The following is a 72,089-nucleotide window of genomic DNA, read 5'->3' as shown; positions in this document are numbered from 1 at the left end:
TGCCCCCATTGGCAATCATGACTTCAAAGCTAGAGCAGGGATGGATAAAGCAATCAGCCTGTTTGGCTATTCGTGGATCAATGAAGTTATGAGTGCTACCAGAATCAATGAGTATAGTAAGAGGGATCTTCTTGAAGAAACCCTGGACCCGCATGGTTTGTGGAGTAGTGACTCCTGCCAAAGCATGGACAGATATCTCTGGTGGAGCTTCTGGTGAAGAAGGTTCAGGCTGGTGAGGCTCAACCTCATCATCCACTGTTTCCTGAGCATCTACATATTCTTCCAGTTCCGGTGGAGAATCCACATCCAAGAGATAGAGCTTTTGCTGAACACATCTATGGCCCCGAGACCATTTCTCATCACAATTATAACAAAGCCCTTTGTCTCACCTGACTCGCATCTCTGTTTCAGACAAGTGCTTGATCAGAGTAGTTCTGGGAGCTGGTATGACTGGAGGGTTGTGAGAACCTGTATTTCTGAATGGAACAAAATTAGATCTGGAGCGTTGTAGAGCACTAATCTTGTCTTCCGCTAACTTAGCCAACCCAAGGGCTTCCATCATTGTAGTAGGTCGAAACATTTTGACTTCTGAGCGAAGTGCATCCTTCAGACCACTGACAAAACAACTACGGAAGAATTCATCAGACAAGCCCTCTGTGTAATTAGCTAATTTTTCAAACTCTGTCTGGTATTCTCTTACAGTGCCTGTTTGACGCAGTTTAGTGAGTGCTCCTGTGAAATCATCAAAGGAACTAGGGCCAAAGCGCTCCAAAATGAGGGTGCACAATTCTCTCCACATTGGGCCTACATTAGCCTTGATGTACCAACGGAACCATTGAAGAGCTTCATGTTCCAAATGAAAAGATGCAAGGGGGACTTCTTGGTTATCCAAAGTATTATGCAAGCTGAAATACTGCTCTGCCCTATAGATCCATCCAGTCGGATCAGAACCATCGAAGCGTGGAAAATCAAGCTTTGGTCCACGGAAATTGCCAGAAGAGGACCCAGTATCTCCTGAATGGTTTCGGCTCATGGCTGACTGCTGAAAGTTAAGACCCAGAATTTTGTCTTCCAGATCTTGAAGTTTGGTTTTGAGGGATGCAATTTCCTCTTCCATGATTTTTGCTCCTGTACGGGTAACAACCATAAAGCAAGGTTTTTTTTTTTTTTTTTTTTTTTTTTTTTTTTTTTGGAATGGGTAGAAGATGAGAAACAAAAACTTTTTTAGTTACGGCAAACTTGGATGTGGGTAAAACTCATATAGGAAATGGGTGTTCGACGGGTGGTGGGAGACTATCTGGGGACAAGGGAAAAAGAAAAATGAGGGTTTCAAGGGTAGGGAGGCGAAATGAGGCGAACAGTCCAAGAGGGATAAGGGAGCAAAATGAGGAATTGAATCTTGTGGCTCAGTTTGGTGGCGATTGGATGAGAGGTGAAAAAGATAGGGCAAACCCTAAAATTAGATAAATGAGGGATTTAGGGCTTTGATATGTAAAATTTGGGGTTGGGTCGCCAAGGAAGGAAGTATGCGAAATGATATTGCAGACGTTCTGCGGAAGTATGAGCAGAAACAGAAAGCAAACAAGGAAGCTACGACTAAAAAACAGAAATTTTTTTTTTTTTTTTTTTTTTGATTTTTTGAACAGTCGACTTAGAAAAATTCACTCACAGACAGAACAACTGAAAAGAGTTATTGCAATAACAAGAGATATTAGAAGTGAGAGGAACCTGAAGGCCACGACAAAAAAAAAATTTGATGTAATTTCCACCCAGCGAGCCCAAGAGAGTGCTCTGATACCAGATGTGAAGAACCTCCTTATAGCAATATCATGAGAATGCTCGAAATAACAGAATACAAAGTGATAGCAGAACTCAGAATGAATCTACTGATCGCAGGCCACTTCGAGGGGGTAACCTCCTTTGAGCAAGCTCAATACAATAAATTCGTCTGTGCCCATCAAGGGCCTCAACCTATTCTTATATACTGAGTACGATCAAGAAAAGTAATACTACCTATGCATGTGGGATAATAAAATATACTCACGGGATGACTTACAAAGCATATGCGTCCAACAACACTACTCTAACAAAATAAATAGAAGGAACACACAGGTTCCTAACATTTCTTCAGATCCAATGATAAAAAATATAGCTGGAACCCCACTTGCAAAGTTATTTCCTTGGGGTAAGTGCACCAAGTTGTGGTACCAAAAGGGGGGCCTTTTTTTTTTTCAAATTTACAATTTCTAAACTTCAACAAGAATTTGAAGATAGTAATGCTCACAATTTTAATATATGACAAAAACAAAAGTAGTAGTCATTTGAATCTATCTTCTAAAATATTATTTAAAAAAAAAATGGTCTAGTTTTAGGTCCTCAAAAAAGAGGGCCATAGAAAGTGGTACTATTTTTCCCAAAAAAAATATAACATAGCACAAAGTGTGGCCCCTCTAAAATTTTAACTTTTTTTTTGAAATTCTTTTATCCGTCTGGTCAAAAATTACCAAACACTATGTAGTTTATCCTAGATTTTTCAAGTAATTTTATAATGTGTATTTTTTTTAATGAATTTTTTAATTAGGTACATCCCAAAAATGTGAAATATCTATGTATTCTCTATAGAAATGATTGAAAACTAATCTAAAATCAAAACTTCTTTGTTTCAAAGTGTGTAGAATGGAGTCTAGTTTCTAAAAATCTAAGTTGTTGTAAATTTCAATGAATGAGATAAAATCTACAGCCCAATTAGTACATGTTTATTTTTCACAAAAAATGGACATACATTTAAAAGAAATTATAGTTGAAAGGCTTGAAATAGTTCAAATAAAAAATAAATTATATGGTTATACAACTAACATAGAGACCTACAATGTCATGTAAAATGATTTTATCGATGCTCAACCACGAGTAAACTTGAAGTAGAGCACAGAAGGAAAATCAATCATTTTTTCTATGTTTATAGAAAAAGACATCTCAGACTAGTTTATAGACTCCAAACCTTTGGGTTGGATCTCCATGGAAAACACAAACCTTAGGGTTGGTAGAATGCAAAGCTTTAAATATCACATGCAAGCTATAGTGTGCACACACTATTTAAGCTTTTTAAAATTTAAGTCTTAATAGAGCATGCATGCTTTAGTGTGCAAACAATATTAAGACCTAACTAGTGCATAGAGAGAGAGAGAGAGAGAGAGAGAGAGAGAGAGATTCTATGTGTAAGAAAGAAAGTAGGGGATGGGAGAGAGAAATTCGGTAGTGGGGGAGAGAGAGAGAGAGAGAGAGAGAGAGAGAGAGAGAGAGAGAGAGTAGGTCATGGTAGAGAGTGTGAGAGTGTGAGAGAGTAGGGGATGGGAGAGAGAGAGAGTAGAGAAGGAGAGAGTGAGTGAAAGAGAGAGTAGGTGGTGGGAGACGGAGTGGGAGAGGGAGAAGGAGAGAGAGGGGAGATGTGAGTGTGTCTGAGAGATCTAAAGAATAGGGGTTGCAAAAGGAGAGAGAGGGGGGATGGAAGAGTGTGTGTGTGTGTGTGTGTGTGAAAGAGAGATTAAGGGATGGGAGAGGGGAGAGAGAGAGAGAGTAGTTGGTGGGAGGAGTGGAGAGGGAGAGAGAGAGGGGGGATGGGAGTGTGTGTAAGAGAGAGAGTAGGGGGTGGTAGAGACAGAAAGTATGGGATGGGAGAGAGAGTGAGAGTAGGGGATGGGATACAGTGTGAGAGTGAGAGAGTAGGGGGTGGTAGAGAGAGAGTAGGGGATGGGATAGGGAGAGAGTAGGTTGTGAGAGAGGGAGTGAGAGAGGGAGAGTGATAGAGAGAGAGGAGGATTAGAGTGTGCAAGTGAGAGAGAGAGAGAGAGTAGGGGATGGGAGAGGAGAGAAAGAGTAGAGGATGGGAGAGGAGAGAGAGAGGGGATGGGAGAGGGGAGAGAGAGTATCTTGAGAGAGAGAGTAGGGGATGGGAGAGAGAGAGAGAGTAGGTAGTGGGAGAGGGAGTGGGAGAGCGAGAGAGAGATGGGGGATGAGAATGTGTGTAGGAGAGAGAGAGAGAGAGAGAGAGAGAGAGAGTAGGGGATGGGAGAGAGGAGGAGAGTGTGAGAGAGAGTAGGGGGTGGTAGAGATAGACTATAAGATAGGAGAGAGAGTGAGAGTAGGAGATGGGGGAGAGAGAGAATAGAGAGGAAAAGAGTGAGAATGGGAGAGAGAGAGAGAGAGAGAGAGAGAGAGAGAGAGAGAGAGAGACTAGGGGATGAGAGACATAGAGAGAGAGAGATAGAGTAGAGAAGGAGAGAGTGAGAGTAATAGAGAGATAGAAACAGAGAGAGTGAGAGAGAGGAGGTAGTGGGAGTGGGAGAGTGAGTGAGTGAGAGTAGGGGATGGGAGAGGAGAGAGAGAGAGAGAGACAAAGAGAGGGGGGATGGGTGCATGTGTGTGAAAGATGAGAGAAAGGGATGGGAGAGGGGAGAAAGAGAGAGAGTAGGCAATGGGAGAGGGAGTGAGAGAGGGAGAGAGAGGGGGGATGAGTTTATGTGTAAGAGAGAGAGAGTATAAGAGTGTGTGAGAGAGTAAGGGTGGTAGAGAGAGTAGGGGATGGGAGAGCGAGAGTGAGGGTAGGGGATGGGAGAGAGAGAGTAGAAGGGTAGAGAGAGTGAGAGAGAGACAGTAGGAAATGGAAGAGGGAGTGGGAGAGGGAGAGAGAAGGGATGGGAGTGTGTGAGAGATCTAGAGAGTAGGGGATGGAAGAGGAGAGAGGGGGAATGAGAGTGTGTCTATGAAAGAGAGAGATAGAAGAGGATGGGAGAGTGGAGAGAGAGTAGCCCAATAGAGAGAGAGAGAGAGAGAGAGAGAGAGAGAGAGAGAGAGAGAGAGAGAGAGAGAGTAGGGGATGGGAGAGAGAGTAGGCAATGGGAGAGGGAGTGGGAAAGGGAGAGAGAGGGGGGGATGGGAATGTGTGTAAGATAGAGAGAATAGGGGATCAAAGAGAGAGAGTAGGTAGTAGGAGAGGGAGTATGAGAGGGAGAGCAAGAGAGAGAGTAAGGGATGGTAGAGGAGAGAGAGCGAGAGAGAGTGGGGGATGGGAGAGGGGAGAGAGTGAGAGTGATTAGGGGATATGAGAGAGAGAGTGAGATAGAGTAGGCAGTGGGAGAGGGCGTAGGAGAGGGAGAGAAAGAGAGAGAGTAGGGGATGGGAGAGGAGAGAGAGTGAGAGAGAGTAGGGGATGGGAGAAGAGAGAGAGGGAGAGAGAGTAGGAGATGATAGAGGAGAGAGTAGAGGATGGAAGAGGAGAGAGAGTAGGGGATGGGAGAGGGGAGAGAGAGTATCCTAAGAGAGAGAGAGTAGGGGATGGGAGAGAGAGTAGGTGGTGGGAAAGGGAGAGAGTGTTGGAATATTCAAATATGGAATGAATACTTATGAGAGGGCAGGGTGGGGGGGCGGGGGGGTGAATCAGAAGTATTGTACTTTAACCAATAAAACTTTTAACTGAAAGTAAATTGCATGCATGTAAATGCATCAAGAAAACATGAAACTAAGACCTACATCAACAACACATAACATTGGAATTTGGTAACCTAGAAAGCTTCCAGAAATAAGAAGGTAAAACTGGGGTGGGGATGATACCCACAATAATTATTGCAGCAATATTGTTCAACCACTTCTGATGGTCTGCCCTGTTAAAGGCTTTACATTGTGTCAATAGTGACCTAGTTAAAGGATTTCAAACACTTAACATGAAGTGTTACCCTGTTAAAAGATTTAATCACCTTTTGATAAGGATCTACAGATAGCTGTTAAGCCAACCTATCTAGATAGGATTTCCTTTCTAATACAATGGTAAGAGAGTATTAGGTATTATAAACCTCATATTTTGCAATCCTTGATTGTTGAATGTAGGTACTTGTTCTGGCTCTTTCCCTGATTTTGATCCTCTGAGATCTAATTTCTATTTTTCTACTTTAATTTATATTTTTCTACTTTTCTTTGTTCTGATCAATTGACTATTGAATTGCTGCTCTTACTTTCTATGTCTCCTTTCATTGAATTCCATTATATTTTTCCTTTAACACTGCTCTCCTTCTCTCATCTCTTTTTTTAATGAAACTTTCATCTTCCTTAAAAAGACTTCGAAGACTTAGGGTTAGATATGGATCTACGATCCTCATTGAATCTTAATTTCCCACTCAATACTTGCCTTTTGCTAATTGGTTGCATGTCTTTCCAATTTTCCAATTGGCTGCATGCAAATTGCATAGGAAATGTAAAAGGTTCATTCTTATCTCTAGATCTTTTGAGATTTACCTTATGCCGGCTACAAAAATGGTTTACATCATGGTTTGTGCAATTAAAAACTCTTATGTTGATATCCTGAGTTACTCAGCTCCTGAAGCATTACTGATGCTCGGCACATGTTGTTTCCTGGACAGCTTGATATCTAAACAAAACTATATCACTCGGCACCTTATGTTACTCGACACTCAATATTACTCAGCACTTTTTATTACTCGGCACTTGATATCACTCGTCACCTTATGTTACTCAGCACTTGATATCACTCGACACCTTATGTTACTCGGCACTTGATATCACTCGGCACCTTATGTTACTCGGCACTTGTTATAGCTCGGCACTTGATATAGCTCAACACTTCATATTACTCAACACCTACTCTTTGCTCGACATGTATAGTGAAAAATGGTTAAGTGTATTGACACTCAGCTGTCAAAATTATTCTTTAAACCAATAGAGAGAGGGGGGATGGGAGTGTGTGTAAGAGAGAGAGTAGGAAATGGGAGAGGAGAGAGGGTGAGAGATTAGGTGGTGGGAGAGGGAGATCGAGAGAGATCAGGGTATGGGAGAGGGGAGAGAGTGAGAGAGGGTAGGGGATGGCAGAGGAGAGAGAGTCTGAGAGAGTAAGGGATGGGAGAGGAAATAAAGTGATAGAGAGAGAGAGTAGGGGATGGGGGAGAGAGAGAGAGAGAGAGTAGGTGGTGGGAGAGGGAGTAGGGGAGAGAGAGAGAGAGAGAGAGAGAGAGAGAGAGAGAGAGAGTAGGGGATGGGAGAGGAGAGAAAGAGAGATAGTAGGGGATGGGAGAGGTGAGAGGAGAAAGAGTAGGGAATGGGGGATGGTGGGATAGGGAGAGATTATTTTTCACATAGTGTGTATGAAATATAATGAATACATACTATATGAAAACACCAAAAAATGGTCATAACACAAGTTTGGGTCATAACACAGTATATTATGATAACAAATAATGTCATACATCAACAAACATATCATATATTAACCAATAATGTCATAAGTTTAATAATGTCATGCATCAAATATATGTCATACATCAAATATAAAATGTCATATATACATCAAATGTATGTCAAATATTTCCACTGACATAAAATCTAACATATGTGTTCACTAATGCATATACATGTGTGTTTATCAACTATATCTTCTCCTTCCCATGATGAGAAGGAACAAATCCCTAGAAGTCTTCAATCATCGTGTGGAGGGAGATGATGTGGATGATGGGGTCTTCGTCACATGTTCACTCGTCCTATTATTTAGGCTCTTCTCTAATTTGAGCTGATACAAACAAAATAGATATGAATCAATAATTATTATACCTTGAAATCAAATATGTGTACACACAAAATTAATTATTTTCTTACCACCATCAAATAGTCACTCTCTATGTCCACCTCAAAGGCTTGTAGATGATCGGTTGTAACAATGCCCTACAACACTTCAATCAATATAATCACTTATAAATAACATTAGAAATTTTCATTCTAATTATTATAAAAAACAACTAAAACCAAGTAAATTATTTCATACCTCAGTCAATGGCTTTGAACTAGCCATTACTACAAAAACCCCACAATTAATGGATTGGCGAAGATGAGGAGGAGCCTTAGATGTCAATAGCTGTGTGTCATACAATAAAAGTTACATATAGCATGAAAAAAATATAATCAAATGAATTAAATTAACATGAAAAAGTGTACCTCTACAAAACTCATATTGCACCTAGGCTTAGAGTCCCTTGTGAATGTGGATGGTCTAGTACAAAACTAATGCACATGCATAAATTTTTTTTGTCAATCATTCATATGATTACTTAATAAATATATTTATTAATTTAAATGATTAAGTCAATACATACCTCTAGACTCATTGAAAGGATGAAAAATGGGACTGGATGATCTCTTCTAGGGCCAACAACACTCTTAACCTGAATTTTAAACAATGTCAATACATGCTAATTAATTAGTCATTTACTATAAATACAAAATGTGATCAAATTAGTTTATTATAATTATAATTTTCCTATGTATGAATGCCAAATGCTTGACTTACAAACTGATCAGTGACTAGACCATCATCCATACTATCTCAAGCATGACTACCAAATGTGCATAAGGATCCACATGATGTGCACATATGGCCACAATGCATAGAAGGCTCCTCCTCAACTAATGGACTCATGCAATGAATAAGGGTTTGTGTCAAAGCATTAATACTCCCTAGAGTGTTGGTCTCTACTTGTTCCTTCACAACTGAAGGAATAATCACATGCTCACCCTATGTCTTGACAATAGGTTTCCTAACTATGTTAGGGTCACAATGTGCCCTTGGCCTCTCAAACGATGACCCCCTACCTCTACCCTAAGATTCTAATATATCAAAATAATTGGGGATCTCCCCAAGGACAAATTCACAATATAATTTCTTTAAGAAATACACTGGAACCTCATGATTACTGTAGGGAGGGGCATCAAAGACCATCCACCATCTATCCCAAAAATTATTTCTAATATCATCATGTATGGACCAATGGATGGGGAATCTTTTAGTTGTAGTTCTAATAGTATCTTGTTCTCTAGGCTTTTTAAACAATACACAAATGCTACCTTTTGCTATTTTTTATTTTTTTTTTTACATCTTGATATGATAATTTGTTTGCATAATATCTTCTTTGTTCATCCCTCTTAATGCACCAAATATCTAATTGACCACTAATAGAAGCTACATGGGTCATAATGGATTCGAGGGAGGATGCCAATTGTGCTCTCATCAAATTGGTTTTTCCACAAGCTTTCAACCTAGCAATTATTGCTTCTAATTCATTTTTCCCTCTTTCTATTTCATTCATTATGTTTTCTTGTGCACTAGGAGGAGGTCTTCCAATTGGTCTAGGTTGTGGAATTTCTTGCTCTTGTTGTGGAGGGTTTTTGTTTTGATCTTGTTGATCCAGCTAGGGATTTGGCAGTTCATTATTCACATTTCTTCATAAGAAACCAAACCATTCGCAATCTAAATAAATAAACAAAATTAAATGAAAATGTAAAAAACCTACAAAAAAATGCAAAAATATATAAAATAATGCAAAAACAATTGTAGAAAATATACAATGTGATCTTGATCTTGAACTTCGATGACAAGGAGGAATTTTGAGGAGGCAGGTGACAAAAGTCTTCAATTTATTTAGCATGCATATGCACTATGAGGAGAAAATACCAAAAAAAAATGAAATGGGCCATGGATTTGCAGCCCATTTATAAAAAATTTTAATTTTAAAAAGTGCGTACATGCTGTTTAAATTTTTTTTTAAACTTGAGATGTCATTTTTTTGACACCACAACTCAGTGCACACACCATTGACCAATCATAAACTACCACATCACCCAAGTCATCCTCACTTCATGTTATCGTTTCTTTGCAACTTAACTGTTTAACTTATCACTGACCCTAGTGACCATGTACACAATGCAATTTGTAGTTTCACCATCTTGACCATGGTTTTTAATAAACTCTTTGTGATCATGTGAATGAAGAAGGGTCACAACATCATAACTCATACTTTGGGTCAAGATCATAACCCTACAATTGAGTGACAAAGAGAGATCTCTATGTTGTTGCTCATAACTAGAAGCTAGCCTTTTAAGCCAAATAGCCAGGCTTACTATTGGAAAGACCATATTGCACATTGACACCTCTCCTAATGGTTAAGCCATAGATTGCAATGACTAGGTGATGAAGAATAGTTGCATGATCACAACTTGAGTCTATGGAGGGATAAAACATAAAAAGGCTTGAACTTAGGAAATAATGGAAAAGGAAAAGTTTTCAATGTGTTCTTTATAACCTTTTCTAATTTGAATATTGAACAAGTCACATACTCCTTTGAGAAATAACATTAGCAAGACATATAGGAAGAAATCCAGTCTATCAAAATCCCAATTCAAAGACATGCAGATAAAAAAATCAACATGGGTAGAAGAATAAAATCATTTGAAATGTTTAAGTTTCTTAGTGAATAAGTATTGGAAATTTCGAACAAAATGTCCATGCATCACGATATGGAGTAGAATAGACTCTTTTATAAGGGATGAACATTCATTGGTTTTGTCATGGAGAAAGCATTATAGACAATATTACAAAGTATTGAATTTTGATAAATGGATAAATCAAGGTGGATGAATATGACCATTGAAGAAAAATATTAAACAAATATTAAACTATCGAGGATCATAGGGCATTCTCTATTAAAGTTTGAAAAACACAGACGTATGTGAGACAATCAATTCATATGCGGCTCTAGTATATAGGAGTTTTATGCCATATACTACTAATTTGTATCTAATAATACTTCATGTCTCTCGCAGGTATGAATAAAAACATGAAGGAGTTCCAACTCAACTGTAAAGTGCAAATAGTATGGAGCAAAAGGAAAAATTATCAATTTAAAGGAGACATAAGATGACACTTCATGGAGAAATAGGAGAGTATAAATTGATGGAACCATAAGCATGAAATATTAGTTATATTATACAAAGTTACATTAAATTGTACCAAGGTTATACTACAATTTAACAATGATCTGTTATATGTTATGAAGTGGTTCAATTTTTAGAAATGAAATCGATACCCCTTGTTACCTTATAAATATAAGATGTAAAACATGAGTATGGATGATCCATATACTATTCAAAAAATTGCATACTATACACTTACATATTTGATATATTTTTAATTATTTTATTGGTAAAGAAATAATTTCTGAACTAGGCTCATGAATTTTGGATTATTGAATATGTGTGTGTGTGTGTGTGTGTGTGTGTGTGTGTGTCTATATATATTTGATTCTAGAGTCAAACTATATTGGATAGATCATCTATAAGGACTGTTTGTAGTGCAATTCTATTTTCAGCATGATCAGTAAGAAATATTTATTTTATTTTCATGAAGCTTTAGTGTTGAAATATTATATAATTTGTTCCTTTATAATTATTATATTAATTTTATAAATATTTTATATGATAAATAAGTGGATAGGATCAATAATAGTATTTTGAAATCAAACATCATACATATTGTCAAAAATTTAATTATTTTTGAATCTATCCCTGGTTTGTCTCCGAACCACAGGTGTTAGAGTACATTCTAGACTATTTTAATATTGTGTCCATATATTTGATCTATCACATCTTGATAACTAAATTATTTATAATTTATGTACATAGAATTTTTAAAGTTGTATGTTTTAAACTTATATCACCCTTCAGCTCTAGTCTTTATATTTTTTATAATTCATAATCCATATGCTAACAATTGTTTTAGTTCTTTCCTTTGAAGAATCAATATATTCATTTGTTAGATTAATATATACTTATTCTTATTTTCAAAACATTCATATATTTTTTTATGATTCTTAGCTCATAATTTTCAAGTTAAAATTTTTCTATAATTCTTTCCATTTGGAAAACTTTCATTGCATTCATGTTCTAACAATCTTCTATAAGAATCTTGGGCTTAAGTATTTTGTTCAAGATCAAGTACACCTACCTTGGCTTTGCAGAGCTAGAAGCATCAAGTTGGTAAGACTCGTAGGATTCCAATCTATAGTTTTGGAAACCAACAAGATACACCCACTACATCTTGTTGAATATTAAATTCTTTGAAACCTTAAAGAAAATCCCATACTCTTATGTTTATAAGACTTGACTAGAACATTCTTAGTGACATTTTGGCTTCTCACTTGATGGACAATCAACTCACTATCTCCATATAAACTTAAGGTTTGAATTCCTATTTTCTGAGCAAGTAGAAAACCTTGACTCAATGTCTTATACTCTACTATTTTATTGGTACAATTGAATTGAAGCCTAAATGAGAAGTAGTACCTTTCTAGTCTAGGATAAACTAACATCACACTAGCCCTCGATCCATTTTTATTTCTTGATCCATCAAAGTACAGGCTTCATATCCCACTTGTATCCTCTTTTTTTTTTCATAAGGCTAGGGACAAGAGCATAATTCTTTGATATACAATATGGTGCAGAGAACCTAATCAAATAGTTTTTCTTATGCAATGTAATAAGGCCTTGGGATTGATAAAAATCTCCTCAAAGGCCATCCACCACTATAATGGACACAAGGCTCCAAGGTGATAATAAGAACTTGGGCATCATTTGGTCCAAAGGTGGAATCTTGATTTATTTTCTATTTTCTAGGTTGGTTTAGTAGTTTTGAGTCTTAGAACAACCATTTTGAGTGATTGGAATTCGTTTAGGTTTGAAGTTAGTTGAAGTATCAAAAAGTGCAAAAAATTGCAAAGTTGCATTAGCAACTTTTGCAACAATTTCACAACTTTTTGCGATAACTTCAAAAACTACCTTTGGTCAATTAAAACTGATTGTAAAAGCCCTGTGCACTTGAGTTAGAGGCATAGGAGGACTTTCATATGTTTTTGCTTCCAAAAAATAATAAAGGAACCTACTATTTCAACATGTTGTCACTGTTTTGGCCATACTATACAAATTTTTCTAGCTATAGGGTTGTTGTTTTTCTTTCCTCAATTGGACCTTTCACTTTCAAGAGTTTTGGTGTTGGTTTAAAGGGGAGATCAATCTCCATTTGAAATTTACACATTTTTCTTTCTCGCTGCCCTATGAAACCCTTGGAACTAGGGTTTGGCCAAAGAAAGGGCCCTAGTTTGAAATCCCACCATTGGGAATTCTTCCAAACTTGCATGTGGCAAGCTAGGACAATGCATTTTTAGATTTTGAAGGTTTGGAGATAGGAGGTTGTAGTAGGAATTAATAGGAGCAAGCCCTAGGTCTAATAAAACCCATGTATTAGACCTAGATTGAGTGCTTTGTATGATTAATAGGAAGAAGAGGAATTGAGGGCTTGGTAAATTAGAAAAACACCTTCATCTAATTTGGAAGAACACTTTGGAGTTGAAGAATGGAATCCATGAACCCATTTCTTGGTCTTTTCTTCATGTACCATGCCTAAACCTGCTAATTAGGCCTATGTGAAAGGTGGGGGTTAGGGTATACTAGAGTGGACTAGAATTCTAAAACTTTGGAGTCATATAGTACTTGGAAAAGGGTGTCCCAAACTGGTTTTATATTGCAAAGTCCTTTGTAAAAAATTTAAGTTATTGATGAAAAATAGCGTTGAGAGACCTACTAGGTCTGTTGTATCAGTTTTCATTGTATGTTGTATACAGAGATTCCAATCAGTGGTACACTTTGTTTTGACCATTTTGAAGCTTTCTTAAACCTTCTTTGGTGTTGGGAAGTATTGGAGTCTCAAATCCCACTCTTTGTTATTTTGTGTGAAACAAGGTCAAGTGTTGCATTCTGGTCTGTGGCTGATAATAGTGAATTTGATCAGTATTTTTTTTTTATTTGGATCATGTTCGGGTGGTTTTGGGTCCCTACTAATGTTAGGAAGGCTGGGGTTGCTGAAACGACTTTGTACCTTGGATTGGTGTAGGAGGTCTTGATTGGTTCAAGTGAAAAGAAGTTGGAATTCAGTCTATTGTGAAATGTTGGGTTTGTGAAACCTATTGGATAGTGGTAAACAATAGATTAATTCCTTTTTGGAAGTGATACAAGAATTGAATAGCCTTGTGGAGTTTGGAGAATTTAGGTGGTAGTTTGTTTTGCATTGTGCCTCAAAGGTTCTCAGAACTGTTTCGTTCTTCCCGATAGTGTTTACTCTACATCAAGTGGTATCAAAGTCACTTTGATTTGTTGAAGACACAATGTTTAAATGTGAGGATCCTAAGAGGGAGATCACCTTAAGGGTCACAAATGTAGAACTAGCCAAGCTAGTCAAGGAACAAATGGTAGAGAGTAGAGTGGTCTAGGAAGAGAATAGGACCATAAAGAGGGAGTTGGATAGACTCAAGAACAAGATGAGAAAAGGGAGTGATGATGAATCAGAGCCTGAGGAAATAGGAGGATATGAGGAGAAAGAAAATATATTTGTAGATCAAAGGCCTTTCCTTGCTACATTAGAGAGGGTTGGAAAGAAAGGAAGAGACTTACCCACTTTCAATGGTAAGTTGGACCTTGATGTATGCATAGACTAGATTGAAGCCTTAGATAATCACTTTGAATGTGATAAGACCCCTAAAAATTAGAGGGTTAGGATTTCCAAGGGAAAACTCAAGGGTCCTACCTTGAGTTGGTGGAATTTTTTGCAAAATGAAAGATTGGATGAGGGAAAGGAGTAGATTTGTACATGGAAGAAGATGAAGGAAGAGATAAGAAAGTAGTTCATATGAGAGGATTATGAGGTGTTGGTGCACAAAAAGTTGCAAAATCCTAGACAAAGGGACTTGGTTGTTAGTGCATACACTCAAGACTTTCACAATCTTACCCTTAGAGCCAAGGTATATGAGACAGAGAAGCAAAAACTTGCAAGGTATATGAATGGTTTAAAATATAGTATTCAACATGAACTAACTTTGATTACTTTGGGTTCAATACATCAATGCTTTAACTTGGCTTTGAAAATTGATGAAAAACATAAGAGGAAAGGTGAAACAAGTAGTAGGGGTAGAGGCAATAGTAATAGGAGCATAGGTAGGTTCGATGGAAGGGGATCCTTTAACAAAAATTAGGAAGAGTCTAGTGGATCAAATGTTGATGGGGAGTCCACCAATAGAGGGTATTTAGGGGTAGGAGACCCAATGGCAGAGGAAGATCTAGTGGAAGCTAGCCTAGTGTCTTTATATGAAAATGCTTCACTTGTAATCAGGCAGGACATCAGTCCTTTAGACGTCCTAGAAAAAAAAAGCAAGGGGATAGGAGAATTTAGTTGACACAAGAGGAGGATAGTCTAATTATCTCTTCCTACCAATCAGCCACTTCAAGGCTTGCACTTCTAGAGTATGGGGAATCCTTGATGATGCAAAGAACATTGATTAAAGCCCCTACATCTATAGAACCCCCACAAAGGAAAACATTGTTCAAAACTTTATGCAAAATGAACAACAAATTCTGCAAAGTGGTAGTGGATTTTGGATCCTTAGATAATGTGGCCTCTAGGGAAATGGTAAAAAAGTTGAAACTCACAAAAAACCCTCACCCTTGCCCCTAAAAAGTGTCATTGCTAACAAAAGATAAGAAAACCCTCATCACTGAGCAAGTCTGGGTAGAATTTAATATAGCAGAGTATCATGATAAAGTCTTGGGTGATGTGGTAGAGATGGATGCATGCCATTAGCTTCTTGGAAGGCCATGGAAATATGATGTATGTGCAAAACATGGTGGTAAAATAAAAATCTACAACATAAACAAGCATGAGATTGAATACACCATGCCACCATTTCCTGATGATGGAAACCTGGTTACAAATGGGGTAATGTTAGTAGGAGAAAAAGAATTTATGAGGGTCACTAAGGAGAACGATACTCCCTACTATGCATTGGTTGTTAGACCTAAAAGTCTCCCATAAAATCATCACAAGATCCACACAAGATCCACAATGTTGGGCCTAAGGAGGTAAGGGATTTATTAGAAAAATATAAGGGGATAGTTGCAGGCAGCCAACTAGAAACCTTTCCTCCTCAAAGAGATATTAGCCACTACATAGACTTCATCCCAGAAGCTACACTTCCAAATAAGGCAGCCTATAAGATGAGCCCAGAGTAGAATGAAGAGATAGCAAGGCAAATGGAAGATCTACTAACCAAGGGGTTCATTAGAAATAGTATAAGTTCATCTGTAGTCCCTACTATCCTAGCTCAAAAAAAGATGGTACTTGGAGGTTATGTACATATTCAAGGGAAATCAATAGGATAACCATTAGATATAGGTCTCCTATGCCAAGAATAGAGGATCTTCTGGATTGTTTAGGGAAGGCAAGTGTTTATTCAATGGTGGATCTTAAAAGTGGATACCATCAAATCAGAATTAGGGGTGGAGATGAATGGAAAATAGCATTCAAAATCTTAGAAGGATTGTATGAATGGCTCTTGATGCCTTTTGGCTTGTCAAATGCACCTAGTGCCTTTATGAGGCTAATGAATGAAGTCTTAAAACCTTTCTTGAATGAGTTTTTTGTGGTGTACTTAGATGACATTTTGATATTCAACAAGGATAGAAAAGATCACTTAAGGAACCTTGATTTGGTTTTGAATAGGGTTCGTGAAGAGAAATTGATGATAAATTTAGAAAAATGTTCCTTTTTTCTACATGAACTAATCATTTTAGGCTTTGTGATATCAGGAGGAGAACTAAAGATGGATCCTTCCAAGGTAGAAGCCATCCTTAACTGGCCACCACTCACTAGTCTATTAGAGGTAAAAGGTTTTCATGGCATGTGTAGTTTCTATAGAAAATTTATAAGAAACTTTAGCGGTGTGTGTGCCCCAATGATAGATACAATTAAAGGAGGAAAGAAATGTGTATTTTATTGGACTAAGGAGGAAAATGATTCCTTTGAATGTTTCAAAAGAAAAATTTTAGACCAACTAGTCTTGGTGCTCCCTAACTTCTATAAATTGTTTACAATAGAATGTGATGCAAGCAATAAGGCAATTGAAGGAGTTTTAAGTTAGGAGGGTAGGCCTATGACCTTTTTCTGTGAAAAGCTTAGTGAAAAAAAGAAAAAATATTCAACCTATGACCTTGAACTCTATTCTATGGTGTAGTCCCTTAGAAAATGGAGGCATTCCTTGTTGCCTAAAGAATTTTTTGTATATACTAATAATCATGCTTTGAGTTTCTTGAATAGGTAGGAAAAGTTGAATCATAGGCATATGAAATGGATTGAATTTCTACAAGCCTATACCTTTACTATTAAGCAGAAAAAAGGAGAAACTAATAAGGTTGTTGGTGCACTTAGTAGGAGGAATTTGACCATTTAGGAACCCTAGTTGGAAAGAATTGGAATCCATGCAATGAAGGACATGTATGAGCAAGATGAAGACTTCAAGGAGGCCTACCAAGTTTGTAAATCCATGGGTGAAAGGTACCATATTGATTTTGGTGAGTATATCTTGCAAGAGGGTCTTTTATTTAAGGGGAGTTAGCTTTGTGTTCCCAAGGTATCTATTAGGGAGAATATCTTAAATGAAAAGCATTGTGGTAGTTTAGTAGGACATTTTGGGGTAGGTAAAACTTTGGAGTAGGTTAGAAGGTTTTATTATTGGCCAAGGTTGCAAACTGATGTTAGGAGATATGTTGATGAATGTCTAATTTTCCAACAAGAAAAAGGAGGCTCATCAAATGCAAGACTTTACACCCCACTCCCAATACCTCATGAACCTTGGGACTTAGTGAGTATGGACTTTGTTGTTGGTCTACCAAGAACCAAATCAGGTTGTGATAGTATTTTGTAGTTATGGACATGTTTTCCAAAATGGCTCATTTCTTGACTTGCAAAACCATTCATGATGCCTCTTTGTTCTTCAAGGAAGTTCTTAGGCTTCATGGCTTGCCTTTATCCATCATATCATATAGAGACCCTAAGTTTTTGGGGCATTTTTGGCAGACATTGTGGAGAAAACTAGGCACTAACTTGTGTTTTTCATTTACCTATCACCCTTAATCAGATCGGTAGACCGAGGAAGTCAATATATCATTGGGAAATATGCTAAGGTGTCTTTCTAGAAAACATGGTGCTTCTTGGGATTGTTTCTTACCCCAGGCATAATTTACTTTCAATGATTCTATCAATAGAAGTAGTGGTTTAACACCCTTTCAGATTATTTATGGCACTCATCCTAGGGGCATTTTGGAACTTAAGAAAGTCAAGGACATGGAAAAAAGAGGTGCACAAGCTAAGGATTTTGTAGAGGTAATGAGAGAAGTCCACTAGTAGGTACAAGATAGATTGCAAGATGTTTCCAATAAGTATAAATAGCAAGCAGGTAAAAAAACAAGAGAAGTCTAGTTTAAGGTGGGGAATATGGTGACACTTCCAAAGAAATTACATAACAAACTATAGATGAAGAAAATTAGTCCTTTTAAAATATTAAAAATGTGTGACAATAATGCTTATCAAATTGATTCTCCTTGTGATATTAATTTTTCACCTATCTTCAATGTATCTATCCTATATGCTTTTAAGAGTGTTGTTGTAGATGATGTTGATGTAGGTATTATAGCAGATCTCAAGGTACAATTGGGAAAAAACATTCCACCAAAGCTTAAACCCATTGTGGAATCCATTCTAGACAAAAGGATCAGCAAGTAGACTAGAAGGAGGACTTAATATGAATACCTTGTATAGTGGAATGGACAACCAAAAAAAGATACAACATGGGTGTTACAAAAGGACCTCAAGGAACATGGTTTTGATCCCTCACTTCACAATACTCCAAAGACTAGAGTTTCTTTTATGTAGGGGAGAATGGTGCAGAGAACCTAATCAAATAGTTTGTCTTATGCAATTTAATAAGGCCTTGGGATTGATAAAAATATTCTCAAAGGCCATCCATCACTGTACTAGACACAAGACCCCAAGGTGATAATAAGAACCTGGGCTTCAATTGCTCCAAAGGTGAAATATTGAATTATTTTCTATTTTCTAGGTTGGCTTAGTAGTTTTGAGTCTTAGAACAGCCATTTGGAGTGATTAGAATTCATTTAGGTTTGAAGTTAGTTGAAGTATCAAAAAGTGCAAAAAATTGCAAAGTAGCATTAGCAACTTTTGCAACACTATGACAACTTTTTGCAATAACTTCAAAAACTACCTTTGGTTGGCTAAAATTGATTGTAATAGCCTTTATCGGCCCTGTGCACTCAAGTTAGAGGCATAGAAGGACTTTCATATGTCTTTGCTTCCAAAAATCAATAAAAGAACCTGTTGTTCCAACATTTTGTCACTATTTTGGCCATACTATAGTTGTAGGGTTGTTTTTTGGCATTGATCAGTTGGAGCTTTCATTTTCAAGAGTTTTGGCATTGGTTTGAAGGGGAGATCAATCTCCATTTGAAAGTTACACTTTTTTCTTTCTCACTGCCCTATGAAACCCTTGCAACTAGGGTTTTCCCAAAGAAATGGCCCTAGTTTGAACACCTAGAGTTGGAAATCATTCCAAACTTGCATGGGGCAAGCTAGGGAAATGCATTTTCAGATTTTTAAGGTTTGGAGATAGGAGGTTGTAGTAGGAATTAATGGGAGTAAGCCCTAGGTCTAATAAGACCCATGTATTAGACCTAGATTGAGTGTTTTGGTTGAGTAATAGGAAGGAGAGGAGTTGAGGGCTTGGTAAATGAAAAAATCACCTTCATCTAAGTTGGAGGAAAACTCTAGAGTTGAAGAATGGAATCCATGAACCCATTTCTTGGTCTTTGCTTTGTGAACCATGCCTAAACTTACTAATTAGGCTTGTGTGCAAGGTGCGGGTTAGGGTATGTTAGAGTGGAGTGGAGTTCTAAAACTTTGGATTCTTGTAGTACTTTGAAAAGGGTGTCCCAAAATAGTTTTATATTTCCAAGCCCTTTGGAACAAATTTAAGTTATTGGTGAAAACAACATTGAGAGACCTAATTGCCTACTAGGTCTATTCTATTAGTTTTCATTCTATGTTATCTGCAATGGTTCCAATCAGTGGTACACTTTTTTGTGATCATTTTTAAGTTGTCTTAAACCTTCTTTGGTGTTGGGAAGCCTTGGAGTCTCAAATCACACCCTTTGTTATTTTGTGTGAAACAAGGTCAAGTGCTACATTCAGGTCTGTGGCTGATAATAGTGAATCTGATAATTGATTTTTTTTATTTGGATCATGTTGGGGTGGTTTTGAGTCCCTACTAATGTTGGGAAGGATAGAGTTGCTGAAACCACTTTGTGCCAAGGATTGGTGTAGGAGGTCTTGATTGGTTCAAGTGAAAAGAAGTTGGAATTCAGTCTATTGTGAAATGTTGGGTTTGTGAAACCTATTGGACAGTGGTAAATAGTAGATTAATTCCTTTTTGGAATTTGGACAGCTTTTAATAGCCTTGTGGATTTTGGAGAATTTAGGTGGTAGTTTGATTTGCTTGGTGCCTCAAAGGTGCTTAGAATTCTTTAATGCTTCCAAAAGGGCTTACTCTACATCATAATAAGTTCCAAGGCTTGTCTCAAGAGTTTATGATATAGGATGGAACTAATATGCATTAGCCCACTCATCCAAGAGGAAATTATGTGTCCCTATTAAAGAAATGGAAAGCTCTTGCACTATATCATTTTCATCTATCTCTAGAATAGTGCAATTCATGTTGATGAGATTAGGGGTGTAGGACTCAATATGATTGAGGGCTAAGGGATTTTCTCTAATTGAAGCTTTAGTTCCATACCTTGTTCTAAAAAATATATATTACCAATCAGAGGATATGTGGCCACATATTTGGGTAGTGAAATCACTTGAGAGACAGATGGAAAAGTGTAGCTTAACTTCAACAACTGATATATCTTGAACTACACTACAACTAGGACATGCATGTAAGACCATTTCAACATTCCTAAAGATTGCTAAATTTTTTATAGTACTACCATCCAAATACAATACACCCGTAACAATGGGCTCATATTTCATTTCTAAGATATTAGCAACACACTTAGGTAACACTGAACTACTAGCCCTGAATCAATCATGTAGTTGTGGACTCTAGCTTATCCCCCTATGCAAAACTTAAACAACTACATTCAAGATGGTAGATAATAGTCACAAAAAATCTGGGAAGGATTTGATCATTGCACACATCTAGATGTAGGGAAATTAATTCTTCACCAAATAGAGCCTTGAGAAGATAGAAATGATGGCCATGGACATTTTAACTAATTAGATCAACCCTCGGGCAGAGATGGAGTATTCCTTTACATTTATCAAGCATGGGGAATGATTAAAGTGGTTGATGGAGATCAAAAAGATCAAATCTGCCATCAAAGAGTTACTTTCTTTGTTATCATTATGCCAAATCAGTTGTATCATCAGTATGACCATGATCACAACTTCACCACCACCTTTCTTCATTAATAGTTATTATTCATGAAACCATGACCAACTATATATCAATACTTCATAGCTTTTCTTCAAAATTATCCACTGACTATTGTGACCTAGAGATAACATAAAATTGGTGTCTCATAATATTGCCACTTGATATCCAACTTAACATTATATGCTTGTAACTATATGAAAATAGACTTAACTTCCATTGCCTTCTTTGCACCTAGACCCATTTAGATATGTGTTGTGTTTTCATCATCTTCCTATATAAGTTGAGTGTATAAATTTCCATAATGATATAGTGATATGCATCAATTTCTTTAGATTGAAAGATCAAAAATATAGCTAGGACCCCTCTTGCATAGTTAGCTTCTTGACTAATCAAAAACTTCCACATCACCCAAGTCATCCCCACTTCATGTTATGAATACTTCATAGCTTAACTCTTTAACTAATCACTAACTCTAGTGACCTTGTACAAAAGGTGATTCATGGCTTTTCCATATTTCCCATGGTTTATAATAAACTCTTTGCAATCATGTGAATGAAGAAGGGTCATAACATTATAACTCAAACTTTGGGTCAAGATCATAACCCTACAATTGAATGATAAAGAGACATCACTACATCACCACTCATAACTAGATTCTAGCCTTTTAAGCCATGAATCCACACTAACCACTATGAAGACCATGCTACACATTTGCACTTCTCCTAATGGTTAAGCCATAGATTGTAGTTACTAGGTGATGAAGGATAGTCACATGATTGCAACTTGAGTCTATGGAGGGATAAAGCATAAAGAAGTTTGAAGTTAGGAAAATAAAGGATAACCCAAAGTTTTCAATGTATCCTTTATAACCTTTTTAGATTTAAATATTTTAATAGCCATGACTATTGGGCATACTTCATAGACAAAAAGTCAAATTTTGTAGGAGGGAAAATATGGCTACCAGTTATTCCATGACTTTTGTTGACAAAAATTGATAAGATCCATAGAGATTTGTATGCCTATAAATAGTATTAATTTGTAAAAATTAAACTAGAAAAACCTACTAGGTTAATTGGTTAAGGAAAATAATGATTAGTAAAGGAAGGAAACTTATAATGATCAACAATCACTAAGTATATAAAGATTCTTATAATAAAATGTTTACAGTATTTTTACATGGTCAAGGAGGAAGTTGTTTATGTAGCAAGGTGCTAAAATTATATAGAATAAAACTAAAAAGTGAAGGATAATTAGTTGGATCATTAGATCAATATAAAAGTAAATATAAGGTTACATTGTGAGATTTAACACATTTTGACTAGTCTGAGTAGACTATAGGTGAAATATGTGAGAAGGTAACAGAAAACCTAAAGATTAAATAAATGAGCATGATTAAGAGGAAAATGGGCACAAACAAAGATATATGATCTACAATGTATAGTGTAAGGCCAAAATAGAGAAAAAAACATTGCAAGAAGGTGAAGTAGTAAAGCAAAATAACTAGAAATATAAGTTGAGTACTTGAGTAAGGGAAAAAGTACAAATTTGTGTCACCTTTCAAGCTAACTTTTTAGAATGACTAAATTTGAGTATTTCTATCTAAATCTCAATTTTTTTTCAAATATATTATCTTGATAGATTTATTCTAGCTAAGTTATATATGGTCTCACACTTTTCCAATTGGAAATGTCTATTAAATGCATGTTTTATACTAGTTAGTATCCAAATACTACTGAAATATAATTATTTTAGAAAACCAATGCTTTAATAACTTTTACTATTTTTTATGATGTATTTTAATAACATATAAACACCATTTTATAAAGATCAAAGTCAAGAATATTCACATATAGAGTTCATAGCATTTTAATTAGATATAGTATTTTGTAATTAAAAAATTTTACAAGTACATATTTTAACACTCGGGAAGATGCCAATTTTGAGACAAAAAAAAAACCAAATCAAATCAATAAAAATTAAAAATTATATGACATTCTAGAGGAGAGATTTCTCTTTTAGAATATATAAGTTTTCTTTTGGTTGGAATAAAATTATTTTGATAAATGTGGTGGGAGGTGAAAACTATCAAGTTGACTAAGTTAAAGTTTGAATTGTTATAAGAGAGAAAATATAGGGCTAAAGCCATTTTTTATTTTTTATTTTTCTAGATACATATGTTATCTATAACATAATATGAGATCAAAGGGAAATACATATATTTCCATGTAGTTTTGTGGTGGGAACTAGACCCCTGATTTCTAGTATTTTTCAGCAACTAAAATGTTATCATTAAAAACTAGGAAAATATATCATTTGTTTTTTAATCAAAAGCAGCCAAAATTAGGTGGCTGGCCCATATAAAATCAAACTGGACAACAACCAGCAGATAACCATCCACCAAAACTACCCCCTACCACTTAATAAAACAAAAAATGTTATAGAACTATAATTAAAATATTATCAGTAGGACTAACATACATACAACCTATATTAAAACTAGTAAGGTTAAAAAAATATATAAACAAAGGCATGACTAACTTAAACCCCTTCAAGTTCAACAATCAATAGATTAATAGCATAAAAATAAAATAGAAGAGAACAATTAAGGCTTCTTAGCCTCCTTCCTCCCCAGGAGGATGTTTTCCAAGTCTTCTACAAGGAAGTCAACCAACATTTTTGTATCCTCCTTTGGTAGGTCTCCCTCTGAGTCCTTAAGCAGGTTTAGTGTGGTGGCAACAGCATGTGTCACTTTGACAATGAACTTTTTCAATAGATGCATTCTCTCATCCAACACATGAATTCTTTCCCATACCTTACTGCCAGCCTTCTTCATGCTTTCCACATTGACCTCCTACATGTCTCTAGGAAAACCATCTGCCTACATCATAACAACATCATGCACAATAGGGGGGTCAGAATTATCCTTGGAAAAAGCCTTAATAGGGGAGGAAATTGTTATGGGAGAGGGAACCCTATCCACTATATTAGGGAATTGGTCCCTTGTTAGATCCAAACACCCCAGCTCGATGGTAGCCGAAACATGTAACATCTCCTTTGTCTCCTTCAACCCCTCACCCAAGCTAGACCAAGAAGAGTTTGAGATCTCCTCTTCCTCCTTCTCCATTTTCCCTTCCCCAAAAGTTGATGCCTTTTCTTTCATCCTCCATTTTGGGTGACCTGTGTCTTTAAATATGTCTCCTCATCTTGTGAGGCCCTCACTTTCAGTTTCCTCTTAGCATTAGACTAGATAACCTCCCCAACCTCCTCCTCCCCTCTCTCCCCTCCTTCTCTAAATCTTCCAATTCCTTCTCTTTCCCTTGGTCCTATTACCTTTTTTTCCCCAAAAGGAGTGGGCTTTAGTTCCACAAGGGACTCGCTAGGTGAAGGTTGATGGGTAGGGGCTCTAGGACCTGTGATCCTAACGGGAACTAGTTGGGGTCAAGGGTTGGGATGAGCTAGAATATGAATTTTCACATTCCTAGGGTGTACTAAGGCAAGGTGGAACTAATACATTCAAAAAATTAACCCTTGATGTAAAATAGTAAAAATAACCCCTTATCTCATTTTCTCTATTACATTAGTAAGCATGTCCTCTAAATCATGCAATAGAAAGAACGAAAGAGAAATTAAATCATAGTGGTGAAAATGATTTAAGAGGGGAAAGTTGTTGTAATAATAGAGACCATACCTCCCTTCTAGGATTTGGTACTTCATCAACATCAAATAGACCTCATTCCATGGCTTAGGGAGCTTCTCTTGCATAAAACCACCCCCAAGCCAAATAGGTTCCTCCCCATCTAGGAAGAAGCATTGTAGACTCACTTGATCAACCAACCTTATCACCTTTTACCGCTTCCTACACTTCATGGCCAAACCCGTCACTAGAGCAATGCCTTCCTTGGAGATATGGAATGATATACCATTTATCATAACTTTGTAGTCCTCCCATGAATTAACAAATTGCATGGAACTATTGTCGTCATGCCCATTAAGCACCTACATAAATGGCACAAAACTACTTTCCTTCAGCATATACCACACTAGCTACTTCCTTGCATTCTCCTTAGTTATGGATGGCTCAATGTGCATAAGATCACACCCATCTCTATACATTTACCTAAAACTCTCTTCTTCTTTAGGACCCAGAAACACTTGCTAAGAATGACTCCACACTTAAGCCAAAAATCCCTTAGGTGATAATAATAGCCATAATTATCTTGTAATTATAGTAGCATCCTTAGTCAAAATTAATGTCACATATCAAACACCTCTATCTTCCTCCCAATTTCTTCAATTATATTCAATAAAAATTAGCCATTTAAAATTTGAACCTTTTATCGACTTGGCATATCAAAACATGGATAGGAAAATCATTAAAAAACCTTTCTTCTCAAACTTCAAAAATCTTTCTTTTTTGGCCATGTTAAATTATAATTACCATTACTATCTCCTTCAGTCCCGACCATCTATCCTTCCTAGCTTTATCCTTTTCACCAACTCAACAGCATGATACAAACTTTCAAAATATCTCTCCATCTAGGATTCATCATTTTTTATTTCGCGAATCAATAAATCTCTTACCAAATTTGGCAAGGCATTGAATTCCCTGCAACATCTTAGTCCTTTCACCTTTAGTCCTAATGCCACCATACCATCTGCCACACTATTTCCCCCCCAAAATATATGATTCAAATCAAACCTATTAAAATTGGCTAATAGGTGTCTAATATCTTCTATCACATGCTTTATGGCCCATCCTTCTCTCATATTACCTTTGATAATTTCTATGATGATTTTAGAATCACCTTCAATTTCATCATTTCTCCACCACATACACATCACTAATTTTAAACCCCCAATATAGAGCCATCACCTTTGTGATATTGTTAGATACTTTTCCTAGCTCTCCAAAATAAAAAAATAGCATCCTTCCCTTGCTATCCTTGACCATTCCTCCTCCCACTGAGCCTTCCTTCCTGGTAGCACCATCAAAATTAAGCTTTATCCAATTCATAGGTGGAGGTTCCCATCTAGTCCTTTTCCTAGCCAATAGGTTGGAGTTATCAATTTCCATTATCCCCTCCTCCAGTTTCTAGCCCCTAGCCACTCTAACCTCCAACACTCTTGGTGGAAATGCTAGTTTTCTCCACTTGTTGCAACTCATATTCTCTACCATAATTTTATATATCTTTTCCACCACAACTTCCTCCTCTTTCTGTTCATTCTTGAACACCCTATTATTTCTCCCCTTCTAGATAGCCCAACAAACATGGGGGGATAACCTTCGGCCTTACCAACTCTCCAAAAATTGCACCAGATCCTTATTAAACACCTAGTCCACCTTCAGCTTCTATAAAAGCCTCCCCCAAATAGTAGAAGCATACCAACACTGTAGGAAAAAGTGGGAAATATTCTCCTCCTCCATCTTACACAAGTAACATCTATTTGATAATTTGAAACCCCATTTCATAAGGTTGTCTATAGTGAGTATTTTTCCATGGATAGTGTTCCACCAAAATATATTAATCTTAGGTAATAGGTAATTTAACCATATATTCCTCCAATCATTAGGTTCCAAATATTTATCAAACATCAATTCATAAGTAGACTTAAAAAAGAACTCTACCATTAGAGTGATCTTCCAAATGAATTCATCATCTTGATCCCTTCCTAGGATTGTGCACCCCTCAAGAAAAATATTTAGCTCTTCTATCAAGTCCCCTCCAAGTATAGCATTCTGTTGATACTCAATTTTCTTCTACTTCATTCCTAGGCAAATAAAATCAGCTAACATTCCTCCCCCTACTCCTGAAGGTGGTTCCAAAGGGGCCCAAAGTTTTTTTTGTTAACAATTTATCTATAAGCCACAGATCCTCCCAGAAGTTAATCTGATTCACATTTCCCACTAGCCACTTCACACCTTCTTTCAAAAGGGTTCTATTCATCACAATATTTTCCTAGATCTTAGATTCCTTAGGGAGATCATTTCTCTAGGTAGAGTGAGAGAAATTAATATTCCCAATATACTTAACCTTCATAATATTGCACCAATTGGATTCCTCCTTCATTAGACTCCACCCTATCTTGGTGAGAAGTACATTATTCAAATCCACTATCTTCCTTACTCCCAAACCTCCTCTACTTCTTAGTTTATAGACCATATCCCATTTAACCAAATTTAGCCTTGCCTTCTCACTTCCTCCCTACCAAAGGAAATTATGTTATATTTTCTCTAATTTATCAGCCATACTTTGAGTAATTTTGAACAGTGATAGGAAGTACACAAGTAACCCCTAGAGGGAGGGAATTAGGAGTTGAAGCTTTCTCACACTACTTAGAGTTTTACCTTTCCAACCAATCATCTTTTTTTCCATCCTCTCTAGAATGCAATTGCAAAAGCTGTTATGTACATCCTTCACCATCAAAGGGAGGCCCATATATGTGTTAGGTAACTCTATAGTATTACACCCTAAAATATTTACAATCCTATGTTGTATATCAGGGGGTATTAAAAAAGAACACTTTACTTTTCTCCAAGTTATTTTTTTCCTACATTAGCTGTATATATCTCCAGCACTAACTTCCAAGCTTTGGCTTATCCCATTGAGGACTCCCCAATAAGGAAGGTGTCATCCAAAAACTATTGTATCACATTGGGAGGAAGCATGGAAGCAGGTCTATTGCCTTTAATCACCTACCCTTCCATCTTTCTCAAGAACACCCTTCCTAGAACTTCAGCAACCATTATAAAAAAATAGGGAGAGATAGGGTCACCCTGTCTTAGTCACCTTTCCCTACCAAAATTCCCCCAAGATGATCCATTCACCATTATTGAGCAGCTAACAATTTCTACCATCAATTTCACCATTTTTATACTTTTTTCACTAAAACCAATTTTACCCATAACTTCATATAGGAAAAACCAATTAACCCCATCATAACCTTTAGAGATGTTGAGCTTTAGAGCCATACCTAGATTACCACTTTTCTCCATTGAGTGAAAAACTTCATGAGTTGTTATGGAAACATCAAGGATTTGATGACCTAGGAAAAAACCATTTTGTTTTTTCCCAATGAATTTATGCAGCATCGATTTTAATCTATTCACCAAGATTTTTGAGAAAATCTTATAATTACTATTGTAGAGGCTAATTAGCCTAAAATCAGATAGGACCTCTAGGTCTTTAACCTCCAAAACAAAGGCAATAAATGTTTCATTAAGTTGTTTTAGAAGTTTCCCAATTCTGAAGAAGTCATGAGCCAGCTAGAGGAGATCCAATTTAACAACATCCCAAAAGTGTTGGAAGAATGTTGTGGGGGAACCTGTCAGGTCCTAGGGACTTATAGGCATTCATAGAGAAGATTTCTCTATGAACTTCCTCTTTAGTGACCATTTTAGCTAGTTCCTCATTTTATTTAGCCTAAATCACTGTGGGCATAGAATCAAACAACCATCACCTATCCTCTTGCTTAATATTTCTCTATTGTTCTGAACAAGAGTTCTTGAAATATAAAATCACCTAGTTTCCTATTTGTTTAGTTTTTGTAAGCTTCACATTATTTTCATCTTTCACATTATCCATAGTATTCCTCCTTTTAAGAATTGAGGTTGATCTATGAAAAACACAGTATTCCTATTTCCCACCTTGAACCATAATACCCTAAATCTCTACTTCTAGTAGGTCTTCTCTCTGATCGTCATATATTTCTAGACCTTTCTACATTTTCCCTCCTCCTAAATCATATTTTCCATGGTGAGACCCTCTCCCATTACTTTCTAATGCCCTTCTAACTTTTCCTCCACCTCTACCTTAGTCTTAAAGATATCACCAATATATCTCTTCTTCTAGGGCCGCAGCTTCCTTCTAAAATTCTTCATCTTAGCAAAAATTCTATACATAGCTATCCCTCCACACAAATCCCTCACCATTCCACCACCCTAGTGCTGAAATTAGGATGGTATTTCCACACAATTTAATATCTAAAAGGTCTTAGGACCACATCAGACTCTTCTTTCCAAATAAAAAAGATGGGAGCATGATCCAAGATAGTCCTGGGTAATCTTGTGAGGGAGGAGGATGTTAGGCCCTCCCAACCAACTGGAACAAAAAGTCTATGAAGTTTTTCTTGAATAAGGTCAGCTCCTTTCCTATTATTTAACCATGTAAACTTCACTCTATGCATCTCCATATCCATTAAATCATTTTTGTTAATGAATTCAACCAAATCCTTCATGCTACTATTAAAATCTACCATTCCACCAACCTTCTCTAAAGGGTATAGAGGTGAGTTGAAATCTCCCATACAAAAAGTATTTTTATTTTGAGAGAGAAAAATAGACAGCTCCTCCTAAAAACAAACTCTTCCTTGCCTAGTATTAGGAGCATACACATTGACTATATTCCATATCTTATCACCCTTCTTATGTTCAGTAATAAGATAGTATCTAGAATAGTGAAGTAAACTTCCTTTACTAGCAATTGGGTTCTAGAAAGTAGCCACACCTCCTTATGCCCCCTCTTCTTCACTATAATAGAAATCTGCCCCTAGCCAAAGAAATGGATAAAAATATGAATGAAACTATGGATATCAATGAATATCTAAAATAGATGAAATTTTAGGGGTGAAGATGAAAGAAATGGATGAAAATCTTAATGAAGCTAAGGATATTAATGAAGATTTGATACTATATAAAGATGGAATTTTCTTGATTTAGTACAAGTGTTCAATTGGATGGTAACTAGAGGTCTTTCCATTAATGCCATAAAGGGATATTTTTAGATGCTACAAATGGAACAATTATTAAGTTTTCATTGATGTCAAAACTTATTGGTGAGACAATAATCTATCTAATTAGAGTGTCATATCTATTTGATTGATGAAGAGGATACATAATTGAATTCCATCATAGAAAGTAAAAGCTATTTTATGTTGATTGTGAACTAATTAGAAGTGGTGATCAAACATGAGGTAACTTGTTCTATCTAGATTTATCTGATGAGACATGTTTGTTTGCACAATATGAAGATATTTGGTTATGGCACAAGAGGTTATGTTGTGTACATTTTGATAATTTGGTTAGCATTAGTAAAATGAAAAGAGTTAGAGGTTTGCCAAAACTAAAGAAGCTTGAAAATGCTATGTGTAAATAATGTCAATTGGGAAAAATGACAAAGTCTAGTTTCAAGAGAAAGATAAAATCATCTACTAGTATTTTGGAATTTATTCATACTAACCTATGTGTAGCTATTGATGTTCAAAGATATTGTAGATATAAACATTTCATTCTATTTATTGATGATATTCTACATTGACGACTGTGACATTTATTAAAAAACAAAATTGATGATTTTAAGTTATTTAAGTGGTATTTGGCTAGAGTTTAAAAGGAGACAAGAAAGAGTTTGAAATGATTGAGATATGAAAAATGTGGTGAATTAATTTATAATTAATTTAACATGTTCTACAATGATAGAAGAATCAAAAGAAAGATGTCAACACATAGGCCCCTCCTCAAAATGTGATAGTGCAATGGAAAAATAGGTCAATTATGGGTTGTGCTAAAACACTAATGATGGAGAAGAACATGTCACATAAATATTGGAGAGAAGTTGTAAGTATGACTATTTATACATTGAATAGAGTAAAATTTAAGAAAGGTACAAATGTTACACCTTTTGAATTATGGTATGGACGTACACCTAATGTGAAGTATTTTAATATTTTTGGAAGAAAATACTATACACTTAATGAAAACAAAAATGGAAAACTTGAAACAAAAAGTGATGAAGGAATATTCCTATGTTATTCCACTAAGAGAAAATCTTATAAGTGTTTGAAATCCAACTCTCAAAGTTATGAAAAGTGCAAATGTTAAAGTTAATGAATATATAGAAAAGAATGAAATTGGTTGCAAGAAAAAATCTAAAGACTATAATACATTCATATATGAGAATGAAGATGCTCCATGCATCCCATAGGAACAAGAGAATAAATCTCCAAATAACCAATGTACTGGGAATGTTGAGCTACAATAGGCAATCACTAAACAATAGGTTGTAGTTTCTAGACAACAAAAAATGATGTCACGTCATGGACAGAATGAACCAAACATCAAGAAGTCAATGTTGAGCAAGAAGGACATGAACCAAAGCTTGAATAAGAGAGAGGAACAAACTTGAAATTGTTTTTCAAGATGAACTAGTAGAAGATCACTAAAAAAAAAGCCTATACTAGTAAAATATGTGAGAAGATATCATGCACCTAAAAAATTTATTGGGGATAAAGAATCTAGTGTTATGACAAGAAAGAGACTCAGAAGCAAGAAGTGTTTACTTAGTGACTCTAAGCCCAAATTAGTGAAAAATGTGTTGGGGAATGGAGATTGCATACAAGCAACGAATGAAGAAATTGAGTAGATTGAAAATGGACACTACTACCCAAACCTAAAGACTAAAATGTTATAAGAACACAATGGGTATTTAGGAACAAGTTGAATGAAAAAGGTAAAGTCACAACGAACAAGGCTTGACTGGTATGCAAGCATATGTACAAAAAGAAGGTTTTGACTAGGGGGAGACATTTTCTCTTTTTGTAAGACTAGAAGGATTTAGAACACTACTTGCATATTCTTCTTATAAAGGATTTAAGGTATATCAAATGGATGTCAAATCCCCATTTTTGAATGGGATACTTGAAGAAGTGTACACAGAATAGCCTGAAGGATTTGTTGACATCACCAAGAAGAAAATAGTGTACAAGCTACACAATGCTTTATATTGTTTGAAGCAAGCCCCTCAAGTTTGGTATGAAAGATGACACAATTATCTAGTGAAGATTGATTTTGCAAGAAAAATGATAACATCAATCTATTCTCGAAGATTGGTAAGAACAATGAGGTATTGTTTTCTAAATGTTGATGATATTATATTTGGAGGTAAGGAAGCATTATTAATATCATTTTTTGATGACATGAAGAAGGAATTTTAAACATAAATTTTTGGTGAGATCAAGTTTTTTGTTAAATTACAAGTGTATCAAATGAAGCAAGGTATCTTTATTACTCTATCCAAATATACCAATGATATTTAGAAGATGTTGGGATTGGAAGATTCAACACCAGTTCAAGCACTATGTCCACTAGATATAAGTTATATAAGAATGATCAAATTATAATTATGTAAACTAGACATTATAGAGATCAATGATTGAATAACTAAAATATGTTGTTGGCAATAGAATTAATATTGCATTAGTAGTTGGGATAGTTGCAAGATATTCTACAATCCTTAAGGAGAATCACATGATGACTATAAAAATGATACTAAGATATCTTAAAGAAACATAAGACTATGGATTTTATTACAAGAAGAATGATAATTTTTAGTTGGAGGTGTTCATTGAATCAAATTCAATAGGAAATATTGATGATAAAAAACCACAAGTGGACGTGCATTCTTTCTTTGAAAGAGACTAATTTCATCTATAAGCAAGAAGTAAAACTATATTTATCAATCAATAGCTGAAGCTAAATCAATGGTAGCAATAGTGAATTATTCAAAAATCGTACGCATCAAACAATTGTTGAAAGATATTAACGATGAAATATTCACTGATCTAGTTGTTATCTACTGTGATAACACTAGTGCTATTAACATACCAAGGAATATTGTAATGGATGTAAAGATAAAGAATATTGTTGTCAAGTATCATTACTTGAGAGAGCTAGTTCAAGACAAAGAAGATAAATTGGAATATGTAATCACTAAGGAAAAAATAGCTTATATATTCACTAAATATTTACTAAAAAATGCTCATTAATATTTTAGAGGTATATAGGGTTGATTTATTAAGCAAGGCTACTTAAGCTGCAATAGTGCTTTGCATCAAACATGTTGATCAAAATAATTTACAAATTGATATAGATAGTACTACTTTAGGAGTTTCCTAAGGTAGTAATAAGGAAAAAATTTATAATGTTGTATTAGTCATATATAGATAATAGAAGATGAATTCATAACTAACTTATAGATATCTACATAATTGAGATGCATGAGACAAATGGTGTCTTTGATATTGTTAACAAAGAGGAAGATATTGATACTCAAAGAAAGAGAAGATGAAAGAAATGGATGAGAATCAAAATAAAATTGAGGATATTAATAAATAAATGATACTATACATATAGGAAGTTTTCTTGATTTAGTACAGGTTTTAGATTGCATGGTAACTAGAGGTGTTGCCATCAATGCCCAAGAGAGAGATTGGTTGAAACTACAATTGGAATAATTATTATGTTTTCATTGATGTCAAACCTTATTGGAAAGTTTTCTATCCGATTTAAGTGTCATATCTATTTGATTTATGAAGAGGATTTGAGAAGCTGGTCATAAGAAAAGCACCGGGAGGAAATATTGAGTTATGAAGAAGAAACTATAAATGAAAAATTTATTAGTTAAACTTTGACAAGATAAAGTGATGATTTAATCATACTAAAAGAGAAGAAGGAAATTGAACTCAATCCATGAAGAAGTGATCAAAGATAGATCAAATTCATAGGCTTGGTCCAACAATAAAATAGATGGTTAAAGAACTTGAAATACATGTTGAGTGATGTTACTATCTGCTGAGCTAGACTAAGTGTTGGGTAGAAATAATGTTAACAAAGAATTAGTATTGATTGAGTGACAATATATGTATCGATCAATAAGTCTAGTAGCGGTTGAGTAATCCAAAGATGACCGAGTGTTAGAACGTAGTGATTGCCAAGGGACAACATTTTAATATAGTTGATGAGAAATTGTAATTTCCAACCAATAGAGTTGACTTCATGGTACATGTAAACCATTATAAAGATAAGAATGGATAAATTGAAACATTTAAATCAAGGAAAATTATGTTTGTGCATTTCTATGCAATAATTCAAGGAGAAGTTTGGTAAAGTTTCTAGAACAAGAAGAGATGAAATGTTGGAAGGTTTTGATGAATCTGGCCAAATCATATGATTTATGGTAATTTTTAAGAGGAAAAATATAAAAACTACATAATTAATGAGGTACAAGGGGTGACTTTTAATATTGTGGAAGGTTGGAGCAGTTGCTGAGGCTATTGACTAATGAACTTAAGTAAAAGTCTAAGAAGTGTTGAGAAAAGGTAAAGAATGATTACTTGAAGGGGTGCCAAGAGAATCAAAGACTGAGATGACAATGAAGGTCATACAATAAATCAATATTTGAGTTGAACTCAGATTTTTAATTACAAAGTGAGTTGTATTTTTCTGATCAAAACTTGTAGGTACTTTCTAACCATTGTATTAGTATTGAAATACTTTAATCAAGGTTGACATAATGGTCATATGTAAATCCTTTAATTAGGGTTTCATTCTAACATGGAATGCTGTAAAGTCCTCCAAAAAGGCCAGTCTTAATAGGGTGATTAAATCCTTTAACAAGGTCACATTTAACAGTGTGTTTTGTAGCCTTTAACAAGGTTAGATCCTATTAGAGATCATTTAAGGAGAGTGGAAATATTGGTTACATGTGACTACTATTTTTCTTCCAAATTACATTTCTACATTAAATCCTATTCTTAAATTTGTGTGGACATTATATGTGATTATTTACTATTAATGTTTATATTCTAAAAGTTTTTTATATTTAGGACAATAGACTACTAATTGATGTTACTAAAAGTATACTATAGAGACTGAGCTAATGAATGATGAGATTTAAAGTTTTTTAAGTGTGTGTTTGTTCAATTGGTACATTTGTACCTTGGATAACTAATTCACCCACCTTCTTACTTATTCTAAACATTATAATAGAGTCTTAATGGTTCAAAATGTTCAATTGTGCTACATGTGCAAGATTACAGAGATTGGAGACTATACATTATGATATGCTTACAAAAAACTATGTGATTATAGAAATTTGAAAGATGAAGATAAGATTATTGCCTAGAAAGGACTTACTCATGCCCTAGAATTTTGAAGGTATTCAAAGTGGAATGGATAAATATTGTACTAATCCAAGTACATGACATGAAATTATGGTTGGAATGTGGACCAATAAAGACCTACAAATAAATCATTGACCAACTTACTGCTTATCCCACCATGGATAGAGTAAAGATGATGAGATTCACAACAACTAACATTGTTAAGGATCAAGTGAAGGCCAAGTGGAATGGACTAGGAATGTCTACTAATGGAATTGAAGATCCAATTATTGAGTTTTTAGTATGTGTAATTACACACAAACTATATTAGCGAAGTAGACTGAATAGTAATCTCTACATTGCAATTGACCTAGGTTACATAATTGTAAATAAATATCACAATTATGACCTGACTAAGTTGTAACTACAAAAACTATCAAAAAATCTTGGAGTAGTTTGGAAGGTGAAGAATACTTCATGTAAGTTTGGATCTTTTTTATTTTATATATTTTTATATGTACATAATTTATGTCCTACTATTGTGCACATATGTATGAGTTAAGACTAGACTAGTCACAAAGAAAATCAATATTTTCATTGAAAAACTGGGTGAAAATTATGAGACAATTATGGATAACTATTTTGATGATTTTATGAGAAAAGTGAAGAATAAAATGAGGATCCCACAATTAGTGGTGGATCACTACTATGAAGAATTTTTTTTTCATGGTAGATACATATTTTATATACACGCATGTAATGTTACCTATGGTTGCATAGTTAAGACCAATGTAATATAAAGTGAACATGGATAAGATCATTGCAATATTTATTGCTTTGTTATTTGAAGATCAAAATGCTAATGCAAACCATAGTGACCAAGATATATAGGAAATGAAAGAATATCTTGATGGAAAGCTTGGAAAAGGACCACTTCATATATAAGAGGTGATGCAGAGCCCTCTATTATCTCCTTAAGGAGACCAAATCAACTCAAGGATTCAACAAGAAACTTGGAATCGACTCAAGGAGTTAACATCACTTAAGATTATAGTAGAGCTCTCTGATTTGAAAGTCACTCCAACAACCATAATACTCAAGTTCACTTCCTTGGTTCCTTGTTCCAATACCTTCTAGTACCAACTCCATCATAGGTTAGCTAGGGCCTCCACCATGCAAAAACTCAACATAGACTTCATAACTTAATCCCAACACCATGGATCATCTCAAAATGGTCTATTTACCATGTTCTAACTTTCTATTCACCACAATCCACTCAAATTTCACCATTACTTTTCTTTAGCCTCTAGGCATGTCTAGTAGCCCTTTGTCATGTCCCCTTTTCAAAAAATTAAAATAATAATCTTTGCTAAGGGAGGCAGGCCCAAAATGGTGAAGTTTCAGAAAAAGGGGCTAATATTTAGAAACAAGTGGACTAATAAATGAAAAATTATTATTAAAATATTTTTTATTAACCCCTCTTGGACGTGATTTAGGGTCATGCCCTCTTTTAAGGGGTTTGGAGGCATTTTGAGCTCATTCCAGAACTTTATTTTTGCTCATTGCTTTGTTGTTCTTCAGAGGCTGCCAAACCTATGGAGAAGGAGACCCAAGGAAGGGAGTTTTCAAGTTTCTAAGAAGGCTAATTATAGGATTTTAAATCCATTCCATGTGAAAGCTCATGCAGAGTTTTCCCTTGTGCTAAACAATGCAAATTTGTGAGTTTTCAGGTGTGTTTTTTGTAAGGGTTTGGTATTTTTGGTTGAGTATTTCATATCAATTTGGGTTTCTGCTATATTTTATACATTTAGATGTTAAAATAGAGCAAAATATATGTATTGGTTCGTGGTTAAACTTTTGTGATAGATTATTAGTTTTTTACAATGTTTTCGGGCTATTTTGTGTTATTTTCAGGAGCTTGATGAGCGTGGTTTTTGTCCTCCGTTTGGGAGCTGTTTTGTACATTTTATATAGATCTAGAAATTTCATTTTTTAGGCTGTTATTCTGTTGAAATTTCTATAAAAAAATCCACTTTCAGATTTATTAATAATATGTGAAGCTGTGAAGTCTTTGGCACTATTTCGGGCATACTCGATTTGGGGTTATCGAGAAATTGGTGGATCTTTGGAATATTGGTTGTTTGATTTTAAAAATATGATTAGAGGCTTGAAATATTATATAAAATCAAGGAAAGGGACATTTCACCCTTCACACTCAGAAATCATCAAATATCTCACAAACTCTCTAATAAACCTAGAAAGGTTTATAAATTTTATAATACCCTTTTCAAAGTTACCAAAATTCATTTGAATCCCATACCTTCATCATTTGACTAGTGATGACTTCCGTCACCCTCGAGTTCTTCTCTTATGCCTAATAAGCCCTCTTCGAACAAAGAACCCCCTATATCCACTTGTCTCCACGACTCCACTTCCCTATAAAATCTTGGTAAAGGATTAGAGTACACAAATTTTCAACTTATTTTATCCATACTCATCATTCTAGACTACCATTCAATATACCCTCACCTTTTGGCATATAAACCAAGGGTTTTAGAGAAATTTCTCTTGAAGTTTATATATATATATATATATATATATATGTTTTGTTGATGAATAGTTGATCTTTGGCCTTCGGCCATATGAACTTGTTGGGTGATCCTATATCCCCTTGCTCCTTTTTTGTGAATATGTATCTTTAAAGTTTTAAATTAATGGAAAAGGTCTATTCATTAAAAAAAATATATAAACAATTAATTTGGTTGTCAAATTGACAAAAAAAGTTATCAACTAAAAAACACAACATCCAAACCAAATCTAAAGACTTCTAAAAGGTTGAATAACAACCTTTAAAACCAAACTAATCCTATAACTAATGCAAGCGCATCTAGTGCTGTAAGGGCAAACTTGTATCACCCAAAAATATGCTTAATGTTAGTTTTTGTTTAAAGTGTTTTTATTTCTAGATACCCATTTGAGACAAATAAAGATTACAACTCTCATAGTTCCACTATTGGTTTTCTTGGTTAGTGTTTTTTAGCACCTTGGAATATGTGTCAATATAGAAAATAAACTATTTTGTAATTAGACCATAATTAAAATGAGTTAGAGGGTGTAAGTTGGAAGGATGATTATACTTGTAATTTAAAACTCCATAAAAAGAATAAAGTCAAAATGCTTTATGATTTGAAAGTTATTACAATTTTAAGTTTCCTAGAGACCTCCTAAGAGCACTTCAAAGTTAGGTTTGAGGAACTAAACGGCCTCGTATGGGCCCAAAAAAAGGGGAAAAGAAAGTATTGTTCATATGACTATAGAGAACTTGGAGAACTTTCCAAAAATATAAATGATTCATCAATCGGAGTCCCAAATCAAAAGTTATGCTTCTCAGAAGTTGGACTACCATTTCTAGATTCTTGTAATTTTAGACAAACTTCTGATGTGCTTTCTTGTTGGATACAATTAAGTAATTGTGTATTGTCTTTGATGTTACACAAATGCCATATCAGTTATCAGACAAAGTCTACCGAGTTCTGTCGGTCAGGAAAACAGTTTACAGAGTCTACCGAGCTCAGTCGATCAGTAAATCCTTTTGTAGTGTATACCGAGCGTTCCTGTATGTCACACGGTGAGTTAGTGTTAACCGAGTTCGCACGGTAAGCTAAGGAAAGTTTAGTTCTTACCGAGATCACTCGGGTATCAAAGGATTTTGTAGCGAAAAGTTAGTGTTAACTGAGTTCGCACGATAAGCTAAGGAAAGCTTAGTTTTCACCGAGCTCACTTGGTAATCAAAGACAGCTTTTATCGAGTCCAGTCGGTTTCCAAAGGAAGTGGCGAGTTTACTGAATTCCACGGTAAGTGTAGTTTTTACCGAGCTCTACCGATTAACACAAGAAGCAGCTTTTTTTTGAAGCAGAGTCGGCCAGTGAAGAATTTTGTTTTGATTATTAGTTCAAGCCGACTTTTGGAATATGTTTTGTCAAGTTGGTTGGGCCGACCTGGTATCATGTATAGTATATAAAGAGAGGCTCAAGATGGGGAAATGTGTGGGAAAAGAATATATACGAATAGTGCAAGGAAATGCAATGAGGAGACTTGTGTGTGCCTAAGCAGAGTTGAGCAGAAGGAAATCTTGGAGCTGCAAAGATATATTTAATCAGTAAGGATCTTGTGGAGCTAAACTGAGATCTGTATTCAGAAAGATAAGTTGCATGTATTTTTAGATCATTCATTGTTGCTTTCTAACCATTGTAACAGTGATTCCAAAATCTCCTAACAGAGTTGGTTTAACAACCATTCCATAAATCCTTTAACAGGGTGGCAATTTAGTTGAATTGTTCTAAAGACCTCTTACAAGGCCACTCCTAACAGGGTGATTAAATCCTCTAACAGGGTCACACCTAACAGTGTGTTTTGTAACCTTTAACAGGGTTGGCTCCTAACAGGGCTCACTTCAGAAGAGTGAAAATTGGTGACTAGTTGCTGGTGGTTTTTCCCATATTGGGTTTCCACGTAAATTTGGTGTCTACTGTGTTCATGATTGCTTTCTTTTGCATGGTTTCTTATTTCAGTAAATGCTTAATAAATTAACTAAACATCTATCCAGTTTTAAGCAGCAATTTATGTGTTTACCAAGTAGCAGCAGCAACTAAGTTTAAGGCATCTTTGGGACTGTTGAAAATGTTTTTAGGGTAACTGATTCACCCCTCCCCTCTTAGTTATCCCATCTTCATTTTCCAACAATTGGTATCAGAGCTTTTGGTGCTTGCAGGAGGAGATTTCAAAGATCTAAGCCAAAGATCAAGATGTCTTACAAGAGGGAAATCCCAAGGCTTAACCGAAACAACTTCTCAGCATGGCAGGGATTAATGAGACTTCATCTAGCTTCCATTGGTGACACTGGTCTGAAATATCTTGATGAGAAATATGTAGAACCATCAGGTACATTATCAGTCAATGACATTGCTATAAAGAAAACTCATAATATTATGATTATTGATATTGCATCTGCCTTGAGTTATGAAGAGTTTGATGATGTCAAGGACTGCACTACTGCCTATGAAATGTGGGAAAGACTGAAAGAGATCTATGGTGGAGATGACAATGTCAGAAGAGCCAAAGCTGAAAGTCTGAGAGGACAGTTTGATCAGATGAAAATGAAAGAAGATGAAAACATTGCCAAATATGTTGAAAGAATTAAAGCATGTGTCAGTGCTATCAAATCTTCTGGAGGAAGTATCAGTGAAGAGACAGTCATAAGTAAAGTTCTTAGAACTCTACTTCTAGTTTATGCCATTAGGGTATCAGCCATTCAAGAAAGAAGGTGTGAGGCCAATCACAAGATAAACCTAGAGGCCATAGTTGGAAGATTGACAGCATTTGAACTAGATAATTTTGATAATTATGTTCTAGCTGCAAAGAACATTGAGTCTGCATTTGAAGCCAAGCTTTCACTCAAGGACAAAGGCAAAACAAAGAAGGAATCTCAGTCAGAGAGTGAAGATCAATCAGATCAGAGCTCTGACAGTGACCTTGAAGTAATTGAAGCCCTACTTGCAAGGAAATATTCAAGAGGAAGAGGTAAATACAGAGGTAAAGTACCCCTAATCTGCTTTTCATGTGAAGAAGTCGGTCATATTGCTGCAAGGTGTCCAAACAAGAAAGATAATAAATGGAACAGCAAGAAAGATTTCAAATCATTTAAGGATAAAAGTAAGAAATCATGTTTTATGGCTAAAGATTCTAATGATTCTAATGATGAAGAAGAGGATGAGATTGTTTACATTGCTATAAAAGATGAATCTGACAATGAAGAAATAGAACTCATCTCTCACATAAGTAAGAATGATACATGGATCATTGATAGTGGCTGCTCATATCATATGACTGGAGATAAAACAAAGTTTGATCAATTTGAAGAGTATGATGGTGGCAGTGTAAGATTTGGAAACAATGAACCTTGTTGCATCAAAGGAAAAGGAAGAATCACTCTAACCTAGGAACTTGTATGTGATAATGCTTATCGGGTAGAAGGCCTAAAGAAAAATTTGTTGAGTGTGGCACAGTTACTCAACAATGGACTCAAAGTAGAATTCATCCAAGGCAAAGAAAGACTACTGAACGGTAAAGGAAAGCTGATTGGATCTGGTACTCAAACTAAAGGTAACTTGTTCTATCTTGAACTTGATGAGCATTCATGTTTTATTGCTCAAGTAGAAGAGAGTTGGTTATGGCATAAAAGGTTATGTCATGTGAATTTTGACAATCTGGTAAAGATAAGCAAATTCAAGAAAGTAAGAGGCATTCCTGATTTAAAGAAACCAGAGGTCGGTTTATGCAAAAATTGTCAAATTGGAAAGATCGGTAAGTCCAGCTTCAAAAGCAAAAATTATCAGTCTGAAGATTTATTAGAAATTGTGCATACTGACTTATGTGGACCTATTGAAACTGAAATCTATACTGGCAAAAAATATTTTATTCTTTTTGTTGATGATTATTCAAGAATGATGACCATCATGTACCTAAGGAACAAATCAGAAGCATTTGAAAAGTTCAAATGGTATTTGGCAAGAGTAGAAAAAGAAACAGGGAAAAGATTGAAATGCCTAAGGTCAGACAGAGGTGGTGAATTTATTTCACATGAATTCAATAACTTTTGTATTGAAAGAGGAATCAAAAGACAGGTTTCAACACCAGCTACTCCTGAACAAAATGGCATAGCTGAAAGAAGGAACAGATCCATCATGGATTGTGCAAGAACCTTGATGATAGAAAAGAATGTTGCTATCAAATATTGGAAGGAGGCTATCAGTACAACAGTTCATACCTTAAACAGAGTACAGTTAAAAAAAGACTCATTCAAAACTCCCTATGAAATATGGTATGGCTATAAACCCAATGTAAGTTATCTGAAAGTATTTGGAAGCAAATGTTATATCTTGAAAGAATCTAGAAAAGGTAAATTTGATGTAAAAGATGATGAAGGTATATTTCTTGGATACTCATGCAAGAGTAAAGCATATAGATGCTTGAACTTATCTACTCACAAAGTCATAGAAAGTATACATGTGAAAGTTGATGAGTTTGCAGAAAAGACTAAAGAAGAAAGCAGAAAAGAACCAGAAGATTACAAAAGATTTGTCTTCAGTGATCTGGATATAATATCAACTGTATCTGAAAATCAGAAACCTTCTTCTACCGAGTCATCACTAACCGAGTTGCAGGAAACATCTACCGAGCCAACATCTACTGAGCCAACATCTACCGAGTTAGAAAATACCAAGTTAGAGATTACCGAGCCAGAGGTAACTGAGCATGTGCATACCGAGCCAGTTGATACCGAGCCAGACCAAACCAAGCATGAAGGAGAAATGCAAGAAGATAACGACAAGATTTATCCAAAAGGAAAAGAACCTATTCTAGCCAAATATGTCAGGAGACATCATTCAGCAAATCAGATCATTGGAAATAAATCTGAAGGAACCATCACAAGAAGTAAGTTGAAAGGTACTTGTTTACTTGCTGATTTTAAACCTAGAACTGTCAAAGATGCATTAGAAAATGATAATTGGATTGAAGCAATGAATGAAGAAATAGAGCAGATAGAGAAAAACAAAACATGGACTCTTGTACCCAAGCCTAAAGACAAAAATGTAATCGGTACAAAGTGAGTTTTCAGAAATAAGTTGGATGAAAATGGTAAAGTATTAAGAAACAAAGCTAGATTAGTGTGCAAAGGATATTCTCAAGAGGAAGGCATAGATTATGGAGAAACTTTTGCTCCCGTTGCTAGATTGGAAGGTGTTAGAACCTTATTAGCATATGCTGCCTACAAAGGATTTAAAGTTTATCAGATGGATGTTAAGTCAGCATTTCTAAATGGTATACTAGATGAAGAGATCTACATTGAACAACTTGAAGGTTTTATAGATCTAGATAAAAAGAACATGGTTTGCAAATTGCACAAGGCATTGTATGGTCTGAAACAAGCCCCTAGAGCATGGTATGAAAGATTGCATAGCTATCTTATTCAAATTGGATTTCAAAGAAATAATGATAATAGTAGTTTGTATATCAAGGAAGGACCAGAAAATAAGATTGTCCTGGCAGAAATATTTGTAGATGATACTATTTTCACAGGGAATGATGATCTTTGCAAAGAATTTTCAGAACAAATGAGCAAGGAATTTGAAATGTCAATGTTCAGTGAAATCAAATTCTTTGTGGGACTTCAAATTCAGCAGAACAAGAATGACATCTACATCGCTCAAGCAAAATACATCAAAGAGATATTGAAAAAGTTTGGTATGGAAGACTGTAAACCAGTTGGAACTCCCATGTGTACTGGACTAAAATTTACCAAAGAAGATGATTCAAAAGAAATAGATCAGACATTGTACAGATCTATGATTGGAAAGTTGCAATATGTAGTTCATACTAGGCCAGATATTGCTCTTGCAGTTGGAATTGTGGCAAGATTTTCAGCCAAACCAAGAGAAAAACACATGATGGCAATCAAGAGGATAATGAGATATCTAAAAGGAACTGAAGATTATGGATTATGGTATAAATTTGGAGGAAACCTAGACTTAAAAGTGTTTACTGATGCTGATTGGGCAAGAAACCTTGACGACAGAAAAAGCACAAGTGGAGGTACATTCTTTCTTGGAAAGAGGTTGGTTTCTTGGACAAGCAAAAAGCAAAATTGTATAGCTCAATCAACAGCAGAGGCAGAGTATGTTGTTGCAGCAGTAAACTGTTCTAATATTGTTTGGTTCAAGCAATTGCTACAAGGCATGAAGATGGAAATCAAGGAACCAGTCGTCATGTTTTGTGATAATACAAGCGCAATCAACATATCTAAAAATCCAGTAATGCATTCTAAGACTAAGCACATTGCAATCAGGTATCACTTTGTCAGAGAATTGGTGCAGGACAAGGAAATCAGATTGGAATATGTCCATACAAAGGAACAGATTGCTGACATATTCACAAAGCCTTTACCTAAGGATGCATTTTTGTATCTCAGAGGTAAGTTAGGGGTTATTCCCCTATCTGAAGTCCACTAAAAATAAGTTTTAGTGATGCATCAGCTCTTAGAAATTGAACAATCATCAGTTGATGCAGCAAATCAAGGAAATATTGCATATGAATCAGTACTAGAGGTACAATGAAATTCATTGAAATTGGATTGTCTTTGGCATGTGTTGTCAAAGAGGGAGAGTTTTACTGTCATATCTTTTCGAAATTTGATTATGTAATTTCTTCACAGAGGGAGATTACTGTAAGAGGGAGAGTTCTCTATCTTAGAGGAAGAATTGTTAATTGTGTTGTGTTGCTGTAGACTTGCTTTCAAATTTCATTTCTGCTATTACATGTTGTGTTGCCATCAATGCCAAAGAGGGAGATTGTTGGATACAATTAAGTAATTGTGTATTGTCTTTGATGTTACACAAATGCCATATCAGTTATCAGACAGAGTCTACCGAGTTCTGTCAATTAGGAAAATAGTTTACAGAGTCTACCGAGCTCAGTCGGTCAGTAAAGCCTTTTGCAGTGTATACCGAGCATTCCTGTATGTCACACGATGAGTTAGTGTTAATCGAGTTCACACAGTAAGCTAAGGAAAGTTTAGTTCTTACCGAGATCACTCGGGTATCAAAGGATTTTGTAGCGAACAGTTAGTGTTAACCAAGTTCACACGGTAAGCTAAGGAAAGCTTAGTTTTCACCGAGCTCACTCGGTAATTGAAGACAGCTTTTACTGAGTCCAGTCGGTTTCCAAAGGAAGTGGCGGGTTTACCAAATTCCCCGGTAAGTGTAGTTTTTACCAAGCTCTACCGGTTAACACAGGAAGCAATTTTTTTTTGAAGCAGAGTCGGCCAGTGAAGAATTTTGTTTTGATTATTAGTTCAAGCCGACTTTTGGAATATGTTTTGTCAAGTTGGTTGGGCCGACCTGGTATCATGTATAGTATATAAAGAGAGGCTCAAGATGGGGAAATGTGTGGGAAAATAATATATACAAATAGTGCAAGGAAATGCAATGAAGAGACTTGTGTGTGCCTAAGAAGAGTTGAGCAGAAGGAAATCTTGGAGCTGCAAAGATATATTTAATCAGTAAGGATCTTGTGGAGCTAAACTAAGATCTGTATTCAGCAAGATAAGTTGCATGTATTTTCAGATCATTCATTGTTGCTTTCTAACCATTGTAACAGTGATTCCAAAATCTCCTAACAGAGTTGGTTTAACAGCCATTCCATAAATCCTTTAACAGGGTGGCAATTCAGTTGAATTGTTCTAAAGACCTCTTACAAGGCCACTCCTAACAGGGTGATTAAATCCTCTAATAGGGTCATACCTAACAGTGTGTTTTGTAACCTTTAACAGGGTTGGCTCCTAACAGGGCTCACTTCAGAAGAGTGAAAATTGGTGACTAGTTGCTGGTGGTTTTTCCCATATTGGATTTCCACGTAAATCTGGTGTCTACTGTGTTCATGATTGCTTTCTTTTGCATGGTTTCTTATTTCAATAAATGCTTAATAAATTAACTAAACATCTATCCAGTTTTAAGCAGCAATTTATGTGTTTACCAAGTAGCAGCACCAACTAAGTTTAAGGCATCTTTGAGACTGTTGAAAATGTTTTTAGGGTAATTGATTCACCCCTCCCCTCTCAGTTATCCCATCTTCATTTTTCCCAAATCAAAAGTTATGCTTCTCAGAAGTTGGACTACCATTTCTAGATTCTTGTAATTTTAGACAAACTTCTGATGTGCTTTCTATAACCTTCTATTTTGGAAATAGATCAAAAATGGTATATTATGAAAATTTATTCCTAACCCTAAACCTAATTTGGTCTACTTAAGGACATTTCTAGCATTGTAAAGGTAGTTTTTGTGGAGGTTGAGAGAAGGTATAGTGAGAATGGTTTTCTCTAGAATCTAATAACATTGTAAGCCCATAGGTCATGTCATGTAGTCTATATTTTTTTGGTACTAGATGTAATAGCATATCACTTATAATAATAATATTTTCCTTTTTCCTTTTGTGTTCATTTTTGTCTTGGGTTGTGTCCCCATCAAGTGTTATCAGAGTTTATTTCCTGAGTGTGTAGACAGAGCATTGACTATGAGGTAGTTTACACCAAGACTATTTGGTTGTAGGTTTTGATAGAAGAAGATGCCTCCATAAAGGAAGTGTGGTAGAAGGGTTAGAGTTGTTACTTCTAAGGTTATATCCCTCTGGAGACAAGTCTAGGCATTATAGGAGGAGATCCATAGAGGGATGAATGTTGCTGTCGAAAAAAAAAGTGAGGAAGAAAATGAAGAAGAAAGAAATATTGGATGGGAAGGGAAAGGAGATAGAGAAGTCCTAAAGCAAGTAGAGGAGGGGCTTTTTAGGGCCATTTCCAAGCTTGGAAAAGGACCTAAAATTCACGTTGGCATATTTTTAGGAAATCTAAACCTAGATGAGTTGATCAACTTGATCAATGAGCTAGTGGAATATTTTGAGTATGGGGATATTGGGGACCCTGATAGATTTAATTTTGTTAAGGCTACAATGAAAGGTCATGCCAAAATTTGGTGGCAAGCAATTCAGTTGGAAAGAAATAGAAGAAGAAAGGAGAAAATCACAAGATGGGATCGCATGGTGGACAAACTAAAGAAGTAGTTCATTCTTGTTGATTATGAGCTTTATTTGTTCAACAAGATTCAAGGGTTAAAGAAAGATAGAAAACATATCCAGGAATACATAGGGAGTTTTACCAAGTCCTTATTATAGCAAGGCATGTAGTAGAAAACAAGGAGAAGGTTTCCCATTACCTTAGTGGGTTAAGATGTAGGATTTAGGAGGAGTTAAGTCTGGTTAGAATGACTAGCATTGAAGAGGCATGCCAGTTTGCCTTGTAAGTTGAGGAGAAGCTAAAAAAAAGGTTTGGTAGAAGGAAAAGAGGGTGCAATCAAGGAGGAAGGGGTGATGATAGGCCATTTGGAGGCTGAAATAAGAACCAGAAGAAAAATAAAGATGTGGGTACTAGTCAAAATCAAAGGAATGAGGGTTTCAACCACTTTTGTGATCAAAACTTTGGATATCAAAGAGGGAGGTGTGGAGGATGTAGAAAAGGTTAAGGAAGAGGAGGCTTTCATGGTACCTATTTTCATTACAATGATGAAGGTCATCATTCCTTTGAATGTTCTCAATGCCAAGGAAGGACAGATAGGAGAACTAGAAAATTTGAGAGGTTCTAGTTAATGAAAGGGTCTTACTGAGTAGTGAGACTAAACCTAGACAAAGGAGGAGTTTATTTTTTACTAGGTACAATTGTGAGGGTAAATTTTTTGATGTGATTGTAGATGGTGGAAGCACTAAAAACTTGGTGTCAGGGGAGATGGTCTCAAAGCTAAAGCTCAAGAGGGAGAAACACCCCTGACCCTATCAGACTACTTGGGTGTAGGATGATCATAACATCCTAGTTAGTGAGAAATGTTTGGTAAAGTTCAAGATTAGGAGTTACTATAATGAGGCTCTCTATGACATCATTCCAATGGATGTCTACCATTTATTGTTCGGAAGGTCATGGCAATTTGATAGGCATGCTATACATGATGGTCATGCAAATTCATACTCTTTGACAAAGGATAAAATTTGCCACAAATTGAAGCACTTAATTAAAGGAGGGTGAAAAGGTATGCAGTAGTGCTAGGGTAAGTCTTGTTGATGGAAGAAAATTTATGGATGGCATGAAACATCAACATATGTATTATACTTTCATTCCTAGGAAAGATGAGGAAGGTAGTAGTGAATTTCCACTTGAAGTTTTAGGTCTATTAAGTGAGTATGGAGATGTCATCTCTGATAATTTTCAAAAAGGGTTTCCACTAGTAACGAAAATTAGTCATCAAGTAGATTTAGTCCCTGGAGCTAGTTTTCCTAACAAGGCTTCTCATAGGATAAATCCTAATGAGACTAAGAAGCTAAAAAAACAAGCTTAGGATCTATTGAGCAAAGGTTTGATTTGAGAGAGCATGATTCCATGTACAATACCTATAGTTTTGACACCAAAGAAGGATGGAGAGTGGAGAATTTGTATAGACTCTCAAACTATAAACATAATTACCATCAAGTATCAGTTTCCTTTGCAAATAATGTATGATCTTATGGATTATTTGAGTGGAGCTCAGTACTTTAAAAAGATTGATCTCAAGAGTGGTTATCACTAGATATGTATACGAGAGGGAGATGAGTGGAAGACAACATTCAAGACTAAGGAGGACTAAGCAATGTACCAAGGACGTTCATGTAGCTTATGAATGAGGTACTAATAAATTTTTTGGGAAAATTTGTTATTTAAAATTTTAATTTTTTTTTGGATGATATTTTGATTTTCAGTAAGTCTTAGGATAAACATTTATTGCACATTCATAGTGTCCTTGAAAGGTTGAGCGAAGAGAAATTGTTGATTAATTTGAAGAAGTGTAGCTTTTTCAAAAGGGAGTTATTCTATTTGGGGTTTTTTGTATCAACTGAGGGTCTCAAAATGGACTCAGAGAAGGTGAAGGTCATCTTGGAATGACATTTTCCAAGGTCTACCATTAATGTGAGGTCATTATATGGTCTAGCTAGTTTTTATAGGAAGTTCATTATAAATTTGAATAATATATGTGCACCCCTAACTAAAATAATGAGGGGTGATAGAAAAGAGTTCAAGTGGACTACAAGAGCTACAAGGAGTTTTGAATTGCTCAACAAGAAGGTGAAAGAGCAACTTGTGTTGGCACTTCCAAATTTTAACAAAGTGTTCTAGGTGGACTATGATGCTAGTGGTAGTGCTATTGGGGCTATACTAAGCCAAGAAGGTAAACCTATTGCCTATTTTAGTGAAAAATTGAATGATGCAAAGAAGAAGTATTTTGTTTATGATCTGGAATTCTATGCAATATTTTAGGCTCTAAAGAAATGCCGGCATTATTTGTTTCCAAAAGAATTTATTTTTGTATACTAATCATCAAGCATTATAGTACCTAATTAGCCAAGGCAAATTGAATCAAAGATATTTAAAATGGGTAGAGTTCATGCAAAGCTATATCTTTGTATTGAAACATAGAAGAAAAAGGTCTAATAGGGTTGCAGATGCATTAAGTAGGAAACAATTGTTGCTAATAGTAATGCACGTTGAAGTGGTTGGGTTTAATGAACTCAAGAATTTGTACCCTAAGGATTATAGCTTTTTAGAAGCTTGGAAGGCTTGTAAAGAACTTGTTACTCTAGATAAGACCAAGTGGCTAGATTACATGATTGAGGATGGTATTTTGTTCAAGGGAAGTCAATTATGTATTCCAAGGAGTTCCATGAGGGAAAGCTTGATCTAGGAGAAGTACAGCAGAGGGATGGTAGGACACTTTTTTTGAGATAAGACCATTTTCATAATTAGATAACATTATTTTTAGCGTAAATTTTCATAGGATGTGAAGAATTTTATGTAGAGTTGTCAAGTATGTCAAATAGCCAAAGGATTTAGTCAAAATACTGGACTCTATCAATCATTGTGTATTCCATCAAAGCCTTGGGAGGACATAAGTATGGATTTTATTCCTAAATTGCCAATGACACAAAGGGGTAATGACTTAGTATAGGTTCTCCAATATGGCACATTTAATTCCACACCACAAGGCTCATGATGTAGTGCATATGGTAGATTTATTTTTCAGAGAGGTGGTAAGGGTACATGGTCTCCCAAAAAGTATTGTTTCTAATAGAGATACTAAATTTGTTGGGTATTTTTGGAGAACTATGTTAAAGAATTCGAAGAAAAAATTGAAGTTCAATTTTGCACATCATCCATAGACTAATGAACAAACATAAGTAGTGAATTGAAGTCTAGGAAATTTGCTAAGGTGTTTAGTAGGAGATAGACCCAAGGGATGGGATTTGATTCTACCACAAGAAGAATTTTCTTACAATAATTCTATAAATAGGAGTACTAGTAGATCACCATTCCAAATTGTGTATGGAAGTAGTTGAAGGACTACACTAGAGCTGAGGATGATGGAGCAAGGGGAGAGGACAAGTGCTAAAGGAGAAGACTTTACTAAACATGTCAAGAACCTACATGAGGAGGTGCGAGCACATATTATGAAGACGAACCTACAGTATAAGTTTAGGGTAGATCAAAGGAGGAGACATAAGGGTTTTCAAGTTAGAGATTAGGTTATGGTATATTTTAGAAAGGAATGATTTCAAGTGGGTACCTACAAAAAGCTGAAGATGAAGAAATTTAGTACCTACAAAATTTTGAAGAAACATGATTTAGGGAATACATATGAGGTTGAGTTGCTAGATGGGATTCAAATTTCTCCTATTTTCATTATTTCAGACTTAATAGAATATCATGATGATGGTTTAGATTAGGAGTTGATGCTGCAGCCATGTCCAATTCCTACTTCTATGAAGGAAGATATTGAAAAAATTCTAGATAGTCGTGTGGATTAGACTACTCGAAATAGGTATTATGAATAGTACCTAGTGAAATGGAAAGGACAACCAATAGAAGACTCAACTTGGATATACACAATGGATGTTTCCCATTTGGGTTTTTCTCTACTTGTTATAATGTGATAGGGCCACTTTTCAATCTACCCTAGGTGTTTGATGCAGGAGCACCTAGTGGAGTAACGAAAATTCTATCACTTGAAAATATGATTAGGGTTAGGTTATTTTTAAAGTGTTTCATTTTTGGATACCCATTTGGGTGAAACAAAGATTTCAACTGTCATAGTTCCACTATTGGTTTTCTGGGTTAGAGTTTTTGAGCACCTTGGGATATGTGTCGATATAGATAATAGGTTATTTTATAATTGAGCCATAATTAAAATGAGTTATAGATTTTGATTTGGATGGATGATTATAATTTTAATTTAAAGCACTTTGAAAAAAGAATCAGGTCAAAAGGCTTTATGGTATGAAAGTTATTGCAATTTTTAGTTGCCTAGAGACCTTCTAAGAGCACTTCAAAGTCAGATTTGAGTCACTAAATAGTCTTGTACGAGCCCAAAAAATGGGGGAAGAGAAAATATAGTCTATAGGAGTATATAGTGCTTGGAGAGCTCTTTGGAAATGTAAATGGTTCATCAATTTGAATCTTGGATCAAAATTTATGCCTTCCAAAAGTTGGACTACCATTTCTAAGTTCTTCTAATTTTACATTGACTTCTAACATGTTTTCTAGAACCTTATATTATGGTGGTGGATTCCAAATGGAATATTCTAAAATTTATTCATAACCATAAACCTAATTTGGTTTACTTAAGGACATTTCTGTCATTATAAAGGTAGTTTTTTAGGGAGTTTGGGAGAAGGTACTATGAGAAGGGTTTTCTCCAGAATCTAATAACATTGTAAGCCCATAGGGCATGTCGTGGAGTCTATATTTTTGTTGCACTAGATATAATAGCATATCACTTTTGATAATAATATTCCCTTTACCTATTGTGTTCATTTTTGTCTTGGCTTGTGTCCCCACCAATAACCCTTACTGTTAACCTCATTTAAGCCCTTGTTTGGCTTATATTGCCAATATAGGGAATTTACAAATTATTGGATTCTTTGTTCTTTTAATATCATTTAAAGGTTATAAAGGAATTATTACATCATTACAGACCATTATAGGCCATCTTTTGAGTCCCTAACCTAGGATGAATCTTTAATCCATTCCTAGTGACCCCTGGGTACCTTTTAGGCTTAACAATGCCTTTAAGTCTTACAATAAAAATTGGATTACAATAGGATCAATACATGTTCCAAACAACATTCCTTGATCTTTGAATACCATTTTTATTCCACTCCTTCAAAGGATCTGACATAGTGCAAGGTAGGAGAATCCCCAAACGAGATGTCCAAACCCCTAGTAAATAACCACGCAATGGAAACACAACAACAAAACAACCACAATGCAAGATCTGAGACCAAATCACAACTCTTTATTCATATAATAACTAAATACATGCAATATGCTCAGTTGTAAGGCCTTTTGGGTTACACACAAAAATAAACAACAATTAGAAAACTAGTTATGCAAGATCCAACTTACAAACCCAACCCTAGCTAGTCTAGATACACAACTGTACAAGAACACAAAGAAGAATCCACACTTGTACCCTCAAGTCCACCAAGCAATCCTTTGTTTTCTAAGCCATAGCCTTAGCTCTTAAAAATTCACATATAGCTAGGATAGATGATAACTCCCACTCTAGACTCTACAAGACCCCTTACTTATACCCAACTAAGAACAAGTTGGCCCAACTCATTAAAAACTAAAATAAATCCTAGGTTAAGCCACAAGTTAGCTTCAAAACTAAATTAAATGACCATACACAAATTAAAATGCAAAAAATTAGCTCATAGACAACTTGACACCAATAGAATCTAAGACCAAACTGAGTGTTAGCAAAACCAATCCAAGCACCAGTAAATTACCAAGCATTGTCGAGCCTCAAAGACCATGCTAAGCAACCAAAGACCATACCGAGTTCCTAGACCATGACAAGCTTCTAGAGACTATGTCAAGCTCCTGGTGTATGCAAAACACTAGTATCTACCAAGCTCCACAACACTTAACCAAAATCCCTCAAAACATAGGATTTCAAACAAACCCAAGATGCTCCTGCATCAGACACCCTAGGTTGAAAAAGATGTTTTGAGTAGTTGGAAGAACATATTTTAGGATTCAACACATAAATCCAAAATTGGTTCTTCACATATGCATCCTCCAAGTCTTCAATTTGTACAATGTTTCCTTTGTTCTTATTTTGCTTCTTCACATCCATCCTCGATGTGCAATAGGTCTAATTTCCATACTAATCTCCAACCTTCTTAGAATCTGTCAACTCAACTTGGCTATTGATACTCAAGTTTCTCCTACTAAGCTCTTCATTCTGCAAGGGAATCATGGAAAACTTCTTGCGACCTTTCTCAATAGTAAATGAGTAAAAGCACAAACTTGTGTCACCCTTTTACAAAGGAAAAAGATAAAAAAAGTATAAATGTTCACCTTCAATGACATAAAACTAGTATTATTATTTAAAATTTGAAAATAAAGTGAACTAATGAAATGTTTAGAAATGGATAAAGTTTGGAATTATAATTTTTAATAATTATTTGCAACAAGAAATTAAATATTTTTGTATTTTTTAAAGATAAGTTTTTAGTTGCTAAAAAATGCTAGAAATTAGAGGTCTAGTTCCCACCACAAAACTACATGGAAATAAACTTTTTCCCATTTGATCTTAGATTATGTTATAGATAACACATTTAGCTAAAGAAAAAAGGGCTTTTGACCTATATTCTCTCCTTTATAATGATTCAAATTTCAACTCACCTCAAATCAATAGTTTTTAACTCCCACCTCATGTTTCAAGATAAACATATTCCAACCAAAAGAAAAATTATACATTCTGGAGGAGGAATCTCTCCTCTAGAATGCCACATAATTTTTTTAAAATTTTGATATGATTTTAGAAAATATTCTTTCTCAAAATTGACATCTTCTCGAGTATTAAAATATGTACATTTAGATTTTTTTAATTACAATATAGTATATCTAATTAAAACACTTTTAACTCTATATGAGAATATTCTTGACCTTGAGATCTATAAAATGGTGCTAATATGATATTAAGAAAAAATCATAGAAAATAGTAAGAGTTATTGAAATGTGAATTTTTTGAAATAATTTTATTTATTTACTAATTGGATACTAACTAGTAGAAGACATGCATTCAAAAGACATTTCCAAATGGAAAAGTGTGAGACCATATATAAATTTTCTAGAATAAAATTTTCAAGATCCTAAGTTTTCACAAAATTGATTTTTAGATAGAAATTCTCAAATTTAATCATTTTGATAAGTTAGCCTAAAAGGTGGCACAACTTTGTACTTTTACCCAAACACATTCTTGACACAATCATGCACAATGCTACAATCATACTAGCAAGGTCTACCAAGCAACACATGACAACTGTTCAAGTCCAAAATATCACACAACACTTGATCCTTATACTTCCCAATCTAGAAATCAACAAGGCTTGGCTCTCTCACTTCCAAAGCATGTTCACCTTACAACCAGCCAGTCCTATAGGGATAAGGAAGTCTCACTATTTTCAAACAAGGTTTTTGAACCATCTCCTTAGCAACAAGATTATCATTACTACCACCATCTACAATCACCTTGTAGACTTTACCAGAAGACTTACAACAAGTCCTAAACAAACTAGTCCTCTGACAAGATTCCAATGTCTTCTCACCAACTAATACTCGATGAGCTAGCAAACTTTCTCCTTGCTAAAGATGACTATCTTGAACTACAACATCATTCAAAATAGTAGTTTTCCTACCAATTGGACATTCAAAAGATCTATGCCCTTCTTTAAAGAATTTGAAATAATTACCTCTAAAACCACCTCCACCTATTCTCCTTTTTTCATCAACAAGTTTTGCTTCACCTTCAACACTTAGTTTAGCTTGTGCCAAGTTATCCTACTTATCCTTCACTCTAGCATTACCATGACTTTTCCTTTTCAAATTATCCTCTACTCTCAAAGCATATTGATAAGCATCCTCAACTAAAGAAATATTCAACATACCAATGTCATCCTAAATATTGAATCTTAAACCATTAATGTATTGCACTACCATCTCCTTTAACAATTCTCTATGCCTAGACCAAATAGTCAACTTGTAGAGAACCTCAATATAATCTTTCACAATCATATCCTTCTACTTAAGATTTTGCAACCTCATAAGCAAATCAAGTTCATAATCAATAGGAATGAACTTAGCCTTCAACTTAGTCACCATCAATCTCCATCTAGTGATCTTCATTTTACCTTCCTCTTCTCTATCTCTTTATAGTTCTTTTTACCAAAGAGTAGCATGTCCCTTAATCTTAGTTTGTCCCAACCTTACTCTAAGTGGATCATCAATATCCTTAAGCTCAAAGTAGTCTTCTAGTTCACCAATCCAATCAATCAGTTCTTCAAGATTCAAAGTGCCTGAGAAATTAGAAACCTGCATCTTATGATTCAACTTAAACTAAAATCTAGGTCTAGAGAACTGACCAACCCTATTCCCTATAGGTCTCTACACATTATCAACTTTGGCCTCACCACTCAATCTAGAAAATTCAAAGTCTTTAGTAGCTTCCTCATAACCATCTTTAGTACCCATATGTTATTGTACATGACCTATAGCAATTATGATCTCAAGATTCATATCACTCTTCATCAATGCAATCTCAGATTTGAACTTTGCACTTATCTTCTTTGAGATCCTTTCTTCTAAAACATCACCAAGATCATCAATTGCCCTAGGGTCCAATATTCTTGGAGGCATCTTCCAAAATTTTCATAAACCCAAAGCAATAGATCCACAAATCCAAAAGTTCATTCAACTAGATTGACCTTCTTTGCATATTCTGGTGCAAACTACCTCAACTTCAACAATCTATCCACATATTCAGGAACAACCTTTTCTTTGATACCATCTGACATAGTGCAAGGTGGGAGAATCACCAAAGGAGATGTCCAAACCCAAAACAAACAACCACACCTTGGAAACACAACAACAAAGCAACCACAATGAAAGATCTGATACCAAATCACAATTCTTTATTGATATAATAACTGAATACATGCAATATGCCTAGCTATAAGGCCTTCTAGGTTAGGGCCAAATACAAATAGCAATTACAAAACTAGTTCTACAAGATCCAACAAGATCAAAGTTAAAAACCCAACCCTGGCTAGTCTAGATCCACAACTAGATAAGAACACCAATAAGAATCAACACTTGTACCCTTACGTTCACCAAGCAATCCTCTAGTTTCTAAGCCACAATCCTAGTTCTTCAAAATTTGCATCTACACTTCATCCCCTTCTCCAAGTTAGATGATAGCTCTCTCTCTCTAGACTCTACAAGAACCCTTACTTATACCCAACTAAGCCACAAGTCAGCACAACTCATTACAAACTAAATTAAATACCTTACATTAAATATAGGTTGAGCCACAAGTCGACTACAACACAAAATTAAATACCCATACACAAATTAAATGCTAAAAGTCATCTCACAAACAATTCAGCACTAACAAAAACCAAGACCAAACTGAGTGTCAGCAAAACCAAGCTGATCACTAGTAAATTCTTAAGCATATCTGAGCTCCAAAGACTATGCTAAGTTCTATAACCTATTGAGAAACCAAAGACCATCCCAAGTTCCTAACCCATGTCAAGCTCCCAGTGTATGCCGAACACTAGTATCTACCATGCTCCACAACACTTAACCAAAATCCCTCCAAACATGTAGGATTCTAGGCAAACCCAAGATTCTCTTGCATCAAGATCCATTAGTGACTCTGGTGTACTCCATGGATCATGCCTTTGACCTTGGTCCTCTTATACCAAGAGGGTAAAGGAAAAGATGAAGAATCTAATGATGATGAAGAAGAAGATAAAGAATCAAATGGTAAAGAGGTAGTTCTTTCCAAGCCAAAGGAAATAAAACAAAATAAAATCATCATTGTTGATCCTATGGTAAAGAAGGATCTAGAAAGAGGAATGTATAGAAGGTAGTTTTAGCAAGCAATCCTCTGCTTTTTAAGCCACAACCCTAGCTCTTCAAAATTCACATCTACACTTCATCCCCTTCTCTAAGCTAGATAATAACTTCCCCTCTATAATCTACAAGAGTCCTTACTTATACCCAAATAAGTCACAAGTTGGCCCAGCTCATTACAAACTAAATTAAATCCCTTACATTAAATATAGGTCAAGTTGCAAGTTAGCTACAACACTAAATTAAATACCAAAAGTCAGCACATAGACAACTTTTGACCAATAGAAACCAAGACCATACTAAGTGTCAGCAAAACCAAGCCAAGCACCAATAAATTCCCAAGTATTACTGAGCTCCAGAGACCATGCCGAGTTCCTAGACCATGCCAAGCTCCCAAATACCATGTTGAGCTCCTAGTGTATATCAAACACAAGTATCTTCCAAGCTCCACAATGCTTAAACAAAATCCCTCCAAACATGTAGGATTGCAAGCAAACCCAAGATGCTCTTGCATCAAGATCCATCAGTGACTCTAGTGTACTCCATGGATACTGACTTTTACCTTGGTCCTCCTGCACCAAGAGGGTAAAGGAAAAAATGAAGAATATAATGATGTAGAAGAAGAAAATAAAGAATCAAATGGTAAAGAGGTAGTTCCTTCCAAGCCCATGAAAACAAAACAAAATAAAATCATCATTGTTGATCCTAAGGTAAAGAATGATCTAGAAAGAAGAAAGTATAGAAGGTATTTTCACCTCATGAACCTAAGTCAAAGAAGAGGATAGTAAAAAGATCCAAGGAAATTCAATCCCCAGCTAATAAGACCAAGAAAAAATTCAACAAAGAGGAAACAAACTAAAGGGACTGAGCATAACCTACCAAAGAGGCCAAGAGGAAAATTGATTGTCACACTTTATTAAAAGGAGGATGAAGAATAGGAAATTAAATTTGATGATTTGGAAAAGCTTCAAATTTTACCCAAGTGACCTCCATTGATAATTTGATCAGGTATGTGAAAATATTAGGAACTTAGTAGACATAGTAGGTTTCAATCAAATAAAATATAATTATTTAAATAAAGAAGACTAAGAAAAGATTAAGAAGGCCATGCTAGACATGATGGAAAAATTTAAGTATATAATTATTGAATTGGGAAAGGGTATTCCTAAAGATTTGTATAATAATTTAGATGCAAAGTGGAAGTGGGCTTTATCTATTGATAGACAAATAATGGAGACCACACTGGTCCAGACTATACCTAACTTAGGGAAGACATATATGTTTATTTACCTAAGAGTTTTTTCCAAGAAATTTGTGCCAAAAGTAAGAAAATATAAAATTTTGAAGAATAAAGAAGATCAAGTTGAGAAATAAAGCATTTTAATATGGAGGAAAGCATTTGGATTTCTACTTCCATCAACAAAAGAAGAAAATGAGGATGGGAGAAGAGATGTTATAGGGTTAGAAAGTTAAGGAGATGGTGATGAACTTCAAAGACTAGAGGAAGAAGTGAGGATGTTGGTAGAGGGGAGTGAGCAACAAGATGTTGTCAATATAGAGGATGATCTTGATTTATCACCACATAATTAAAATATATTAACTAAGGAAGATTTGAAAAATGTTGAAATAGATACCTTAGAGACCTCCCTCCCATGCATCAATATAGTTTTGTTACAAATACAAGATTATCCATAGATTTCCAAGGCATCAACTGGTACTACACAAGTTGCATCATTAATAAGTTGCATTAGCAATAGTTGCTCTAGAAATAAGTGCCAAGCAACAAGAAAAGGTGATTGTTATGCTATCAAAGTCTACACATGCTATTAATGGGAAAATAAAAGAGAAAAGCGAGCTACATAAATCTTCTAAAGATACCACACTAGAGAAAAGGAGGCAAAACCATCCAATCCAATAGAGATTAAGAAGCCTAAGGAGAAAGAGGCTATCCAAGCTCTTATTCAGCCATTGAGTGTTGTTCATACTAATGCATTAACTATTACACATGATGTTCAATAGGTTACATCAACTCAATAAGAGCATACCCCCATTGAAAAAGGTACACCTTGATTGAGTGCAAAGGGGAAGCAATTGCAAATATGAATACCTAGTTAGAACACCCCGAATCACAAATAATGGAATAGAAGTTTGACACATATGAGACTCTAGTAAGTTTATACAAGGTCATTTATTTTCCCAATTATGACTCTGACAATATGACATTAGAGAAAATCTAAGATCTATAAGCTTTGGCAATTCACAAGAGAAAGAAAAAGTTGGAAATATAAGCTAAACTAAGGATGAAGTTTAAGGAAAAGTAGGCACTCCATGATGTTAAAGACATTTTTGTAGATTCTCAAGAAAAGGTGGATCATAATAGACCAATGAAAAAATGATGAGATGGACTAAGAAAAAGCTTGAGCACAAAGTTTTGGAGAAAGTCTCAATAGAACTCACAATAAGGTAGGTTGAGCTTTCTAACCTTGCAACTAGTTTGGACGAGATTTTGACAATTATTCATTCCTTGTATATAAAACTTTGTGATGTTGATTTATTCACTATGGATAATAAAAGCTCCATTGATCAATATAAGGAAGATTTGAAGGCTTGTGCTACTTCTTTGAGAAAGAAAGAAATTTCCAGCTCCCATTCATTTAATAAATTGACATTTGGTCAAGGTAGATTAGCCAAGCTAATGGCTAAAGATAGAAATACCGGAACAAAATTAATTACTATACAAACCATGTTGCTACCTCATATGAAGATCATCTAGAAGGAACTATTAGTTTCACAAGACTTAGTTAAGAGAGATCCTCATCTCTTAACTCGATATAGTTCAGTTTATCTAGTTGCTTAGTTAGAAATATATATTAAGGTGCTAGAATTAGCCAGATCTAGATGGAATCAAGGATTAGAGGTGATTTTATAAAATCATAATTTTTTTAGCATAAATACCAGGTGACCCCTGCAAACCCCAAACCATAAAGTGTCAAAAAAAGGAAAAAAATCATTCATGACACTCACACAAGAAATCAAACAAAAATTATAAAAGGAAAGTTAGATTTATTAGCATCATAGATCACAAGGATGCCGAGACATGTATATATATTGTGTATAGTAGAGTCAAGTTTTATGAAGACTAAATCACAGTCTAAGGGGGAGTGATAATTTTACTATTTTGAATGGATTACAAGGTCATGAAAAAGTGTTTTTTGCCACTAATGTCAAAGGGGAATATTGTTGATCTCTAAGCCTTGTTGCCTATTAGTGTCCAATATTTAGTGATTTTCTAGGTAGTGTTGGTCAGTCATCACCATGACTAGGACATCCAATTAAGGGCAAGCTACATATACGTTTATATTTTATTACATGTCAAACAAGTCAAAGGTTTCCAAGCACCCCACACTAGTACAAAAAAAACAATATATTACTAAATAAAATACTAAATATTATAGATATGTGACTAATTTAGATCATGTGACCAATGGTAGTTTATTGCTAGATATTTATGTCCCAACCAAATTTATGACTAATCTATTTTAACCCTTAATAAGGTCATTTTTTTATTTTTTTATTTTCGTTACTTGGTAGTTTATATGGTAGTTTTGGTAGTTTATTTGGTATTTTATTTGGTAGTATATTTGATAATTTTTTGGGTTGTATACTTGGTAGTTTTTTGGGTAGTATGTTTGGTACTATATTTGGTATTATATTTGGTATAATATTTGGTAGTATATTTGGTAGTATATATGGAAGTATATATTGTAGTACATTTGGTAATATATTTGGTAATTTAATTAATCATTAATTTAATCATATTAAGACACAATGGAATTGAACCACCATCCTCCTACTTATAAAGAAAGTGTTCTTCCATTGAGCTAGTACCCTTTAAAGAATAATGTAAAAATGTGACAAAGTTGTCTTCCCAACATTAGATCTACCATGATCATGGTCACTATAACATAATATACTCTTGTCAAAGAAAAAAAAATTATTTATTGTGAGAAACAATAATCTAAATATTTATCAATAACAATTCAATAATTTTAAACTCTTTTGTTTAACCATTTTAAAATTATATTTCATGTCAATTATGGTTCTCTAAATTATTGTAGCGATAGACTCTTATAAAATATAATTTGGAGCACTTTGGTCGCACACAAGTATTCTTTCTTGTCCTAACTTCTCAAAAAAATATACAAATGATTATGCAATTTATGTCAAGAAAATAGAGCTTTTTATTAAATAAAAACATCAAACCCAATTAGAAAATCACATCTATTAAAAGCTACGAAACATAATCAATTGAAATACTCACTTTTTTACATATGGACGTGCCAAAGGATCAACTATTTCCTCTTCTTTATGCTCAAGTGGGTGCTAAAAGTGTTCATTACATTTGATGTTGACATTTATTTAACCTTAGTCTACAAACAACATAGAAATAGGAATTTGATAAAAATAAGGCACATGAAAAGAAATTTTTAATCAATGATCTATAATTAAGTTATTCCTAGTAATAGGGAAAGTGGTGCCAATTCATAAATGTAACAATGAACTAAATAATATGTTTATGTCAATAAATTTCTTTAAAAAATCCATAACAAAAGGAAATAATAGACTAGTAAAGTCTGGTAGGCAATGGCTATGCTTCACCTGTTGATAGCCCCAATTATAGGATAAGCCACACAACCATACATTGATGGTCCTAAGGTGGTTGATCATAACCATAAACTTCATATCCTTTAACATAATATAATTTCCCCTTTTAAGAGCTAGGTTTGAATGATAACATAGCCTAAATACAAAGTTAAACAAAAAATTCAAATAAATATAATAATAATAATAATAATGTTAATCAAATAATACACTATGAAATATTATGCAATAATAAAATAATTAAGGGTCAAAAATACATTTAGATCAGATGATATATATTGGATGAGAAACAAAGTAGGGGAAATTTGAAGATATAACCAAGAGGTATCTGTCATAATAATGCATGAAGAGTGGCCAAAGTTGTCCTTATAAATTTAGGTCATTGTAATGCCTATATAGAGACATGGTTCATGTATCTTCTTAGATTGCATGAAGAGTGGCCAGAGTTGTCTTTATAAATTCACTGCAATTTTCAAACAGTTGACTTAGATTGCATTGGAAAAAAATTCAATATAATCATTCAAATACAATTAAAAAAATTACCCATCAAATTTTTACTTTTCTAAATACAACCATTTGAAACTGAAAAGACACTTTCTTTGCAATGGTCAAACTAACATATTTCTCCACATGATCAATGACTACTTAAGTTCCTTAATCTTGTACCATGTTATCTCACCTTGAGAGAAGTTGAAAAATTCTTCACTAAGAAAATAAGTGTAAAATTTATATTATTATTAGTAGCATATTCACCAGATTAGTATAGGGATATATGAAATCTAAAATGCCTAATGAATTTCCTTATCTTTAGAATAGCCATACAATTTTCACATATTTGTTCACTACTCTTTGTCGTGGAAATAAGGTCAGCTATAATCTTGGCCATATTCTTTTCCATTCATGCTTCAACACTATCGCATATTTTACTATTAGCTTTAAAATTGAGAGATAGTTACACATCGACATAGCCTTTAAAAAATTATCAAAATAAGTTACATCCCATAGAATTGGGACATAAGAAAAATTCAAATGAATGGTAATTTCTATAGACCTTATCATAAATATGGAATTTTTGCAACCAAAATATAAAACACATGTAAGTGAAAAAATTTAAGATGGATTAATTTGGAAATTCTCTCATGAAAAAGAATGTTAACTAGGCAATTAGATCCATTCATGAAATGAGGAAACACTCCAACTCTTTGAAATTAAATGTTAATAGAAATATGATATAAAAAAACACTTATTTTCTGAAAGAAAAAGATAGTAAATATCCAATTGCTTTAGTGGTTGGGACAGAAACAAGTGTGGACTCAATTCTTGTAGACTTAGACAAAGTAGAATATGGCACAAAGTGTGAAGGAATGGTCTGAATTGAATCATTATTATGTGCTTATGTTTGATGTGGAAAACTTACACAATCAAGGAGAGGAGATATACTATTATTTCTTTTTTCTTCATACTACATTGATGATGAAGATCGATTACAACTTGTTCTTCCTTATGTCATTGCAATGCCTTCTTATCCAACTGGTATTGGGTAGTGTGCTGCTATGCAAACTATCTATGATATACTTTCATTAGTCAATGAGTTTCCCTCAAGTGATGCAAAAATATTTCCAAAATATATTATTCCTATCCTTTCAACATTACTAGATGATCCTGAGGAGAGTATTTGTATTTCTTATGCTAATAAAATATACAATATTGATGCAACCGCCTCACACTTTCTTATTCACTTAGAAGTTTTGAATGAGACATATATTTTTGATAGATCAAATGTTTCACATAAGGTGGGAAAAGGTCATTTGGCTTTAGATTAGAGTTTAAGTTCACATGTTTTAGGTCATCAAAAGAATAGTAAATGAAATGTATAACTTGCAAAGTTACAATGGACAATAGCTCATGTTATACAAGAATTGGTAATGGGACCAAAGCAAAGTCCAATCATTAGGAGGGCACTGCTATAGAACATAAAAAGAAATGTGTGATTTCTTCAAAAAGAAGAAAAGTAAAGATTTTGTGTTGCCTATTCTCCCTTATTTCCTAAATGATCGTAATGAGTAGTTAAAAGTTATATTCTTTGAACATATTATCCATGTATATATTTATTTGGTTAGATCAAGGGTAATTGTACAAACCTATGTAACCGTTTTACAAAGGAAAAGGATAACAAAAGTATAATTGTTCAACTTCAATGACATAAATCTTGTATTACTATTTAGAATTTGAAAATGAGTTAAATTAATGAAATGTGTAGAAATGGAAGAATTTTAGCATTACAATTTTTAATAATTATTTACAAAAAGAAATTATAGATTTTCCTATTTTTTAAAGATAAATTTTTAGTTGCTGAAAAATGTTGGAAATTAGGTGTCTAGCTCTCACCACAAAACTACAAGGAAATAAACTTATTTCCTTTTGATCTCATATTATGATATAGATAATATATGTAGCTAGAAAAATCAGAAACAAAAATGGACTTTAGACCTATATTTTCTCTTTTTTAATGATTCAAATTTTAACTTATTCAAATTGATAGTTTTCATCTCCCAACACATTTTTGAAAATAAATATATTGCAACCAAAAGAAAAATTATAGATTCTTGAAGATGACTCTCTCCTCTAAAACATCATATAATTTTTATTTTTTTTTGATATGATTTACAATTTTTTTCTTACTCAAAATTGGCATCTTCTCAAGTGTCAAAATGCATACTTGTAGAATTTTTAATTACAATATATTATATCTAATTAAAACACTATGAACTCTAGATGAGAATATTCTTGACTTTGAGCTCTATAAAATGGTGTTTGTATGTTATTAAAAAAATATAATAATAAATAGTAAGAGTTATTGAAATGTTAGTTTTCTAAATTAATTTAATTTCTTTAGTAATTTGATACAAACTACTATAAAACATGCATTTAATAGACATTTCCAATTGGAAAAGTGTGAGACCATATATAACTTAGCTAGAATAAATTTAACAAGAGCATATGTTTGAAAAAAAAAAAATTAGATAGAAATACTCAAATTTAGTCATTATGATTACTTAAAGGTGACACAACTTTGTACTTTCACCCTTAGTGTGGAGCAGTATCTTTTCCCTTACATTGAGCATGCTTTAAACAATGTTGTCGAAGAAGTTATTGTAAATTCCTTGAAATGATCTTGATGAGATTATTTGTATTTCTTATGCTAATAAAATATACAATATTGATGCAACCGCCTCACACTTTCTTATTCACTTAGAAGTTTTGAATGAGACATATATTTTTGATAGATCAAATGTTTCACATAAGGTGGGAAAAGGTCATTTGGCTTTAGATTAGACTTTAAGTTCACATTTTTTAGGTCATCAAAAGAATAGTAAATGAAATGTATAACTTGCAAAGTTACAATGGACAATAGCTCATGTTATACAAGAATTGGTAATGGGACCAAAGCAAAGTCCAATCATTAGGAGGGCACTGCTAGAGAACATAAAAAGAAATGTGTGATTTCTTCAAAAAGAAGAAAAGTAAAGATTTTGTGTTGCTTATTCTCCCTTATTTCCTAAATGATCGTAATGAGTAGTTAAAAGTTATATTCTTTGAACATATTATCCATGTATATATTTATTTGGTTAGATCAAGGGTAAGTGTACAAACCTATGTAACCGTTTTACAAAGGAAAAGGATAACAAAAGTATAATTGTTCAACTTCAATGACATAAATCTTGTATTACTATTTAGAATTTGAAAATGAGTTAAACTAATGAAATGTGTAGAAATGGAAGAATTTTAGGATTACAATTTTTTAATAATTATTTACAAAAAGAAATTATAGATTTTCCAATTTTTTAAAGATAAATTTTTAGTTGCTGAAAAATGTTGGAAATTAGGTGTCTAGCTCTCACCACAAAACTACAAGGAAATAAACTTATTTCCTTTTGATCTCATATTATGATATAGATAATATATGTAGCTAGAAAAATCAGAAACAAAAATGGACTTTAGACCTATATTTTCTCTTGTTTAATGATTCAAATTTTAACTTATTCAAATTGATAGTTTTCATCTCCCAACACATTTTTAAAAATAAATATATTGCAACCAAAAGAAAAATTATAGATTCTTGAAGATGACTCTCTCCTCTAAAACATCATATAATTTAAAATTTTTTTTGATATGATTTACAATTTTTTTCTTTCTCAAAATTGGCATCTTCTCAAGTGTCAAAATGCATACTTGTAGAATTTTTAATTACAATATATTATATCTAATTAAAACACTATGAACTCTCGATGAGAATATTCTTGACTTTGAGCTCTATAAAATGGTGTTTGTATGTTATTAAAAAAATGTAATAATAAATAGTAAGAGTTATTGAAATGTTAGTTTTCTAAATTAATTTAATTTCTTTAGTAATTTGATACAAACTACTATAAAACATGCATTTAATAGACATTTCCAATTGGAAAAGTGTGAGACCATATATAACTTAGCTAGAATAAATTTAACAAGAGCATATGTTTGAAAAAAAAAAATTAGATAGAAATACTCAAATTTAGTCATTATGATTTCTTAAAGGTGACACAACTTTGTACTTTCACCCTTAGTGTGGAGCAGTATCTTTTCCCTTACATTGAGCATGCTTTAAACAATGTTGTCGAAGAAGTTATTGTAAATTCCTTGAAATGATCCTGAGGAGAGTATTTGTATTTCTTATGCTAATAAAATATACAATATTGATGAAACCGCCTCACACTTTCTTATTCACTTAGAAGTTTTGAATGAGACATATATTTTTGATAGATCAAATGTTTCACATAAGGTGCGAAAAGGTCATTTGGCTTTAGATTAGACTTTAAGTTCACATGTTTTAGGTCACCAAAAGAATAGTAAATGAAATGTATAACTTGCAAAGTTACAATGGACAATAGCTCATGTTATACAAGAATTGGTAATGGGACCAAAGCAAAGTCCAATCATTAGGAGGGCACTGCTAGAGAACATAAAAAGAAATGTGTGATTTCTTCAAAAAGAAGAAAAGTAAAGATTTTGTGTTGCCTATTCTCCCTTATTTCCTAAATGATCGTAATGAGTAGTTAAAAGTTATATTCTTTGAACATATTATCCATGTATATATTTATTTGGTTAGATCAAGGGTAAGTGTACAAACCTATGTAACCGTTTTACAAAGGAAAAGGATAACAAAAGTATAATTGTTCAACTTCAATGACATAAATCTTGTATTACTATTTAGAATTTGAAAATGAGTTAAACTAATGAAATGTGTAGAAATGGAAGAAGTTTAGGATTACAATTTTTAATAATTATTTACAAAAATAAATTATAGATTTTTCTATTTTTTAAAGATAAATTTTTAGTTGCTGAAAAATGTTGGAAATTAGGTGTCTAGCTCTCACCACAAAACTACAAGGAAATAAACTTATTTCCTTGTGATCTCATATTATGATATAGATAATATATGTAGCTAGAAAAATCAGAAACAAAAATGGACTTTAGACCTATATTTTCTCTTGTTTAATGATTCAAATTTTAACTTATTCAAATTGATAGTTTTCATCTCCCAACACATTTTTGAAAATAAATATATTGCAACCAAAAGAAAAATTATAGATTCTTGAAGATGACTCTCTCCTCTAAAACATCATATAATTTTTAATTTTTTTTTATATGATTTACAATTTTTTTCTTTCTCAAAATTGGCATCTTCTCAAGTGTCAAAATGCATACTTGTAGAATTTTTAATTACAATATATTATATCCAATTAAAACACTATGAACTCTAGATGAGAATATTCTTGACTTTGAGCTCTATAAAATGGTGTTTGTATGTTATTAAAAAAATATAATAAAAAATAGTAAGAGTTATTGAAATGTTAGTTTTCTAAATTAATTTAATTTCTTTAGTAATTTGATACAAACTACTATAAAACATGCATTTAATAGACATTTCCAATTGGAAAAGTGTGAGACCATATATAGCTTAGCTAGAATAAATTTAACAAGAGCATATGTTTGAAAAAAATAAAAATTTAGATAGAAATACTTAAATTTAGTCATTATGATTACTTAAAGGTGACACAACTTTGTACTTTCACCCTTAGTGTGGAGCAGTATCTTTTCCCTTACATTGAGCATGCTTTAAACAATGTTGTTGAAGAAGTTATTGTAAATTCCTTGAAATGTTTGGTAGCATTGTTAAAAAGTAAATTACTATGAAAATGGTTAGTGATTAGATTAGTTACACATTCTGCTCCACTATTGTGTCATCCTAGCCAATGGGTTAGAAGGGTAGCTATTAATTTTATTGCTTTAGGTAGTGATAGTTGAGAGCTAGTTAACTCTTATGTTTACCTTTCACTAGTTCTTCTTCCTTTTCTTCATAGAGAGCCAACATTAGTGACTTCAGAGATTGAGTTATTGTGATGTCTAAAATCTCCAATCTCAAGATAGATGTTTCATGCAGTCCTAGAGAAACCTAATAATTCATAGTGCCTAGACGTCAGAGAAAAGTTAAGAAACTTTTAGCTTCTTAGAAGCTTGTTGAACATAGTTTAAACTCAAATGGTGCTTTGTTTTCTAATAAAAAATACCTAACAAGATTTCATCTATTTCATATGCAGTAGTTGATCCAGCTATGGCCAAAAGTTGGTTAATTAATAACTCATATCTACATCCAAACATAGAATCCCTTGGTTAGAGTATAAGTTTATTGGGGCTAGAAGAATATGCAAGGATGAAAGCAATGGAAAGCTACATACTAAATCTCTCTAGTACAATGTAGTCTCAAGAAAATACTTCAAAGTTGGAAAGTCATGAGAAGCTTCAGGCTTCTATTCTAGAAATGCCTTTGAATTCTATGATAGGTAATGGTTCCAACCATTGTCAAACTTATGAAGGTGTCCCAATTTATGTGTGCCCTCTTATTGAAAATAAAAATGAGAGTGGAAAAAATCTAATCTCTTTGATAGGATCATCCTTTAATGAAGAGATAAGAAATGATGTTGTAGGTTCGCAAGGTGCAACAACTATTATGATGAAATTTTCTTATGGAGTACAAGTTGCTTGTTCTTTCATTTCTTCACAGTGGACTTTGGGTGCTGGTCACTCATTCATGCCCGCAACAAAGATAATACAAAGATCTGTTAGTATGGGAGGTTCTTTTCCTCCCAAGTTGGTTAGTGGTTCTATTCTAAGTGGCAGATTTTCTTCTACTAGACAAGTGACCAAAATCAAACTAGGAGGAATCTTAAAAGGTTTCATTGGGAGATAGAACAAGATACCAACAACTATTGTTGTGTTGTCCATTCCACTTGCATTTGTATTCTCCCTCATATGTTAATACATTCTCTTCCAGATTAGATGAATCACACTAGAGGAATGTGGCTTAGACTATGAATATACTTTCAAATATATCTCTTAACCAAATGATTGGATAGTATTGCAACATATTGACATGAGAAGTGTAGTACCTTTGATGGCATTTGATGTATGGAATCTTACTAGTGATGGTGAGGAGATTTGTTTACAACTTATGCAAAGTTGAATGACCCCTCTGATTATGGTTGGGGATAAAATTAAAGAGGAAAATTCCAATACTTTATCTCTATATTTTATTATGATCTAGGTAGTGCTACTCATTCTTTAATGAAGTCAAACTTACATCCTTGGTTTAGGTCTCTGCTGAAAATGGTGATCCATGGTCCATACCAACAATGATGATCTAATGAAGTTGTGTTCACAAGGCACTAATAAACACTAGAATCCCAATATAAAATTAGAAATGTTTGTGAATGGAAAATGCCTTTCATGGTTATTAAATTTATATGTTGATAAGATAGAGTAAATTAACTTATATATATATATATATATATATATATATATATATATATATATATATATATATATATATATATATATATATATATATATATATATATATATATATATATATATATATATATATATATAGATATAGATATATATAGTGCCAATATGCATTGGGGTTGATATTACGCCTCTCAAGAAAGTCAAGGACCAAATTTGGTGACTTTCTTGAGAATCTAATGAAGTTGTGTTCACAAGGCACTAATAAACACTAGAATCTCAATATAAAAGGAGAAATGTCTATGAATGGAAAATGTCTTTCATGATTATTAACTTTATATGTTAATAAGATCGAATAAATACTTGTACATGCCGAATTAACTCATATATATATCCTATCCAATGCCAATATGCATTGAGATTGATATTATGCCTCTAAAGAAAGTCAAGGACCAAGTTTGGTTACTTTCTTGAGGCGTAATATCAATCCCAATGCATATTGGCATTGGATAGGATGGATATATATATATCCCCTACTATTCTCGCGGGGGTTGGGGAGCTTTAAATGCTTCTTCCATTACCCCTTAAATATAGTTCGGTCAAAAGAATCTGAATCCGACCCTAAAAATTTTAGGCAACCGAAGCTCGTCCGATCACCCGGCTCTTGAAATGGAATGGATGTTGTCCGTACCATTCCCTACGCTTCCAGTGCGGATCAATCATTATGCGGGATAGTGGGATGTGTAGGGGATAATCCAAAGAGGTTGGGTTGCACTCAATTATGTAAATCCGAGCGCTACGTACCGGTAGCCCTACTATTCTAAAGGGAAATCATCACGCTGCTGAGGTGTATAGGAATGATCACAAGGTGTATAGGAGTAAAGGTGTATAGGGATGATCATGCAGTTTGATGATTTGGCTACTGTTGACTAAGCACATGGATGAAGGGTCTCAGCGTCAGCTATATACGAATCAATCAATGCCTATAGATAGTAACGGTACAGAAACAATGGGCCTCCTATGGGCCTCCTATAGCCTATAGAAACAATGGGTAGGTAGGTACTATTCTAAGGGGCAGGTAATTATAGCCTATCGAAACAATGGGAAGGGCCCTTAGAATAGTAGGCTATGGATAGCATTGTTTTGATACACATCGATGGCATGAACGCGGAGTGAAGAACTGCCATGCACCCTTACACATGGCAGGGACAAGCTGCTTCCCCAGCCTCGACTCAACAATACCCCTAACTCAATATTCTCTATATGTTATACACCTAAATCTATTCCATCCATTGTGGCAAACCTTAGCTGGATGTCAGCCGGGGAACCACTATATATATATCCTATCCAATGCCAATATGCATTGGGGTTGATATTACGCCTCTGAAGAAAGTCAAGGACCAAGCTTGGTGAAGAATCTGTACTCTATAATTTGAAAGAATAATCAAGTTGTTAATCTATTACACCCTTGTATGGTAGGTAGTGTGCTTGCTATTTATATTAATTGTCCCTGCTCATTCACCTCTTGAGTTGTTTGTTGTTCTTACAAGCAATATTGCTTGCTACAACATCACATATTAGTTAATATGGACTGAAACTTACTATATTCCGTCTGGAATCAAGCATCTCATTAAAAGAAATTGAGCTTTATGAATATGCTAGCGGAGAGCACCAGTAACCCCATCTCAACCACTTAGATATGTTGTCTATTTAGTAAACAAAATGGTGAAGAAATTGAGATCTAACAAATATTTTCTTTCTGAGTGCATGTAGCTTGAGAAGGATGACATATCTTCCATACAGAGAAACTAGTAGCAAAGTGAGTGTTGCTCTAATATTGAATACTGTCGTCGTCCTACAAAGTCCTAAAAATCTAAAAAGTGAAGATGATGTTTGATGTAGCAAAAATAGTATAAGAAAATGCCTGAAAAACCTGCGTTGTCAGCAACACTAAAAGTGTAAAGGTTCTGAAAAACCAATTCAATCAATGAAAAAAATTCTAAAATTACTTCCAAAAGTTCGTGGATTGTTCACATAGAAGCGTCACTTGTTATGCTAGAGAAGATAGTTCATGAAATTAATCAAAAGAGAAAATTGGTTCAAGCTTGACAGTGCATCATTTGTCAATGTTGATACAATCTTGAAGCTTACTTGACAACCTCAGGGGCAGATCCTACTCCATAATAGGTCATGGCAATCTAGACACCCGATTCCAATTATGAGATTGGAATACTCAGCAAAAAGGATGGAAGGGAGAAAACCCATGATGGATACAATAGGAAGTCTCGTTGTTTGTAAAATATAGGTAGTCTGGCAAGTGTCAATGGAAGCTCAGCCATGCCATTGAACATGTTTGTCATCAGGGAAATGAAGAGAATTCCAAGATATAAATTTACATCCTCCTCATCACGTTGATGCATTCGTGTTCCCAATAACATTGTAGATACTACAAATGCTACCAATATAATCTGCATAATAAACAATTTCAATGAGGCATGGTTATATTGAGTGTGAATCACTATGCGGGAGAGCTTCTTGTTGTGTACATTAAGGATTACCTATATAGTCTTGAATATGTAAATGAAGGAATTGCATTTGAGAAGACGCCATTCTCTAGCAAAGAAGGCCCTGGAGATCTCCATTTTAGGAATTAAGTTTTTGCTTAATATAGGAGATTGCTTGCTGCTGGAAATCTTGTCATGTGGTACATATAATTTGTTGGAGAGCCTATCTACAAAAAATCTTTGGTACATGTCTGCAAATTCGTTCACAGAGATATATTTATATGGCTTACTCCTATCAGCCCAATCTTGCTCTCGGTCCTT

At 34.4% G+C, this 72,089-nt stretch overlaps 1 pseudogene; it reads left to right on the top strand.

The window, feature by feature from the left end:
- Positions 1 to 14,198: 14,198 nt before the first annotated feature.
- Positions 14,199 to 68,710, top strand: LOC149560741 (serine/threonine-protein kinase VPS15-like; annotated as a pseudogene).
- The last annotated feature ends 3,379 nt before the right edge of the window (positions 68,711 to 72,089 follow it).

Source organism: Cupressus sempervirens, chromosome 4 (assembly GCF_028749045.1).
Source record: "Cupressus sempervirens isolate cs-2001-9-10 chromosome 4, ASM2874904v1, whole genome shotgun sequence".
In the NCBI taxonomy this organism is placed as follows: Eukaryota; Viridiplantae; Streptophyta; class Pinopsida; order Cupressales; family Cupressaceae; genus Cupressus; species Cupressus sempervirens.
Note: the sequence above shows the minus strand (reverse complement) of the source record. Positions and strands in the feature narration are given on the sequence as shown.